General features: G+C 31.7%; 2 protein-coding genes and 1 long non-coding RNA gene across 3 annotated transcripts; 2 read left to right on the top strand and 1 right to left on the bottom strand.

Annotated features, from left to right (window-relative positions):
* Positions 1 to 18,122: 18,122 nt before the first annotated feature.
* Positions 18,123 to 19,467, top strand: LOC117688528 (fucolectin-like). Its single transcript, XM_034466629.2, has 3 exons — positions 18,123 to 18,180; positions 18,386 to 18,613; positions 19,253 to 19,467. The coding sequence occupies exons 1-3, from the start codon at positions 18,123 to 18,125 to the stop codon at positions 19,465 to 19,467; spliced, it is 501 nt and encodes a 166-aa protein (XP_034322520.2).
* A 5,467-nt stretch (positions 19,468 to 24,934) lies between these two features.
* LOC117686865 (uncharacterized) lies at positions 24,935 to 26,702 on the bottom strand. Its single transcript, XR_004599945.2, has 3 exons — positions 26,611 to 26,702; positions 25,264 to 25,330; positions 24,935 to 25,088 (listed from the first exon to the last, which is right to left on the bottom strand). It is a non-coding gene; the product is annotated as an uncharacterized lncRNA (long non-coding RNA).
* Positions 26,703 to 37,438: 10,736 nt separating this feature from the next.
* On the top strand, positions 37,439 to 42,722 carry LOC117686864 (fucolectin-like). Its single transcript, XM_066085965.1, has 4 exons — positions 37,439 to 37,649; positions 37,850 to 37,904; positions 41,632 to 41,859; positions 42,508 to 42,722. The coding sequence occupies exons 1-4, from the start codon at positions 37,512 to 37,514 to the stop codon at positions 42,720 to 42,722; spliced, it is 636 nt and encodes a 211-aa protein (XP_065942037.1). The 5' UTR covers positions 37,439 to 37,511.
* Positions 42,723 to 61,432: the final 18,710 nt, after the last annotated feature.

Below are 61,432 nucleotides of genomic sequence, written 5' to 3'. Positions count from 1 at the left end.
TGATAAATGTTTTTGATAAACCATTCTTTATTCAATGCGCCATTTAGAGTAATAAAATATAAAGTAAATAATTCTTAATAAATGTCAAAATCTGCAAGGGATTAGAATGAAACGATTTACTGACCTTTAAATTAAAAAGCAATGTTCTCTGTATATTTGAAGATTAAGACGTAGAATAAAACAATTTCAGTGCTTATGTTCTTTATTTTTTTCAGATTACGTGATTTTTAATATGAAAACAAGAGGTCTCTAGGCACTGACATTTGTACCATCACTTGATTTGTATTTTCCCTTTGTGTAATAGTTTGAACCTTTATCTGATGCTTTTTTTGACCGTTATCATCGTTGTTGTAATCTTGATGCATGCAAATCTCAATTAACAAAAAGTATGAAAAGAGCCGACAGATTATTAAGGTGTTTTTTTTTTTTATATCCTTGCCCCATGGGCCTTAAATGGCAGTTTTGAAGTGGGTAACATTAAAGATCGTTTCCGAGAGTGTTGGATGGTTTAATAACCTGAGTACACTTTTTTGATTGCAGTTTTTCATGTACCACGCGGCCATGATTTCATCAATCTAGGTAGAGGACTTCATGGACATCATAACCTGGTATTTACTTTATTCTTAAACTTATATGGGATTACACAAAAAAAACTTTTGATTTAATCAATCCCACCATATGGTCAAATTGTCCACCTCCTAGGAATGAACCATTGAGCGAGGGTCCATTAATTTTACAATGAATTTATAGAACACGATAGAAGCTATAACCTTGCTATTAATGTTCTCTATAATGTGTATATGGAAGTAAAAAAAAAGATGTTTAATGCACTAATTTACTGGGCATCACGACCCAATCCTAAGGCCGAAAATCATGAATCATGTACCATTGACCCTTCATGGACATCATACCCATGCTTTTAGTGTTTTTCGCTCAGGCGTGGAAATAAGATACATTTTTTTTAAAATTATTTCTGTTGTTTCATTTTAAAAGTATTCCTTACAAAAGAAGTTGTACTTTTCCGTTTGATAATTACAATAATTCTAAATGTTCCTTATATAGCTTAACAGTATCGTTAATAAATACATGTAAAATAGATACACATTCAAAGCTTAAAAATAACAACTAAGATCAAATTGTTTGAACTTAAGATATTTTTAAAAATGTTTGAACGTGCACATAGTTCACAATAAATATATATCTCATTTAATTATGAATTTGATATAAATACGAAAATTAAAAGCTTTTAAATAAAACAAAGTAATGTCTGCTCAACCTTATATTTTATTTTGTTTTATGACAAAGGTAACGATGAAAAAAAGTAACTGGACTTTAAAAGTTCCCCGCAAGTACGAATTATAAATCATTTCTAAAAAACAGAGAATCAAGCATCCTGTGATGATAAAACAGACAAAATAATAATAACAGATAGGCGTTTTTGTTTGATAATGTAGAATTTATCTCAAACCATGGGGAAAAAAACCTATCAAATAACAATGCTACTTATTTAAAACAATTCATTATTTACACTTAAACTCATTAGATTTTATTCATTCTATGTTTTATTTGCTCTAATTGCTTCCTTGTTCTAAGTGGGTTTTTTTTGGTCTTTCTTTTTTGAATATGGAATCGATATATATTACTACAGAAATAAAAGTAATTGTGCGATCAATTACTAATATAGATTTTGTTTGAGTATATCAATATATATAGGACAACTTGTTTTCTGATTGGTTGATCTAGGGATTAGTTGATCGTGAATCGAAATAGTGTATAAATTTATTCATTTAAGTCAAATATTGTTCGAATTGATATACAGTTAAATTAGCGGAAACTGCGGGAAGAAAATATATAATGAAGTTGTTAGCAGCAATCTTATATTTACATTGTTGTATATTGCTACATTCTTTCGGACACTTGTTTCCTTCTTCTTTGCGTTTCATCAAAGAAGGACATGTGTCGGAAACACCGGATGTGTGCGTTTTCGATATCCGACCCCTTCTCATCAAATCTCTTGGAGAATGCGCATTGTTTTGTGGATTGAATGCACTCTGTAATGCTTTCGATTATTGTTTTCTTAACGGTTTACACACTTGTCGATTCCGTTATGGACAAACAACACTGTCATCCACCACTACACAATGTGAAGTTTTCGAAATGACAGCTGTAAGTACCATTTCTACATTAAGGAAGGAGTCTTTTATGGTTTTCGAATTGTTAAACGTAAATTTGATTAATTGTTCATTAAATCAAGATAAAAGGAAATTAAAATAGTATATTTGTTCTGTCTTTCTTTACTTTCATACAACTTGGCATAGGAAAAGTAATCAATGTTTAAAATCTAACAAGGACTATATTTTTGGTGGAATATTGCCGTAGGAAAATGTCACATGTTTCCCAATTCAGAATTGCTGCAGATTAATGAGTCTGTTTAAGCATTTTTAAAACAATAACTTTAATGTTCGATTGTTTTTTTACAAATTGAACTAATGATATGATACTAAGGTTTCAGAATATGTTTTTGAAATATGATTTGCATATCAAATTACATTTTTATAAGTTTTATAAAGCGCCCATTCTATACGTTGATTTGTGTGAAAAAATCACTAAAATAAGTTTTTCTCTTTTATCAAACGGTCAATATATTAGCTTTTCTGTCAATTTATATCTTTGTAAAAAGTCTTCATAATACCTACAAATCAAAAATATTTTATTAATTGGAAGCATAAAAAAGAATCCTTTTTTCCCAAAATTTAAGAAAATTAGAGGAAATTCGGGCTAAGCAATATCAATTTTAGTATAAATATTTGTTCCAGTTTAGTAGTATAAGCTGAAAGACATTCTGATATTCTATCAATTCATTAAAGAATAGAATCTTCAAATCTTAAACAAATGTCTACATAACTGCAAAAAGCTACATGTAATTTTATCATCCTTTAAGTTGAGGAAAAAGGTAGTGACCTTGACCTGTCCTTTTTGCGAAATAAAAAGGTCAAATTTGATTAAACTGATATAATCATTTGCTAATATGATCCGTTTGACTGTGTCAGAATTTTATGAATTTCTTATTATAAGAATATGTTTGATAACGAGAAGACTCCTTCCTTAAAAACTTTTAAACCTTGAACAAAGGCATATGTTACTAAGAAGAAGTACAATTTATACATTTACTTTAACCTTTAGCTTATTCTGTATCTAAGTGTCAACATTTCAGCTTTATGTTGATATCCCAATTTGTACCATACATATATGATATAAAACGAATCCTACTGCAAATATTTGACCTAATTAGAATCAGGGTCTATTGTTATATCACTATAAACGTTTTATATGTCAGGTTTCCATTAAAAAAATTACATACTACTGGTCTTTTCCAGAATATATCTTGACAAAAGGCTTTAGGACAAAATCAAATAATACATGTAATAGAGTAATATTCACTGTTCATTTTGTTTCCGTAACTCAAGGTCAAATTAAGTACACATCAAACTTTCAAAAATCGTTTTAAAAAGATGGTAAACTATAAAAATGGACATATAATAATGATATTATAATTCTTTGATGATATGCACATCTAAACACAATAATTATACTTAATAAGCTTCATGAAAACTGTTTTAGTTTAAAATTTTATCTTTATTTGCTAAACCAAGTTCAAGGATCGGGGGTCCTAGTAAAAATATGGAATTTATTTTTCCTTTTATTGCAGATAGCCCATAAACATAAATCCGAGTAAAACTATGAAAATTCAGTTCCTTGTTAGTGTCTTTTATTTTCACGAGTCCTCATACATGTAAACATAAGTATTACCTATTTCAGAATCAACTTAGAAAAATAAGAAATATCGATCATTGAGACAAAATACTTTAACAATAGAATTTAAAACAAAATTCAATAACAATTTAGTTATATCCTTTGCTCGTATTTTTTTTTTAAAATCTATGCCCTTTTTGTTCTCAAGTCACTCTTTTATATTTACAGAACAAAGACTGTTTAGGTGGATTCTTTTCAAGATCCGAAGGAATATGTAAAAATAGTAAGTTATGCTTAAAAGTAATAACACCTAGTTTGAAAGATACATCAAATGTTACTTTGTACGGTAAATTTCTAATTAGATATCATTCTTCTTGGTATCGGAAGACAGGCTTAGAGTATAGCTTTCATATAGATTTACTTATAAAATTTTTCTATACTGCATTTTAAAAACATTCAGTAATTACTCCGGCAACGAATCGATCTAAAATATTTTTGCAGGGCAGTTAAGGTTAAATTTGGTTTCAAAGAGAAGAAATTTAAAAAAAAAAATTAAAAAAACAAAAATCTTAATAAATAAAAACATCTAAAGTTTTGATTTTTTTTGAATGGTGAATATTTTAATTTGTGTATCTTTTTAAAAAAATATGGTTAACTACGAACAACAATTTAAAAAAAAAAACATCACGTATATATATATCTTTAAGAACAGTAAATTACTTAGATAACTTGCACTCCATTATTCGCATGTCTGGGTATTGCGCCTTTGTCTTTTCCCAGTGAATACAGCGAGGGGCTGACGTAAACAAGACTGTTATTGTAATCAAAACAATGTACTTGGAAAATAGTTCGACATTTGCATACATGTATCCTTTTGACTCCTCATTTTAATGCAATTAATTTTGATCTAAGCTTCAAACGATACAATCAATTTTAATTATTTTCCCTCCAAATAACAACCATTTAGAGCATTTATTTGAAATGCATGTAATTATACTGCAGATATCTTAACGTAATAATATGGCTTCGTCATACAGAAGATTTAGAGATTTGATTCATATACATTCTGCTCTTTTTTTAAACAGACGTTTTATTTTACGATCAAGTTTTTTGTTTTTGTTTAATTTTTATGCATAGTGGAACAGCTAGACTCTAAATAGATGCGACCTTTATGTAAGCTAATATAAATAAATGTATACAAAATCTCAACTAGACAAATCGCTTATATATTAATAAAAACGGTTTTATTTTATGAAGTGACACTGTATTATATATTCTTTACAATACTTAAAATCTGTGTTTCGTTTTGGAAATAACAGTGACAGTTTTGTCGGATCTTGCGTTGCGTAAACCTGCCCACCAGTCTTCAAACTTTTACAACTTTACAGCTGATAATGCTGTAGATGGTAACCATGGTACAGACATTCAGAAAGATACGTGTACACACACGGAATCAAACGACCATAGTCCTTGGTGGATGGTAGATCTTCAAACTGTGTATTCCGTTACATCTGTCAGAATATTCAACAGAGGACTGGAGCAAGACGGAATCGGTAAGCGTACAAAGTAACGGCATTGCAGAATTAAAAAATAAAGTGCACTTTGTATATCCATAACTTAAGCTTATTGAATTTAAAACAAATAACCCAAAACATCTCGATCTGCTCCTGATTATTTTTGCAAGTAAAGAATGCATACCAAAGTATTTTTTAAGATTACTCGATTGATTCCATTGCGAAATGTGGAAGTCTTGTAGGATATGACGTAATAATTAGCTTGTCAAGATCTGCTTTCCTTTTGATAGTTCTCAGGAAATGTATTGTAACGTTTTAAGTAAATTTTTTTTTACATTAATAAACAGCTTGTTTCCTTTGCATAGACGCTGTTGTTAATACTAGTTATACTAAATTCAATATTATCAAAATTGTGTATCAAGTAATCAGCAGCTCTAAAGCTTCGTATTAGATAAACGACTACTCATAAACTAATGGTTTGGAAACTTTCCCTGCTACGTTGAAACTAATGAATGAAGATATTTTAATGCAAGTAAAAACACACCCCTGCGAATGTTATTGTCATTCAAATTTTAGACCACGTGGTTTAACTTGACCTTTTGAGTTTCGCAGGAAAAATCGTACCTCGTGTATAAAGTCTATTTCACAGTAAATCTAGGTTTTTGTAGTCAAATATAAAATCTAGTGGTTTATTGATTTTAAACTTTATTTTCATTAATTGGTAAATAAAATGTGTTCTAGAAATAAATGTGACTATACAAAAATTAACTACTAACATGCTTGAAAGAGATCCCTCCTGAGGATTGATTTTCGATCCGCGCCTGACCTAGTAATAACATCAATAGTGAAACAGACTATACCATTTAATGCAGAATTTTGCTTGAAAATGGCTCGATATACTAAGTTTTAATGCAAAACGAACATCCATTATTTTTTAAAACATGTTATTGCACACCACAAGCATCAAACATGGCTATGATTTTATTAAGCAACCCAATGTTTATTTTTTCCGCCACTCTACACGTGGTTGAACACGAAAGATAAATCTGTATTGAATATTTTCGTTTAATATAAATAACTGCTGGATGGTGAAATAAGATATACATCTTGAAAGCTTTTCCCGTTTTAACATAAATCAAAGTAGGATATGATATGAAAAACGACCAGTACTTACAATTTTGAGAATATTATCAGGAACTGAACAAATCTCGGTGAAGTCTCGTGAACTTTCATTTGAGGACCTCTGGATTTATTACGTACTTAGCGACGATAAAGAAAACATACCGAACACATTTGCAGGGATGAAACAGCTTGGCGCAAATGAAAGATCAATGCAATCAAAGTACATATCCGTGCAAAGTGGGAAAGAAAATAAGTATCAATGTGACTCATACCGGGGGGGGGGAACCTACAATCTGACCCAATTGTGTGAAAATTGAGCTTAACAAGAAAAAAAGTGCTTTATTTTCAAGATAGTGGGCAAAATATTTTGACAATTTTTTTAATTGACGGAATGTTTGCATGAACCTCTAGCAATTGCTGCAAACAAAATGACTTATCAAAGATCTTTTTATAAAATATAGTTGATATAATAGCATTATTTACTTGCGCCAATGCGATTTATGAAGATCATTTACAGTGTTAGGATACACACGTCATGTGATAAAGAAGTACATATGACGTCATAAAAATGCATATATTATAGTGTAAGATATCGCCGTTTATTTGTGTAAAAAAAGTTTCAAAGAAATTTCTCGATTAAAGTATTTTTTGTCAATAATTTAGACAGTGCCGTTTTCAGATATTATTTTAGCTTTGGACAGCCTTAACGTACCTGCAACGAAATGAATTAAATTCGAAAAATACGAGGGCTGTTCGATATGTAATGTGTATTGCAGCACAGCGCGATAACACTCTGCACAATTTTGTAAATATAGATACTTTTTAATAGCTTAACTCAATACCTTATACACGGTATAAACACCAGCCTTAAGCTTCTCATAGTTTAAAACTAAAATTCATTTCAGTAGACCCAGTCGTTGACACCTGCTGTAAAAATGGTTAAAAGAGGGTTGGGTATTGATATATAGAAAATATATATGAAATATTAAATTAATAAAATGAAAACTGGGTCATTCAGCAACGTATATTTTTTTTAGCTTTATGGGTCTGATAAGTATCTTATAAAACAGTTCGTAGGTGGAAAAAGAAATTTCTGACTGGCACACAAAATCAGGCTGACCTGTGACTTTAAATGGAAAGGCAAGTATTTTAAACGTCTTAGAAATAAATGAAAGTGATGACAGATACACGATTCGTGATATTGTCAGTTGTTTGCTTTTCATTTTGAAGCGTAATTTGAAAGTACGAAAGATTTCTGTCCCATAGATAACGCATGGATATTGACAAATGACCAAAAACAGATACAAGTACAAACCTCTCAGCAATTGCTAAAAAAAAAGTTTCCTCAGTTCATTCAAAGACAGTTTCCATATGGCAGCTGAAGGCGTGTGGTTGCCGATAGAACTACAAGAACAGATAAGGTTTATACTGTATACTCTTCTCATGTGATGGTATAGCGGTACAAATTCTGGCGCCAAAGGTCATCAGTGTTACGGGTCGGTATAACCAAGATTTTATACTAAAGAGCTTAAGAGCCATTTCCATAACGACGCCCTGTGTCAGGATTTAGACATGTTTTTCTACTTCATAATAATGCTCCATCACAAACATTTGAGCTTGGGAAGTGTTTTTTTACGTCAAAGAAGGTTACTTTCTTGCCACTTCCATCATATTATCCAGATCATGCACTTTTTCCATTTTCCAAAATTTAAAACCTTAACCAGTCATCTTTTTAAGTTCCGACAAACCTTGGCTCAGCCAACAGTCAGTGCCCCAGAGGGCTACCGAAATCAGCGTACTTTGACGCAATTCAAAATTGGTTTCAGACATTGAATTTATGTATTTCGATCCGCGTAGAATACTTGAAAGAGATGTTATGTTCATCTCACTATTCGAGTCGAATGCTGTTGAGGTACTGTGCAATGCATTTTTAAATTTGAGTTATTCGTCATTTACAGTTTATTTATTAACATTTGTTTTATTACTTTTTAGATGTGTCAGACCGCCTGCGGAATGTCTCTGTCACTGTAGGGCTGACAGATTCAACAGTTAACACTGTATGTGGTTGCTTTGCTGGTCCCGGTACTCTGTCACAGGTGGTCATCATCGACTGTCCGACATTACCACAGGGGAGATTTGTAAAGATCTCCAAAACAACCGAGTTTCTTACTCTTTGTGAAGTTGACGTGTTTGGAGTCGCCGTATAATCATCATCATTGCAAATGTCTTAGCTGGGGCGTTACGTAAATCTCTATAATTTCGATTATACTGTCTATTCATTTTAATGTGACTTTATTGGATTGCTTCTGGTTGTTCTTTTTTACAGCTTGACAAGTCTTACTTATACATGTACTTGGTCGTAATATATTACATGCATTTGATATATAAAACGTAAATTTTTGTAACTTCCAATTGAAATTAAATTTTGAGAATTTTGTTTAAAGCTATTTATTATTGCTTTATTTATATTGTACATGTGGGATGTTAACAATGCCAGTAGATAGTATACATAATACAAATGTTTTTGGGGTTTTTTTGTGATCGGCTTCGGCCGATCACAGTTCTGTCCATATGAGGCATCCGGCAAATTTAACTATTTGCGCACTCATTGCGCCTTGCACTATTTTATTTACTTTGCAATGACAACCTTATTCAAATCTATAAATAGACGTAGATTACTATAAACGTTACTCTTATCATTTTACTCTGAAAATAAAACATTTATAGGGTTACATACATAATGATTCAAATCACGTTTTTTTTCACATATGCGTAAGAATATTAGTCGGAAATATGTTTCGAATACTAAGTGTAACACATTCATGCCTTGCCATTTCGGGAACAATTAAAACGGTGTTACATATATATATATATATAAATATATATATATATATATATATATATATATATATATATATATATATATATATATATATATATATATATATATATATATTACTGCATTTAGCGTATATTATATTAACAGAGTTGACCAATGGTATTTCATGCCGATAATTCCTTTAAAAGGAATACTTGTCCGTTTTGAAATCATTTACCAAATGTTTTTGTTGTCAATTGACTTTATGTGCACATATGTCTATTAAAAACATTTATTTTAAAATTCACACTTATTATATATTCAAGGAACTGTATTCGCTTAAATTTTGAGTACAAAAATATTAACTTCATAACACATTAAATAAAATTATGATTGGTCTTATATAATATACAATGTATCACCGAAGACTTAAAATGAGACCAGACCATGTTTAGTCTTAACAATAAGTCTCACTATGCCACTATACTTTGTTTAGTGCCGAATTTAAACTCAGATGAGATTTCTCCATCGCAAATTTCTCACAACTCGCTTCAAAAGCCTAATAAATCAATTATTTTTATAACACTCGCAATATGCATGTATTTTTAAAAAAAGTAATGTCTGAGATACATTCATGCCAAAATCTCAAGTTGTTATGTCTTAAAATTACTGAGATATACGTCATTATTTTCTCGAAGTCGCTACTTTATTTTTACTCGGACATTTACCGGTCCAGGACTCACGATGGGATTTTTCCTATCACAGCAGCAGTATTGCAACATGTCGAGAAACATTCGCAATAATCTTTTAAAATCTTAATCAAACGCACGCTATTTACATCCTTTAACTCCGATAAAATTCAATAAATACTATTCAAACTGAAGTTTTATTCTGCAACCACATTGACTTCTGACAGGGCCAGCCATTTTGACGTCTTAGAGAAAGACTGATTCTGATTGGACCATCAGGAATATTTACCAATGAAATTGAGTTTAACATTAGCTATCACAAAAGCCGGTCTGGCATGAGTATATCTCAGACATTTCTTTTCTGAAAAATGCATGCATATTGCGAGTGTTATAAGAAGTAATTGATTTATTAGGCTTTTGAAGCGAGCTAGTAGTTTTTTTATCTTGGTCAGAGTTCGACCCCTTTCTTTATCTTTCTTTAATATGGTTACATTGAAATTAACGTTAAAACGGGCTTGGCCCCTGTGGACGAGAGGAAACCCTGTTTGACAACTTCGATATCTAGATACGGCCATGTAGTTAACTATCGAATCATCGCACTATCGATGTTTGCATGAATAGCGCGATGACGCCACAATGCGGTGGCCATGAAGCGATGATGATGGAGCAATGGTGCGATAGTGCAATGACGATGATGCGACAATGCGATGTCGATGGTACGATGAAACTAGTGCACAATGTAGCGATGGGACGATAGCGATAAAAAGTTGGCACAATAGCTATGACACAGTAACGCGAAAGAATGATTAGATGCTATATCACATCATCGTTGGTTCTTTATCACGCCATCGTCTTTGAATCATCGCATCATCGTTTGGCCTACTTTTTATTTTTAGATGACATACCCACCAGCCATTGGCTAAAAAGGCGTTTGATGACGAAAATATGAATACTTCTTTAAAAGATATAATAATGTTAACGATATCTTTTTTTTTGAATGAGTTATTTCAGAGTTGATTGCATGATGTTTAAAGATTCTTTGGTCCCAAAAAAGTCATCTTAGAATCCTGACATGTCTTAAACTTATTTGAACCCGACACTCTTAATAAAGCATTTAATCAGTTTGTTATATGCCATAGGTAGTTAGGAGTGTTTCAGCGGTTTAATTAGCACATGTCATTTCAACATTGTAATAAGGCCCGCCTCTTCAGGAGTTTATCTTATGCATAAATCATTTTTTCTCTAAACTCCATTTGGTTTAAATTTGGATCTAATGATAAGATCACCTATATTTTTTTATGTTTACTGTATGCAACCAAATGAGGTGTTGTGAATATTTTTGTGCATACTTCGTCATGTTGTATATTATGCCAGTAATTCATTAATCGTTTCCTTAACCCTTTCATACATGGGTTAAATTTGGTCACTAAAACCTTATAAAAAGGTACAGCTTTCTTTTGTATATTGAGAAGACCCATTTCATTTGCAGAAAGAGTTTCTTGCATAATATGTTCAATATCTGATTGTTTATAACCTCTTTTTTTTCGAGATGAGTTTTAAAATCTTTAAAAACATTTTGTAATTCATCTTGGTCACTAGTATTTCCCAGATTTTGGAAATATTCTCCTTTAATAAGGCCCTTGATTTAAGACACGTTCATAAATATATTTATTAATTATTTCAGGATAAAGTTTAAACAATGTCGTCAATTCACAAATCACACTTCTGTGCCCCACCCAAGCGCCCGAACGTCTGGCCCTGTAAAACGTAATTTAAAATTTCGGTGAAGGTAATTATAAACATCGTAACTACACACTCCATTTATATTCCACTACTGTGAAAGAAGAAAGCCATATTCAAAGATTTAATACATTTTCACTTTAAGACCATAAAATGCAACAATGGAGGAAAATGATTTTAAGGACATCATAACCAGATATTTAGTTTGTTCTCAATTCTGTATAGTACAAAAATGTACAAAAGAAAATTTATTAGATAAATCTATCATACCTTATGGCCAAGTTGGCCAGATCATAGAAATGAACCCGTGACTAAGGGGCCATTACATATAATTTCACAATAACTTAATCGAAATAATAACAATGCTAATATTGTTTTCTAAACTATACATTACAAAATAGTAAAAAAGAAAGTTTACTACATTAATTTATTGGCGATAGAGGGCCCATCCTTGTGCCTCAACCACTGACCCATGTACCATCTCTTTCACAATTTTCGTAAAGGGCTTTATTAATACATTTGTATCATAGCAATGTAAAGGTTTCCCACATTTGAAGAAAAAGAGATATTTTTTTTTTAATTTTTAAAGTAGTTATTACATATTAAATTTTCCTTTAATTACATTTAAATTTCAATTTCGGTACTGTTTATTGCAATAAAAAAATAAAAAGAAAATCAATCTCAATCTAAATAAAATTCACAATCATCCTGAGACTGTAAACAGAGAAATGTCTGATTTTTATTTATATTTGTTTGTTTTTGGCAGAAACTTTTAATTTTATAATGTGTCATTTTGAGTATATTAAAGAGATATACCAAAAGAAAGTCCTAGTAAATTCCAGATACTGCAGGGGAACGCAATAAAAAGATTGTTTGAATTTTCACTGATAAATGCTTTTGATAAACCTTTCATTTTCTGCTGCGCCATTTAGAGTATAAAAATATAAAGTAATTTTTTTTTTAATTAATGTCAAAATCTGCAAGGGATTACAATGACACGATTATGTGACTTTTTGAAACCAAAAAAAAAGCTATGTTCCCTGTATATTTGAAGATTAAGACGCAGAATAAAACAAATTTAGTGCTTATGTTCTTTATTTTTTTTTTCAGATAATATAATTTCTTACATAAAAACCATAGCCTCTAGGCGCTGACGGTCACATCAGTACCATCAATAGATGATTGACTTGTCAAATTGTCTCAGATTTATATTTTTAGGAGTATGAACCCTTATCTGATGCTATTATCGTTGTTATAATCTGATGTATGCAAACATCAATTAACAAAAAGGGCGATAATATCCGAAAGAATATCACGGTTTTTATATTCTTGCCCCCTGGGGCCTTGAATGGCAACTTTGGAGTGGGTAAAATAAAAGTTTGTACCCGAAAAAGTTGGGTGGTTTAATAACCTGAGCACTTTTTTGTGAGTGAAGTTGTATCCAGCGGCCATGAATTCATCAATCTAGATAATGGACTTATTGAACATCGCAGCCTGGCATTTAGCTTATTCTTAAACTTATATAGGATTAAAAATATATTTCCTTAGGTTCAATGAACCCCACCATAAGGCCAAAATTTCCACCTCTTAATAATGTACCAACGACCACGGAACCATTAGTTTTTCGATAAAGTTGCTATTACTCTACTCTTCTGTATATGGGAGTAATAAAAAGAAAAAGTAAAATGTATTAATTAAGTGACCATAATAGCCCAACCAAAGGGCCGAAATTCCTTACTTATTGACCGTTCAATAAACCATTTTCGCTTTATGAACACCGAATCCACGCAATTAGTGTTTTTAGTACATTCAAACAAGTACATATTCAATGCTTAAAATAACAATAAATTTCAGATATACTAAAAATGTTTGTACATGCACGTACTTCACAAAAAATATGTATCATTAAATCATGCAGTTGCATGAGAGGAAAATAAATGAATAATAATAGTAATGTCTGCAGAATCTTATATATCATCATACTTTTATTCTAAAAAGTGAAATCTGATTGGTTTACACGCAGTTGATATACTGTTCTACTATCATCAGCGTTAGCATCACACTTGGCAACGGGTGCACAACGAATTGTTACGTGCGCATTAATTGTGCGCGTACGGTTTGCCGTAGAGTTTACATTGTCGCCGTAGAGTTCACGTCACTTCTTTATAAAAACAGTAAAGTTTCTCTACAATTAAGACATTCAGTATAATAAAGTGCCTGTCTAGGAAGATATCAGTTGAAATTGACGCCCCTCGAAAACTCTTGTCAACCTTCGCGTCGCGTCGGTTGACAGTGGTTTTTTCGGGGTGTCAATTTCAACTGTTACCCTCCAAAACAGGCACTATTCAGATAGTATCTTATTTTTTTAAGCATTACCGTCAATTTGGGGTTCTTGTGATAACGAATGTTATACAACCTGAAACACAGGATAGGAGACAATGTAAAATTAAGATGTTTATTGGTTGATGTCCGGCGCAAACGTGATGTCCGGCGCAAAAGTGATGATCAAATATACGCATAACAAAAGATATAAAAACAATGGTAAACTGCAAAATAAAAATGAAAGTGCAAAATGATGCCACAGATTCATGTTCATGTGTTAATTAAACATCTCTATATTAACACACAATTCATTACACAGGTGCAATAACATGTCTCCTATACATCTTTATATATAATAATACATGATCAAATTCAAAGTGTGCAATTACATATTGTAATGGGGAAAATAAGCTAATAATATACTTGCTTGGCTAGAGAGGGACTTGAAAGAAACAGACCAAAAAAAAAATGCACGTGTGATTGTTTACAACTCAGAATGACAGTGACTTCCGGTTTCACACAAAAAGGAGGGTGGCTGGCTTACAGAGAGCAACAGTACGAACCCCTAACTTCCGGTTATATCCAAAAAGGGGGGTGGGCTAACAAAGATGACAAACATCATTGTAAAACCTAATCTACTATATACACACACTGACTATGTTCAAGCTTAACACATCTACATCTTAACTCGTATTTTCTCCACATTGAGCATGAGTGCACAAGTACTAAATTATACTTGAACTTACAATCAACATAAAACAAGTAAAGCCTGATCAGATGTTCAGTATCAGAGAACAAGTTCACTTACATTGATATTTTCTGCATATTCCTTTTTGTAACGAATAGATAAGGAAAACAGCCGGATGGACTGCGCGTTTGCACGAAGTGTAGTGTCTACACAGCTAAAAGTAAAACCTGTATCTGGCGGACATACAATATCCGAAAAGTGCTTAACCTTAAAAAAAATCAGTTTCTCTTCAAAAATATGTACAGTAAGCTAAATAGAAATAAAGTTGTTATTTGATTCTTACACATTACCTAAGTGAGATAAACATTACTAGTAATTTAAAAATAATACAGCTAAATGCAAAATTCTCAGGACACAATTTGATGATATTAGATCATTACTTGCAAGTTCAGCAGCATAACCAGTTTTCTATAAATGTGACAAACATTAAAAGTACAAAGAACAAATCAATTTACATACTTGAAACACAGGAAAAGATACAATGTAAAATTAAGATGTTTTTTGGTGTCCAGTGCAAAAGTGAACGGACAAAAACCCTATAGCGACCCCTGTCCGGGTGTTGAGTTTTTCTTGCCATTAATTGTTCCAAAAAGTCGTGAAAGAAAATTATTTCATTCTCGACATGAAAGAAACGGATTGACACGAGGACCTTGTATTACAATGACTATTACGTAACTAAGAAAACAGGATTTTTTCCGACAGATGAATCTAAATAACTTAGTTTTTATTACTTTAAATGGCACTAATTGATTTCACAACTTTTTACGAAAAATACTGTCAAATTGCCTAAGACTTTTTCTCTATGCTGACACGATTTGCAAATAATATATCTAATCTGGTCAATATAATTAAAAAAAATATTCAATATATTTGGAAACTAGCAAAAATAGAAAAATATATTTGAGGATTAAAATAAAACTATCAATGATACATGCATGGCATTTTGCGACGAAATCAACGTAATACGTTCAAATTTTAAATACAATAATAAACAAGCATTCTGAGAGTATTGCATAAGCAATATACGTCCCCTACCGGTTGGTGGTAATTGTGAAAACAATGCACTGTTATGCAGAAGATCGAACCCGAACATTTAACAATTTGAGATTAAAAAATTAATTTTCAAGAAAATATGTCAACCAGACGCTACAAAAGTGTAAACTTGATCTGTAGTTTGACATTTTGAAGCTGGTCTGCAAATTTCATATTATTCCTCAAACGCATAAAGAGAAAACTGAAGTGGGACAGACAGACGGACGGACAGACAGACAGACGGACGCAGAGGAAAGCTATAGTCCCCTCCGCTGAAAACCGGTAGGGGACTAATGAGTCACTGGACTTTAAATGGTCCCTTCAGGTCCGAGTTATAGATCATTACAACGAACAGAGATTTAAGCATCTTCCGAAGACAAAAACACATTAGGAATACTTATATAAGAGGTGTGATTTTGTTGAGTTATCTCGAATTTATGTCAAAGCAGGACAAACACCATATACATTACGTAAGTTTTTAATACATTCAAAACAGATACAAACACACATCTGTTTTAGCGTTTTAAAATTCAGGCACGTAGCATCGGGGGGGGGGGGGGGGGGGGGCTTTTTTGGGAGTATGTAAAAAAAATGATTTCAAAATAAGGAAATGACGAGTGAAATTGAAGCTTGAAGTTACATTGTATTTACTACGCCAGCCCCCCCCCCCCCCCTCCCCGGAATAGGATTTTGAAGATTTTGGGAAACTTAAAATTTTCCTTTTCTTTATATATTTTTTGCTTGTTAAGATTAACGATGCAACGTGCCTGAAATTTATCCATGAAAATATGATATTGTGGAAACAAAAAATAAAGAGCCTCTAGTGATTTAGTGTGAATATAATGCGCATGCGTAAGATTATAAAATCCGAAACATTCAGATGATTTCCGGAATGTTTTGAGGAATTTTCGTTGATTAATAATAAAGAAGCCTGATTGAGAAATAAATAAAAAGAAATTGGTAATGTTCAAGTACCAATGATTTTTAAAATATATAAAACAAAAGACAGTACTCTTCTGATTTATCGGTATTAAAGCTAAATAATCGAGTCTATTATTTTAATATAGTAGTATAGATTATTGTCCAGGATGAAATGTTTCTTATCTTTAATTTGATTTTGCTAGAACACGGCTTCAGTTATTTTCCACCAATAAAAAACAAAGCGAAATAATAAGTTATATTTTAAGGAAACGCAATAAAAAATCATTTGCGCGCTTACGGTTGCTCTTCACAATTGTTTAAGAATTTTGACTAGAATTAATAATTATATCAACGGGTATCTTATGTCTATAAAAACAGTTTGCAATCAGATAACTTGTACATCGACATTTGCTTCGGTAGGTGTTGGGACCAGCAGACGTAAAGAAGATTTTCATAAAAAAAACAACCAATGGCACGTCGAAACAAGCCATATTTAGGTAGAAAATGTATTATAACAAATAAACAAACACAAGTAGATTATTTATTATTTAATCAATTAAATAATTATAACTCAATGTTTATATTTATATTGAACCATCGTGAGATACATATACATATACCATAAGCAATTTTAAAGGTATTGATTTAAGAAAATATTTACTTATACCTAAAAAACAGATGGACCTTCAGAAGGGAGAACATTTTCACAAGGGAAATTGGCGAAGTAATCACTACCAAGTTCAAATATAAATTGATTGTTTTACATTGACTATATAAATGTAGGTTAGATTTCATTGGATTTTTATCCACCGGGATTATGTTTCAAAGACGTTCAATAATGAATACAAATTCAAGAATTTTTTCCCTGAATTTTTGGCGTTTGAGTTTAACCATATATTACATTTCAAACTTAAATAAGTATTTTTTGATGGATACTCCTTTATTTATGCATAATCAATCTTGTTTACTAGTCCGCACGACATGTGTGTGGATAACTGAACACAACTTATTGAGAAAGAAGTTCTGTGGTGAAAATAATCATTGTAACTGGGGGAGGCATCTGAAGCTAAGTTTTTTTATTTGATTTTTATGGAGATTTACTCCCCCAGTTAAAATAAATCCCTCACTACAGAATTTCTTTCTCAATATGTATTTCACATACACGCTCAAAATTTAAATTTTAAAGGGTGCTTGGGTAGTGGGTTGTTTAATGAAAGTTAAATTTAAGTTGTTATGCTATTAAATCATCAATAGCGAGACATAATGTTGAACCAGTGTAATGAGTTCTAGGTAACTCATTGTAGGTGTTCATTCAAAGCTTCATTTGCGTCTTTCTAATTGGTGGAGCTCCAACAATTTTGTCGTTTAACTGTATTCCACCTGTCTCTCAAGCGACCGTGTAGTGCGCGGCCAGCGCGCTAGGTTCCGTTCGTCATCGAAAGCAAGATTTTTGTCTTGCTTAGATGGCCAAGTGGGGAGCGCGATGGCCGCTCACTGCTAGGAGAATGGGTTCCAGAGGTCGTGAGTTCAAGCCTCGGTCGGGGCGGAAAGTGGAACTTCAACAAAAGGGAATTTCTCTGTGCTTCATATATATTTATATCATTTACTATGGGCAGGTATATATCAATTTGAGAGTTATTGTAATGTACACACAGCCACAGTATTGCATTTTTTAATATTATGATCACTATAAATCTGCATTTTGTTTTTGTATTACCAATGACAGTTCTGTCGGACCTTGCATTGCGTAAACCTACCAAACAGTCGTCAACCTTTGCAATTCATACAGCTGAGTATGCTGTGGATGGTAACTATGGCACAGACCTTATAAACAACGAGTGTACACACACAAATATGAACGACATTAACCCTTGGTGGATGGTAGATCTGCAAACTGTGTGTTTACTTACATCCATCAGAATTCTCAACAGAGGACAGGATAGCTCCGGAATAGGTAAAGCTGGAAAGAAAATTAAATATTAAAATAAAGTGCACTGTTACAGCCCCTAACTTTATCTTATTAGATTACCCCCTCCCCCCAAACAACAGAAAAAAGCAAACAAACACCCCCCCCCCCAAAAAAAAAAAAGAAAAAAAGAAGAAGACAAAAACAGAAACAAAAACAAAAATGACCCAAAAAAAAACAACTCTCGATCTGTTTTTAAATTTTCTTTGCAAATACTAGTAGATGATGCACAAACAAGTAGTATTTGATCAGATACATTTTTGCAAGTTCAAAAAAAGTTTAACTATTAAGATGAAAATTGATTTAAGAAAATTACGATGGTTGTTTCATATGTAATGTGGTTTGTAATACTGTGCAATTATATAACACTTTGCGCATTTTGTAAATAAAAACACTATTGAATACCTATATTTAATACCATTCTAAACGTGTAAACAAGAGACTTCAACACCTCATAGTTTGAAACTTATAGACATTTAAAAGGGTCAATAGAGCCTATCGTTGACCACTGTTGTAAAAATAGTAGAAAACGGGTTGAGAGTATTGGACTATCGTACAATACACATTACAATTTGAGGTATTTTTCACTTACATCTTTTAATACTTTTCCTTTGTTTTGATTGTTAGATTCATTAAACCAACTGCGGGATGTTACTGTCACTGTATGGCTGACCAAATCAACTGTCAACATTGTCTATGGTTTCTTTGCTGGCCCCGGTACTCTGTCACAGGTGGTCATCATCGACTGTCCGACAATACCAGAGGGGAGATTTGTAAAAATCTCCAAAACAACCGAGTATCTCACTCTTTGTGAAGTAGACGTCTTTGGACTCGCCGTATAATCATTGTCATAGCCAACGTCTTATACTTGAAACGTTACGTAAATCACTATAATTTCGCAGAACTGGATGCACGTATTGTCCACAGGGGTCAAGCCCGTTTTAACATTAATTTCAATGTAACCATAAATAAAGAAACGGGTCGAACTCTTACCCAGATAAAAACTACCAGCTCGCTTCAAAAGCGTAATTAATCATTTTTTTTTTCAACACTTGCAATATGCATGTATTTTTCAGAAAAGTAATGTCTAATTTACACTCATTGAATATCGCATTTATTATTCAAGGAACTTTATTTGCTTAAATATTCGGGATTTTCATAACCTGGAGTTATCGTTCGTAACACGAGTCATCTCTCCATTAGAGCAGGTATAGGTGGCAGGGAACAGTTTTTTTAAATATACAATTCATTGTATCCAAGGGATGCATGTCTTCGGAACTCTGTAACTAGAATTTCCTCTGTTCCCATTCAGCACAAATACCTTTAATTCACTCTTTATAAGGTCAATCACCAATTCTGAAGAAAATGACTAGTCAAAACCTGTAAAATTCTCTACATACTGGTTTTTATGAGATTTTGACCCTTTCATATTTTGCTAATTTTTCATGATTTTTCAGCTTTTTAGACCTCCCCCAGCTAATTCCCTGCAGAGGGTTGACCTTTTGTACCGCGTGCATGTTGCACTATCACATGTCAGAAACTTACCGGTGTATAGTTTACAATGTCCCATCCACCTACTTTTCGTGTTATTTTACCTCCCGTCTGTAGCTTGCAATTTCCATGTGTAAAGTCAGCACAACAGTCATAGCCGCACGTTTCGCATTTTACTTCTGATTTTCATGTACCTAACATAAGGGGCCTACATATTGCATATCAATTTTAACAAGAGACACCCCTCTAACTAATGATAATCATTAAAAATCATTTCATGAATTTTAGCAACACTCAAAAGCCTTCAAGTACAGCAACTCTCAATTTTACAAAAATATTGACGGGTACTTTATTCGAAACTGTCCCTTGCTACCATAGCGCTGTGTAAACAATATAAACAGTTGGTTGAAACAAACGTTTTTCGTCTTGTTTAATCGGTTATTAATGTAAATTGTCAATGTAGAAAGACGATTGTGCAACGAAAAGATGCTGTTATACTTAAATACTAAAATAAAAAATAAATAAAAAAACAAACAATAGGGAGATTTGACGAGCACGTTTAATTGTACCATATCCAGGCACATACCATAGTTTTTGAAAGTGGATTGGGAGGGGTGGGTGTGTGTGTGGGTGAGGGGGGGGGGTGTTGTAGTGTACTACTTTACTGTATGCATACTATAAATCATAACACCATTTCCTTCTTTTCACAGATTCACAATATATTTACGTGTATTTACTTTTATTGTAAAATATAAATAGTCACAATTGTCCAAAGCTAAAATCCCGGGATTATTCAGTTTATAATATCCGTGTAGTGACTGCACGATGTGTACATAAGAGCTTATTTTTTTTTTATTTACAACTAGCGTCTTTAGCGGTTAAGCTGACATGCTAACTACCATGATCAGCAGTGCTTGCAGTATTGATATGTCAGCATCTCCCTGCCCCTGACCTAGATAATGGAATTGGCCATTTGCTGTACGCAGAACTCAATCTCAATCCCTTGTATCAAAACTATCTTATGTTTTTAAATGTAATGTAAAAAAATATCCAATATTTCATTAAAAGAAATCAAAACATTGATATTGAAATTGAATAATACAACAATATAATAATTCAAATGATAATAGAATATTATAAAAATATATATGTATATATATAAACCTGATCTGTTTTTGTCTCAAACAAAAAGACAGAGCGCCTTTCGACATAATTTAACCAAACGTCAATTGAAAGAATGTGATATGACGCAATAGGATACTTTTCACACAATGTAAACACGGCGGATCTAAGCCACGCTAATGTTGTTATACAATATCAAGATGCGTAGTGAATGGATAGGTGTTACTTTACTGGTTGAAATGAAATCATTTTATTTAAGAAAAATTAGTGTTGCATAAAAACAATGTGGCCGGAAATCTTTGGCTAAGAAATAAACATGCCAGGTCAAATTCTTGTTGTGAGCTTCCAATTTAAGATGTTGGAAAGCCATGTTGGATTTACTAATGCACATTCCCATGCTGTTTTTAATTGCATGTGGTTAGACACAGATTTTACCGTGCATTTGTGGATTACAAGAACGGAAAGTCTGAAATGAATTCCGTTCAGTCATGAATTTCAACCAAATCGGCTTAGAAAAAAAACCGGGCTAAGAGAAAATGTAAACGAAATTCAAATAAAATCGGTGTCAAGGAAGGGAGAGTTATCCTTCGTAGAACTTCACTAAGTGTCGTCACAGGTTGCTGATAGAAATTCAAGTACATATATTTAGTGTAAGTTGAGCATGAATTCATTAGATGCAAAAATGTTGAATTTTCGTTTCTCCAATTGATGGTTTGATGCCGCCGAAGTTGATCCTTTTCTTCAATACCTACCATTTCGTTTCAAATTTGGCAGGCATTTAGATTAAGGTGTTTAAAGTACTATAGAATTTTACTGGAACTGGAATATTTATTCAGAGGCATGGTCTTAAACGTGGTCTGGATCGAATGAGCAGTCAGAGTGTCAGACTTTGTAATATTTTGACAAATGTTTGTAACACTTTGTTGGGTGTGATTCGATAAGAAATAATAAATTTCAAAGTCAATCATCACATGTCAAGGATATATAGGATTCAATCATTGTAGAAAATGGGCAAAAGGGGAGGGGGGGGGGGTAAAGTTCTCGTTATTATAAATATAAATGAAACTGATATACCAGTAATTTGCAGATTCTTATTACATCAAGGTCAAAGGTCAAAGTCGTTCAAGATAGCTCTTTACGAGGAATTTTATATTTCTAGCAACGAACAGTCATTTTTAGGCCCTTTAAACTAGCTAAAGGGCTGATTGAAATGTTGAGCACTGCAGAACCCTTATTTTTTTCGAACTGTATAACCAAAAACTTTTCCGATCTGTGCATTATGTATTATTATTCATATAAAATATTGTAGCCTTATCTTGAAAACTGTTTGAGAAAACGTGACACGCGTGATTTTAATTTAGCATAGAAACTCCCATAGTCGATTTTCATCGAGTCATAAAACAGAAAGTACTCAATAGATTTGATTCAAACTTGGAGTATATGTTTATTAGTTCCATCTAAACAATATCTAGGCGTCGTATAAAATTCGTTAGGTGTTCTTAGATATTATGTTTATCCCAGTTTTTAGTATTTTCTTGATCAAAACCGGAAGTACGTGAAAACCGTACATGCACGTGAGATAAGGATTTGCGTTAAGACTGTTACATAATTGTTTTAGTATGTCTATCCGTTTTCAAAAAATCGCTGCGAAAGTTTGTCGAGAATACGAAAAATAATAATAAAACAGAACAAAAACAATAGGTCTTTTCGAAAGAAAGCCCTAATTAACATAATTATTTGTAAAACACATTATTTGATACTTCCACAATTGACAAAATATAAGTAAAAGCTGAATTTGAAAAAAATAAAAATAAAAGGTAGTTTCAATTTGAAAAGCTGTTTTAGTTTCATTTATTAAAACGTTGTTTCAACGTAGAAAAGTGGTTGATGTCTTCAACGTTGAAAATAAGTTGGGTCTTCAACTTTTAATCAACGTAGAAATACGGTTTGGGTTTCAACGTTGAAACCTCAACATTGAATCAACGTTGCATAATGGTTTATCAACGTTGCAATTTGTTTTAACGATTCCTCAACGTTTAAACAACATTTCGTGCCCACTGGGTTTATTCTTTTGAACTAATCGTATAAAATTGTTTTAGATTTGCAGACCGCTCCTGAAGGTTATCTAGTCCAAAACCATGCAGAAATATACCATTTTACTGAGAGAATGCTGTTTTAGCCAACCTTGAAGATCAACAATAAAATTATTTAAGTAATATGAAAGGTTCAAAATGCAAATTCGATAAATTTAGAACTATGTAAGATTAAAAGAAACAATAACTACACACTTTGATTTTTAAAAGTATTTTTTTTTAACAATTCATCTCTCCATTTGGTAATTCTTGTGTTATTCGCAATAGATCCTTGAATTCATTATATAATATGTACAACCAACGTGGATGGGAATCGGTAAAAACAACAAACGAACAAGACAGGATTAATCTGTACTTTCAATAGATAATATAATTTAAAAATTGTTGGATGAAACAGAAACAAAGCAAAATTTTCCGACTGTGATTTTGTACTTCTTTATATTTATTTGTTTTCTGTAATATAACTTTTAAACGTCAGTTTGGTGACTTAATCAGGCAAAGTAAATGATCTGCAGTTTGGTAATTTCGACAAAATAGTATTTTGAGGCTCATTGCAAATTTTTCAATAACCACTATTATCGAAAAAAAAATAGCTCGCATTTACTCCGTTTTCAATCTGACAATATTAACACTGAAAGTTCCACACACTGTGCTAGTCCTACTAAGGACAATGATATCTATTAAACTTGATTTTGATATGGATACAAATTCATCATTTTCAGGTACGGGTATTGATCTTTTTATAAACTGCACTGATTGATGACATAAGAGAACATGAAGTGTGCAAGAGGAATGGTTAATTTCCATAAATTTTCTGGCTTTATTTAATAATTACAAAAATTATTAGTAACAATAAGAAAATCTGAGAATGTCTTTAAAATCTTTGTCGTTTATCTAGTAGGAAAGTAACATAAATCATTATGAGACAAAATTGCCGTAAATTTCTACCTTTAGATTAGACACCCCCTCCGCTTTACTAATTAGACGATAGTAATGGTTTTGAGTAAAAGATGGATTGATTTTCTTAATTAAAACAATCTGATAATGATAAATAATATAAACAGAAAAAAAACCGATGAAACATTATTTTAATGTAAAGAGACGATTTTAGTAACACGTTGCATGAAGAATTAAATTGTGCAAAATGTTTTCACAGAATGTGCGTATGAATTAGATTAATCATTCGTCAAAAACTAGCGCACGTTTTTGTGCGCAATAAATAAACTATTTTTTTGGTTCAATGAGTAGCACTGTATCTCTCAGGGCGTCGTTCCGATTTTATTTTCAAACCGAGAGCTACAAATCTGCAGCTAGATTTGAATATGTTAGAAACAAGTAAAATAACAGTTATTAAACAGTAATGTTTCACCTGAAAGCAAGCGGTAGAAAATGTATAAAAATTGTTGTTGTTTTTTAGCAGAAGGGAATAACTGTAGTAAAATGTCAAGTATATAGTATTTGATAGCTATTAAAAGTATTTTCAATAACTTAAAAAATCACTGGACTATGCATATGTTATTCTAAACCATCAATTTTTACACGACTGTCGATGCATTGAAGCTGAGTATCACCATTGCACAAAATCCTTCGAAAGACAGATCGAATCAATGAGTTTCTCGTTTTATTGGTATTATAAACAAACTAATAACAACAAGCCTAGACACAAATGCAGGTGTGAAGTATGCAGTCAATTCTAGTTGGTGGCCTACATCCGGTAGAACTGCAGTCGCTTGTAGTCAAGCAATTTTCTGCATACGCTTAAAAGAAATATATCCAAGATTATTAAAAGACGTAATCAAAATTTTAGTTACCTTTTTTTGGAAAAACGAACAACTTTGATATATTATGTCAGCGATTAAAGCTTTAAATTTGAATTGACTTCAGTTTTTAACACAACTGTTTTGATACATGTAACCAATAACTCACACTCACCTATGCTGATACATGCTGATACATATATAATGCAACTGACGATCAATGACCATGTATTCCTCATTTTCTAAAATATCACAAAGACATATTTCATTAAACAGAGTGTTCAAGAATATCTAGTATCATTAAATTTTTTGTGTTTTTTTTTTAAATTAAGAAATATTTGGCCAACACTTTTAAATTGTACCTACCATAGAAAAGTTAGATCGTTTAATTTAAAAAAAAAGTTAGAAAAAAGATTTTCTTTTTCAAAGAGTCACAAAATTTAATCATATTTGTTGGTTTAAGTCGATTTTAGTCAAGAGAAATAGGAAATGACAGCATGTATCTTTCATTTTAAAACTATATTGTCAAAAACACAGAATCCAGAAATATTTGTAAGAATAGCCTGAGGATAGTAATGTTTTTTTAAATGGTGAGAAAACTTGTGAAAATTCGATCCGAACAGTGGTTGTAATGAGTAATTGTGGTCATTGACGTAATCTGTTTAAATTTGTTGTGTTTTCTAGACAGTGCTTAATCTGTCAAGAACTTTCCAATGTTTGTAAATTCTGTACAGTGAATTAATATCATATTCATTCAAATGCACTTCTTTTATGTTAAATTAATTTGATAAAGAAAATATTTAAAAAGTAGATTGTATTTGATATTCTGGGACACCCAATAATATCTCATATAGCATTTTCTATCTCAGCTCCAATCTAACAAGAACTATAGAGCATATCGGTTTCATTATCTTTTGAATAGCACGCAATAATAAATGCCACCTGAACACTACCGCTTTAGGCAATTCAATACAATTCAAACACATATATACAAAGTAAAGAAGAGACCCAAATTATTTTAATCGTGACCTTTCATTTACTAAAAGAATAACTCTGATAAGTTATATCAACGGTTGAGGCTACACATATAATAAATCTTAAACTTGAAAACATTGAAAAGAGTACCAATTTTAGGCTATTTTAAATTGGTTTCAAAGGTTATCAATATATTGTTCTTTTACTATAACTTTCTTTTTTTTCGAAATATTTTTTCTCATTTTTACCTCAAGTAAAAATCAATAGGCTTTAAAGAATATGTCTCGTTTAGTCAGCTTGCTATACTTTAACATAGACAATATCTATATTTCATCATATATTAATTATTCAATTACGCGCGCTTATTTTTCTTATAGCTCGGTTTGATTGTCAGCGCAGCTATTTGTATAAGCATCAGCTTTGCAGAACGTTTAAAAGGTTAAAAACCAAAATCAACCAATATTTATGAACCAAAGTGGATTCATAAAAATAAAGTGCGCACTTACTGCAATTATCCAGACTTTTATAAACATATTTCATTACTTACTTGAGTTGAAAAGCCAGTCGTGGTGTTAAACTCTTTTTGACAGTACTTGTGGCGTTTCATATACTACAATTTCGCCTACGCACCTACATAATTCAAATGCATCCTGTTCTATTTCCCCCTTTTAAGCTGTTATTGTGTCGCTATTGTGTTGTTCTTTTTTGAGATTTGATCTATAGTGTATGTAACATGTTATATTTTGTTTCCTTCAAAGGCACACAACATCTGTTTTCACCTGACAACATATTGTAACATTTAGTGAAGCTAGTTCCGTAAGCTCTTGTTACCATAGTATCCGTGTGCCTTAAAGGATAACCTTATAATATGATCATAATTGTCATTTAAGGAAGTACACCAAAGTAATAAAAAAAATTTAAAACTTGGTTCAACAAATAGCACTGTATTTTTTCTAACAGAATATAACAAATATTTTATTAATATGTTTGTTTCCATGGTAACGATATCCAAACATACCATTGTTAGAAATACTTCCGTTCATCAAAATACACCACTTGCAACAGGAATGAAACAATGCTACATAGTTTGTAATTTGTAATTTGTAATCATTTGATTTCATTTTTCTTACATGCTGTTAATGCTACATTTGATGCAGGCAGAGGGTGGCACATGTGCATGATGAAAAAGATAATTGATTATTCTTATATAATGTATGTTCACAGACTTTAAGCTTTGAACATGCCATTTTTTTTTCATTGTTCATTGTCGCTATGGTAACCAACTGGATATCATTCTTGCATGAAAGAACAAAGAAATATGCAGGAAAATTACAAATTTACTTATTTTATTCAACACAAAATCCACCAAACACTACAAACTTCATAAAGAATATTTTGTTAATTTCAAAAACTATAATAAAACATGTATTTATTTCAACAATTCAAGTTTTGATTTTTTTTAATGTTTCTAAATAATACTGATTCTTGAAATCTATAAATAGCCCAGTTGAGCAATTCTCAAAAATGCCTATATTTTAATTACTTTAAAGTGAAAATTTATGAGCAAGCAATCAATGTGTAATACATGTAATAAGAACCGTACAAAACAATAAGTCTCCAAATTTCATTCGGGAGACTTAATAATAAAGCTTTAATTAGAGATCATCAAACATCAATAATTTAAAGATAATTGACAACTTCTGATTCTAAGGCGGCCAGGATGACCCCTTAGGGTCATGACTTACATGCCATAATGATCTGATGCGCCATGACCTAAGGAGGGATAATATCTTTGGATTAAGGTGGGAGTCACAATGGTTTTTATGATATTTGATAATTTCAGGAAGAGCACTTGGGATCATGACCTATACATACCATCTGAAATGCCTTGAACAAAGAAACAATAATATGTGTACATGATATATGATTCAATTTAAGAACCATGATATTAGATCAATCATCTATGTTTTGTAATACTTTCTATGTATATATATATATATATATATACATATATATACATGTATTAGTTTGTGTTTTGTTCTATACTATTCATGTTCATGACTGTAGTATGGCTTAGTCTTATTTTAAATTACACTACAAAATTGTCAAATATATATCACTTGGAACCCCACCCCCAAACAAACTCAAATATAAACTGTAACCCAACCTCCAACCCCCCTTAATTGTCGAATGGTCTATAAAATTAAAATATAATTTGGGGTCTAAACAGTTTTATAAACTGGTAAAAAATGTTATTCTTTAAAAAAAATTACATTACACCTTGCATAATTGACAAATGATCTATTAAGATATGATCAGAAGTCATTTTTTGACCTTGGGACCAATAAATAATATTCAGACAAGTTAAAATTATTAACAATAAATGATTCAAACTAGAAATGTTTACACTTGACATCCAACCCCCCCCCCCCTCCAATCAAACCTGGTTCTAAAGATTCAGTCTTCTTACATTCTTACATGTGCACAGTAGCAAATCTTAAATCATGTCTTGATTTTTTTATCTCTCCTAATGCACATTAACATTTTGGAAATTGCTTAATTCAATTTTTAAGATTTATAAACAAAATGTTATATGCATGTGTATTAGCCTATTTGGGGCAATTGTAAAGTCTCCTAAATAAAGCAGTGTCATCATTAGGCTAGGAATTACCCACATGGATCTAACACTACATATGAATAAGATGAAATACTTTATTATTTCTAGTTCTAGAATGTCAGGGTGTCTCCAAAGGGGAATAACCTATATACAATTCGATGCCCAATGACACAGAGCAAGAATGAATTATATGGTTTAGGGATGAGGATCTCAGAAGTTAACAAAATACACAGTGTACATGTATTATCATTTCCTATTTTATAAAAAAAAGGGGGGGGGGGGTTAAAGACAACACCTGGGGGTCATGTACTTTACACCATCTGATGCATCATAATGACATTAGAAGATATTTTGTATTTTCCTGTTTCATGGGGTCAGAACAGTCCCATAAGGTCATGACTTACATTGTATTTGATGCAATTATAATACATTAAGAAAGAAATATTCCTTCCTTTCTTCCTATAATAACTCATATAAAAATGATAAGTCCCTACACTTACTTACATGTTATACACAAATTTAATACGAAATTGTTTATACAGGGTCAAAATGGGGTCAACTCAATAGTGTAAGTCTGAACAATGAAAAAATAACTTTTGCAATTAAAATAACAGAAACCTTAAAATGCGAAAGGATAGGTAACGATGGTCAGCTTATTTAAAGATACAGTATTCTGTCAAAGGGAGATCACTTATTTAGAAAGTGAAAGTAATACTAATGTATGTTGGCGTCTCATTGTGTGCTACCACATGTAGTATGCTTACCTATATTGGTCAACACCATAATGATAATCCAATTAAAGCACAATAATGAATTCCTTTAGCTGAACATCACAAAAGAAATGTTTATGCATGTTAACTAATCCTTTTCTGCATATGAAAAACATACATGTAAATCAAAGAGCTGGGTAAAACTAATACCTGCTAATGAGACCTGCAGACCTGTATTGTGTACGTAACTTCAGACAAAGATCAGTTATTTGTAACATACATGTATTTTCATGACCTATTCTTCAAAATCCCTTGCACTATTTTATTAGGTAAATAACAGCTTTATGGTGGTAAGAGACACTTGCATATAGTAATGTATACTTCCTATTGAAATAAACAATAAAGAATAAATATAATATTTACCCCCAAAATAATGTTACCTAACATTGTAGAGCAATGGGTTAAAGTGTTTACATGTACATGTCTGTAAGAGCATTGGGGTCCAAGGTGTATTTTTGGGAATTTTACTATTGATATAGATAAATTGTCATGGAGGGGGTGTCTGGACCCCTCACTCCCACCCCTTCTCTAAATCTGTGCACACGATGATGTACATGTAGGCACACAGAAGCAAATCTAAAGCCGGCAAGCGACACGGAGAGGGGGCATACTTTAATTTTTAATTGTGTTTGTTTTATAATATAGACCATTACAGTATATTTTCTATGACATGAAATGTTCATATTACTGATTAACTGAAAATTCAATGCAACCAGTTCAACCCAAAGTTGCACATAAACTGCTGCTCATGTGTATTACTATATGGGAAGGGATCTCATCCTTCATTTATGAAAATTTTAGTTTTTAAATGTATTACCAGAACTTGCATGTGGCCTTCATTTTAATTAAACTGGTACAAAACAGTCTTATTTAGGGGCACACATTTGGTGCTGGTATTAATGTTTAATGACAGCATCTAGTTTTTAAATGTTATTTGAGACTTGATTGCATGATGTTAAATGATTGTTGGTCCCCAAAAAGTCATCTTAGAATCCACACATGTCTTAAACTTATTTGAACCCTACACTCTTAATGAAGCATTGAATCAGGTACTTATATGCCATATCTAATTAGGAGTGTTTCGGCGGTTTAAGTAGCACGTCATTTCAAAATTGTAATAAGGCCCGCCTCTTCAGGAGTTCACCTTATGCATAAATCACTTAATCCCTGTGGTGTTGTGAATATTTTTTTGCATACTTCGTCATGTTGTATATTATCCCAGTTTCCTTAACCCTTTTATACATAGGTTACATTTGGTCACCAAGTCCTTACAAAAAAGTACAGCTTTTTTTCTTCTTCTTTTATTTATTGAAAAGATCCATTCTATTTGCAGAAAGAGTTTCTTGCATAAAAGGTTCAATTTCTGATTGTTTCTAACCTCGTTTTTGGAGATGAGTTCTTAAATTTTTAAAAACATTTTGAAATTCAGCTTGATTATTCTATGATATCGGGTACATTCTCCTTTATTAAGGCCCTTAAATTAAGGAATGTTCATTAACATAATTATTACTTATTTCGGGATTAAGTTAAATGTAAACATCCCCACCTTATGACCAAATTGGCCACATCTTAGAAATGAACCCTTGACCAGGGGGCCAATAATTTCACCATAACTTAATCGGAATAATAACCATGCTTATATTGTTTTCTAAACTATACACGTATAAATTTTGAATAGTAAAAAAGAAAGTTTTCTACATTAATTTAGTGGCGATAATGGCCAAAATATAGTGCCTCAACCACTGACCAATGTACCATATCTTCGCAATTTTCGTAAAGAGCTTCATTAATATCATAGCAATGTAAAGGTTTACCACATGTGTAGATATAGAGACAGCTTTTCATTATTTTTTTAAAGTAGTAATTACATATTAAAAAGTACTATAATTACATTTAAATTATAAAATATCAATCAAATTTGGTAGAGTGAATTGCAATGAAAACAAATGAAAACGAATTTTTATGTATAAAAAATCATTTAAGAATATGTCATTCTCAGTTGGTTGGTAGGTTGATAGAGTGAATTGCAATGAAAACAAATGAAAACGATTTTTTATGTATAAAAAATCATTTAAGAATATGTCATTCTCAGTTTAAAAAAGATATCAAAGATCAAATTTTAATAAATTTCAAAGACTTCAGGAGATTGTTACTGCAATGAAATGGTTGTTTGGATTTCAACTTGTTGTTTTGTATAAATAGTGGGTTTAACTTTAGGGTGTATTATTCTTAATGTGATATAGATTAAAAGGAAATCAATTTCAATAAAAATCAAAACCTTCTTGAGACTGTAAACATAGAAATGACTGATTTTTTTTTTTAATTTTATAATGCGTCATTTCGAGTATATTAAAGAGATATATTTAAAGGAAATCAATCTTAGAAAACTCGAGATAGTGCAGGGGAACTTAATGAAAGGATTGTTAGAATTTTCATTTGATAAATCCTTTTGATAAACCATTCAATATTCAATGCGCTATTTTGAGTATAAAATATAAAGCCCATCATTCTTTATTAATGTCAAAGTCTACCAGTGATTGCAATGGAACGATTATCTGAGCTTTAAATTAAAAAGCAATGTTCCAAGTATGTTTGAAGATTAAGACGTAGCATAAAACATTTTCAAGTGCTTATGTTATTTTTTTTCAAGATTAGGTGATTTTTAATATAAAAACAAGAGGCTTCTAGGCGCTGACGGTCACATCAGCACCATCACAAGATGATGGACTTGTCAGATAGTTTAAAAGGATTTGTATTTTTTTTATTTTATTTTTTTTATAATCGTTATTATCATTCTTATAATCTGATGTATGCAAACATCAATTAACAAAAAGGGCGACAATATCCGAAAAAATATCAGGGTTTTTTAAATTTTTGCCCCTGGGACCTTTAATTGCAATTTTGGAGTGGGTAAAATAACAGTTTGTACCCTAAAGAGTTGGATGGTTTAATAACCTGAGCACACTTTTGAAAGTGAAGTTGTATCCAGCGGCCATGAATTCATCAATCTAGATAATGGTTGTATATTATCCCAATTTCCCTTACTCTTTTATACATAGGTTAACTTTGGTCACCAAATTCCTACAAAAAAGTATTGCATTTTTATTGTTTTTCTTCTTTTGTTTATTGGTGAGATCCATTCTATTTGCAGAAAGAGTTTCTTGCATAAAAGGTCCACTTTCTGATTATTTGTAACCTCGTTTTTCTAGATGAGTTTTGAAATCTTCAAAAACATTTTGTAATTCAGCTTGAGTACTAGTATTTCACAGATGTCAGGTACATTCTCCTTTAAAGGACATATCGCATGTTTCTCAAGTATGGGACATTTTACATTTTTTGGCTTCCTTGTGTATCTAATAATTACTCCTAACAGTTTGTTAACGGTATAAAAGCGGTAATTAGCCATAATATCAATTAAAATTATAGCCCCGATCGTTTAAAAACTCGTTAATTAGATAGCGTGTCACGTGGTACAGTGACGTCACATGCGACCTTCTTCGAACAGCTGATTGTAAACAAATATGTAGGATTAGCATTATCTTCTTTAAATTTTGACATTTATTCACCATTTACGTTGGGTTTTTTTTACATGCTGACTAAATTAAAAGAATCTTATTATACAGTCGTACATGTTTAAGCCACCAGTACGGATAAAAACGATGATATTGCCGAAGAAGAGACGATGAAGTCGGCAATGGCGATCAGATTGATCGACGTGAAAACATTGTAAACACAACTTAGTAATGATTGTAGCTGAAATAAATCGGTTAAAGGTGTTTATTTATTAAAATCTACAACAGTTTTGTTTTTTGGCGTTCCTAACGACTCAAAATGTTCATTATTGTAAAACTGTGGTGCACAAGAAGTTTGTTTCTTCGGCAGTAACTGGTCACAACTTTCTATAAGGTTGTTTACTCTATATTACACTGGATTGTAAAAGCAGGCAAGAACGTTTTCCTTAATTATTCTTTATTTCTGTAAGATCCCATCTCCGTATGTTTTTATCCCTTTAATTATAAATGTATATCAACAAACTTTGTCTATTTCTCGCATAAACATTCAATATCGACAACTCGATCCTTGACTTCTCCCACAAAAAATAAAACTCACAGAAATCTCACCTTCCGATGATATGATTTCTGCAGAGGTGAGCTACATGTATGAATGAAGAAATCATTTTTACAAAACCGACGCATACATGAACGTATAGTTTAACAATAACGATGAGAAAACAGCTAATGAAGCGAGGCGGTATCCAAAATGGCGTCCCCTCTCGTTATTTTTCTCCGATGAACTTGATGAACTTGCGTTTTGTACACAGGCCCCTGTTCATAAACTTCAATTTTTTCTTTTTGAAAAATGAATACGATTTATTTATGAAACTATGATTACAAAAATATACCATATAATTAATGATATATATGTATTGAATGTTTATTTATAAATCCTTTCGTCGACAGATAGACCACTATTTGTCGCAAGATTTCCGCATACTTTCGTAAGGGAAACTTAAAAAAACAACAGTCCAAATCCCAATTTCCGACGGCTAGAACACCCACAGGAGGCACAAAACACCATCATGTCCCGTTATCGGCAATTAAATAGGTGATAATTAGTTTAATTGTCGTTTAAATCTAATCGAATTACAAAGATGGCTGACAGCACCTTCTCGCTCGAGGTCGCATATGACGTCACACATCATGGCGGGTAGATCGAGAGAGAAAATATGCATATCGCGGCATTTGAATTTCATCGCTCGCAAACTCACGAATTAGGCAGAATATTTTATGAAAACGTTTATAAACTTCATTTTTAATGAGTATAGAATGATTTTATTTAAAAAATTTCGAAAATTGAAAATCATGCGATATGTCCTTTAATAAGGTCCTTAATATGAGGAATGTTCATTAACATAAGTATTACCTATTTCCGGATAAAGTTATTTGTCGTCAATTTACAAATTCTTCTCCTAGGGCCCACCCAAACGCCCGAACGTTTGGTCTTGTAGCATGTAATTTTACAATTTCGGTGAAGGGATTTTTAACATCGTAACTGCACATTTTGTTTATATCCAACACCTGTGGAAGAAGAAATCCATATTAAAAGATTTAATACATTTCCGTTGTAAGACTGTAAAACAATGGAGGAAAATGATTTTAAGGACATCATAAGCAGATATTTAGTTTGTTCTCAAATCTGTATAGTACAAGAAAGGTACAAAGGAAGATTAACTTAGATAAAACAATCCCACCTTATGACCAAATTGGCCACATCTTAGAAATGAAACCCTGGCAAGGGGGCCAATAATTTCACCATAACTTAATCGGAATAATAACCATGCTAGTATTGTTTTCTAAACTATACATGTTTAAATGTTATATAGTAAAAATGAAAGTTTTTTACATTAAGTTAGTGGCAATAATGGCCCAATTATAGTGCTTCAACCACTAACACATGTACCATATCTTCACAATTTTCGTAAAGGGCTTCATTAATATCATGGCAATGTAAAGGTTTACCACATGTGTAGAAATAGAGACAGCTTTTCATTATTTGTTTTTTAAATTAATTATTAATTATTAAAAAAGTACTATAATTCCATTGAAATTATAAAATATCACTCAAAATTGGTAGAGTGAAATGCAATTAAAAAAATGAATTTTTATGTATAAAACATTTAACAATATGTCATTTTCAGTTTAAAAAAAGATATCAAAGATCAAATTTTAATAAATTTCAAATAGTTCAGGGAATTTTTATTGCAAGAAAATGGTTGTTTGGATTTCAAGTTGTTGTTTGTATAAATAGTGGGTTTTACTTTACGATGTATTATTCTATGTATGATATAGATTTAAAGGAAATCAATCTCAACAAAAATCAAAATCAACTTGAGACTGTAAACAGAGAAATGACAGAATTTTTTTATAAACAGCGTTTTTGTTTGTTTGTTGTTCTTTTGTTTTTTATTTGTAATTTTTAGTTTTTTTTTTGTTTTTGGTTTTTGCAGAAACTTTTAATTTTATAATGTGTCATTTCGTGTATATTAAAGATATATTAAAAGGAAGTCAATCTTAGAAAACTCAAGATATTGCAGAGGAACGCAATGAAAGGATTGTTAGAATTTTCATTTGATAAATGCTTTTGATAAACAATTTAATATTGAATGCCCTATTTAGAGTATAAAAATATAAAGTAAATCATTCTTAATCAGTGTCAAAATCTACCAATGATTGCAACGAAACGATTATCTGAGCTTTAAATTAAAAAGCAATGTTCCCTTTATGTTTGAAGATGAGGACGTATACAAACATTTTCAGTGCTTATGTTCTTAATTCTTTCTCTCTCAAGATTATGTGATTTCTAATATAAAAACAAGAGGCCTCTAGGCGCTTACGGTCACATCAGTACTATCACAAGATGATGGACTTGTCAGATGGTCTAAACGGATTTGTGGGTTTTTTTTTAGCTTTTTTATATTCGTTATTATCATTATTATAATCTGATGTATGCAAACATCAATTATACAAAAGGGCGACAAGATCCGAAAGAATATCAGGGTTTTTATATTCTTGCCCCTGGGGCCTTGAATGGAGTGGGTAAAATAAAAGTTTGTACCCGAAAGAGTTGGATGGTTTAATAACCTGAGCACACTTTTGAGAGTGAAGTTGTATCCAGCGGCCATGAATTCATCAATCTAGATAATGGACTTATTGGGCATCGTAGCCTGACAATTAGCATATTTTCAAACTTATTTAGAATTACAAAAATTAAATGAACCCAAGCCAAAATATCAACCTCTTGGGAATGCACCATTGACCAATGAACCAAGGATTACTCAGTAAATTTGCTATTACTGTTGTCACGAATGTGTATATAGGATTAGAAAAAAAGAAAAAAGATTGATGTGTTAATAAAGTGGTCATAATAGCCCAACCAAATGACCAATAATTACTTAGTTACTAATGGAACCTTCAATAAACCAGTTTCGTTTCATGAACATCAAACCCGCATATTTAGTGCTTTAATACATTCAACATAGATACGTATTCAAAGTTCCGCGGCGCGTCGGTTGACAATGGTTTTATCGGGGTGTCAATTGCAACTGTTACCTTACCAAAACAGGCACAATTCATATATCATATTTTGTTTTACATACATAGCGTTATGCGAGGAAATCAACTCAAAACGTTAAATTGAAAATATAACAATAAGTTAAATACTGGGCTTCAAAAGTTCCCTGCAGGTACGAATTTTAAATCATTACTACATACAGGGATTTTAGCATCTTCTGAAGACAAAATTACCAGATATGAATCTAGAATTTATGTCAAAGCAGATAAAACTATCAAATAACAGTAACGGCAGTTTAAATATCGTAAGTTTAACAAGCTAAGTTAATTTTGAAACAACAAAATGAATATACATGTAGTAGGGGATCTGAATAGAGAAGATAAAAATATGACCATTGTATTGACGTCAATAAATTGCACTTAGAATGTTTTTGCAGTACAATTTCAATTTGTTCATGAAAGTCAAGTTGTATTTCGACAAAAGTGAAGAATATTTTGGAAAACAATTCACTAGTAACTGAAACATTATTCTTCTTTTTTTCATGTATTTAATGGTCTCAGCTGTAAGAACTAATTTTGTTCTTCCTTTCATTTTTGAAGTAAAGAAACAAAAGTGTATGTGCTATTGATTACAAATATTGAAGTTGTTTGAATATATTAAAATAAATAGGACAACTTGTTTTTGGATTGGTTGCTGTACGGATTGGTTGATCTTGAAAATTTGTTAATCGAAATATTGTATTTTATATGTTTATGCCAAATATTTTGTTTTATTTATGGTTCAATATTGGGAAACTGCAGAGAAAAAAAAACAATGATTAATTTTATAGAAGCAGTTTTATATCTGCATTTGATCATATTGATAAATTCTAACCGACCTGTGTTTTCATCTACTTGGCATTTTACCAAAATAGGACATGTTTCTGAGACGCAGGATGCAGACGTTTTAGATATCCAACCCCTTCACGTCAATTCTCTTGGAGAGTGTGCGATGCATTGTGGAATCAATGCACTTTGTATTGCGTTTGATTTTTGTTTTCTTAATGGTTCCCACACTTGTCGGTTGCGCTCTGGACACACAGTACCTTCAAACACCGCTACACAATGTGGACTTTACGAAATGACAGCTGTAAGTACATTTTTACATTAAGACTTTTACACCTTAATCAATGACATGATACTTAGAAGGGGTGCAGAGAAGAGAGAGAGAGAGAGAGAGAGAGAGAGAGAGAGAGAGAGAGAGAGAAAGAGAGAGATTTTGTAAAATTGAGTAATATTCTCTGTTCGTTTTTTTATAATATACATAATAATACACATATACATTTACAGAAGAAAGATTGTTCGGGTGGAATCTTCATAACATCTCAAAGAATATGCAAGAAAAGTAAGTTAATGCTTTAAAAGGGCGATAATTGCAAACCTGTGAAAATTCTTTTCAAAAACCACTGCACTAGGCATGCCAATATTTACACCAAAGCTTGTATACATCGTGAATATTCGGAATTGTTAAAATTGAAATTGCTAGACCTTTACTGGGGCCCAAAGAGGGATTTAAAGTTTATTAACTGAAAAATAAAATTAACAAAGAAATGTATAGGAAAAAATGTCAATTCTCAAGGACTTCAATGCTGTAATAATGGAAATAATATACAAGTACCCCAAGATAGTGGAGATTCTAAATTGTGAAAACAGTGACCGCCGGACAATTACTAGAGCCCCAACAGATGACCAAAGTTTAAAATATACATGTACATTTATAATGGGAAACTGTTCAGGAATCTTCTTCTCAATAATTAGAATGCTGCAATTTGTTCATATTCACATATCGCGCGGTATTCAATTTGTCTGTACATGTACCTGTTGGTTTGTCATAGAACTGACAACTTCCGAAGATAAGCATTCAATCCCTAAATGAATATTTTTTATATTTACAGTGAAATAGAAAAAAAAACATATTTGACTGCAAAAGGGTATTTTAGACCTGAAATTTTAGTCCGATTTGATGTATAATATTATTATGAATACAACCATGTCAAAGATGTTTTGTTAAACTCTTCAATCTTTCATGTAAAAATAAAATGTTTCTGATAATTTATATTTTTATTTTTTATATTATTTAATCAATGGATCAAATCTAAAGATTAATTGTCACATAAAGCACTAATCAACGATTTTATTATATTTTAAGAAAAGTTTCAAATAAACTAAAATGCAAAACAATAATTTTACAAAAATTGCAGTTTATCAAATTTGAACCGATCTTGATTGAAAAAAAATGTGATCCTAATCAGAATATTTTGAATTGAAATTTTACAAGAAATGCTTAAATTTTAAAGAAAGATTTAGGAAAAATGTTTTAAATGTGGTTTTCAAGATATACAATGCAATCATTGGTTATTTTTGTTTTGTAAGCATCCTCATATATTCCTATTTAAGGGTAACAGGGTCCTTCGTTCACTTTTCAATTTAGAATTTGGTTATCTTTATAATAATTTGCTGCTGTTATTTAGATTAGTCAGTTGAAGCATCTTAGATCTTATAATATGATTTCTTATCTTCTTTTATGTATCGTCCAATGTATGGAAAAATGTTGAAATATATGAGAGTTTTACAATATATTTTCACTTCATAATTAACATTTTCGAAAAAAGAATGATACGAGAACTACTCTTTAGGTGAGTGATATGTGGCCTACGTGCCTCTTGTTAAAAAGATATGTTTGAAGACGACTTTGCCATTCCTTATAATGAATGACAGGTGATGTTTCGCTAATTTTGTTAGCACTGATCTCAGACAAAAATGGACAAGCTAAACGAAGTTTAGAGTAACTAATATGTCTAATTATTAGTGATCTCTTATACATTACACAATACAGTGTAAAGTCAGGTGTCACGTCCGTTTATTAAGTGTATGTGTATCTTAACTTACAGGTAAAAGGAAGCGCATTTTTTTATTTTGATTAAAATAACAAACCAAGTTGTCATTCCATATATGATTAATAAATTTTCTTTGACAATAACTTTACAAATACACAAACATATCTTTTGTGTGTGTGTGTTCATTTAAGGACGAGATCAAGTAAATGATTCCATAGTACGTTATAACATCATAATTGATCTGTGAAACCTTTTAACAGTATGTCATAGATTTGAATCGGTTGTGCAAAAAACGAAGCAATTTCTTGAAATTCTATATTAAAACGTGAACAATTAATCCCGACAATTGTATGGATTTTGACATCATTTTAAAGGGAAGGTCAAAATCTTGTTTAATGCCGTTTTTTGGAGAGACTGTAGGTATTAGAGATATACATTTCATTAGTCAAATAATGAACGAAACCTTGAGATTTATTACCTTTTTCTTTCTTAATTTATATACATTGACAAATGAGAACCTGATTCTTTATTGTGTTTACTAAAAAATTAAGCCCCGCTACACCATATCAAACAAACCTGTAGTTATGAAGTATCATTGAACATATCAATATCGTACACTTCAAAAACTATTTTTCATTTACTAGATCTTGACCATAGAGAATATATGTTTATAATGATTTCAAAGTGGTTATTGATTTCCCTCTAGTTATCTCCAATTTTTCTTTAAACATAGTCTTTCTTATTTTAAAGTGTTCTTGTCCAGGGTGAAATATTCATCATCTTTAATTTGATTTTCTTCAAATACGGCATGGGCTATTTTCTACCAATAAAAAAAAACCCATCAGTAATTTGAATGTTCTTCCCAAAACAAAGCAAAATAATAAGTTATATTTTAAGGAAACGCATTAAAAATCAGTCGAACACTTACGGTTGCTCTTCTTCTAGAATGAACAATTATATCAACGCATATCTTATTTCTTTCAAAACAGTTTATAATCAGATAACATGCACATCGCCATTTGCCTTGGTGGGTGTTGCGACCGGCTGACGTAAACCAGACTGTCATAGAAGAAAACAATCGATGACACGTCGAAACAAGCCATATTTAGGCAGAAACAAACACAAGTAGTGTATTTATTATTTGATCGATTTAATAATTATAACTCCATGTTTATGTCTGTATTGACGCACCGTGAGATTATGTGCATGTACCATTAGCATTTCTAAATGTATTGATTTAAGATAACAGCTACGTATACCTTAAAAAAAGATGGACGTTCAGAAGGAAGAATATTTTCACAAGAAAATTTGACGAAGCAATCACTAACAAGTTCAAATATTAATTTATTATTTAAGATTGACTATATTAATGCTTGTTAGATTTCATTGGATTTTCATCCATCGTGTGAATGTTTCGAAGACGTCCAATAATGATTGAAAGTTTAAGGATTTTTTCCCCTGAATCTCTGGCGATCTAATTTAACTATATAATACATATCCATAAAAATGTAAACATTTTTATACTGATTCTCCTTTATTTATGAAGAATCGATTTTGTTTACAAATCCTTTGACAGGTGTGTGGATAACTGAACACTACGTATTGAGAAAGAAATTCTGTGGTGAAAACAATCACTGTAACTGAGGGAGGCAACTGTAGCTAAGTTTATTTGATTTGATTATCATAGAGATTTACTCCCCCAATTGAAAAAAAAAATCCTTCACGACAGGATGTCTTTCTCACTATGAATTTAAACATACACGCTAAAAATTTTAAAGGGTGCTTGTACGGTAGATTATTAAAGGAAGGTTGGTTTTAAGTTATTATGCTATTTAATCATCAATAGCGAGACATAATGTTGAACCAGTGTAATGATTTTAAGGTAACTCATTGTTGGTGTTCATTCAAAGCTTGATTTACGTCTTTCTATGGTTGAGTCGTGCTGAATTGAAAGTTACGTTTTAGTTTTGTCAAATCACTCAGTATGATACTTTACTGACCTAATCTTAAACAATATATTTATTATCATATATAACTCAATCGCGACAATTCCATCAAGACCTTTAGCAAAGCAATGTTCAACTTTTTATGCTATATATATATATATATATATATATATATATATATATATATATATATATATATATATATATATATATAGGCACATTATTGCATTTTTTTTTATTATGGTGATCACTTTAAATCTGCATTTTGTTTTTGTATTACCAATGGAAGTTTTGTCGGACCTTGCATTGCGTAAACCTACCAAACAGTCGTCAACCTTTGCAATTCATACAGCTGAGTATGCTGTGGATGGTAACTATGGCACAGACCTTATGATCGACCAATGTACATCCACAGATACAAACGACATAAACCCCTGGTGGATGGTAGATCTGCAAACTGTGTGTTACATTACATCTGTCAGAATAGTCAACAGAGGACCGGATAGCACCGGAATAGGTAAAGCTACAAAGTAAATTAGATATTAAAATAAAGTGCACTGTTATAGTCCCTAACTTTATCTTATTAGATTACATGTACCCCACTCCCCCCTCCAAAATAAAAACAGAAAAAAGCAAACATCCCCCTCCCCTCGAAAAAAAAACAAAACAAAAACCAAAAAAAAAAAAAAATACAAAAAGAAAAAAACAAAAAACCCGAAGAAGCTCTCAATCTGTTTTCAAATTTTCTTTGCAAAAAGAGGATGCACAAACAAGTTTTATCTGATCGGATACATTTTTGCAAGTTCAATAAAAGTTTAACTATCTAGATATGAATTGATTTAAGAAAATTATGATGGTTGTTCCATATGTAATGTAGTTTGTAATTCTGTGCCATTATATAACACTTTGCACATTTTGTAAATAAAAAACCCATTGAATACCTATATAAAATACCTTTCAAAAGGTTAAACAAGAGACTTCAGCACCTCATAGTTTGAAACTTATAGACATTTAAAAGAGCCAATAGAGCCTATCGTTGACTACTGTTGTAAAAATAGTAAAAAACGGGATGAGAGTATTGGTCTATCGTACAATAAACATTACGATTTCAGGGTTTTTTTTTCACTTACATCTTTTAATACCATTCGTTTGTTTCAATTATTAGATTCATCACACCGACTGCGGGATGTTACTGTCACTGTAGGGCTGACAGAATCAACTGTCAACATTGTCTGTGGTTTCTTTGCTGGCCCCGGTACTCTGTCACAGGTGGTCATCATCGACTGTCCGACAATACCAGAGGGGAGATTCGTAAAGATCTCCAAAACAACCGAGTATCTCACTCTTTGTGAAGTTGACGTCTTTGGAGTCGCTGTATAATCATTGCCATAACCAACGTCTTATAGTTGAAACGTTACGTGAATCGTTTTAATTTCGCAGAACTGGATGAACGTATTGTCTATTCATTTTAAGTTGACTTTGTCGATGGCTTAAAAGTTTGGTTTTTATTTTTTCTTTTACAGTGGTGACAACTCTTAATTATACATATACGTGTTCGTTCGTAATATAATGCATGCATTTGATATTAAAAATGTAAATGCATGTAACTTTATATACCAGTGTGAAATTTTAAGAAAAGGTTTTCAAAGTTTTTTTTTTTTTTTTTTTTTATTATCGATTTATTTACATCATACCTGTAAGATGACAACAATTACAGTAGATAGTGAACATGGTACTTGAAATTGTTTGTTTGATTTCAAATCATTTATTTTTTGTTTTGTTTATTGACTTTATACATGTATGCACATATGTCTATTAAAATACATATAATTTGAATGTCGCATTTATTATTCAAGGAACTGTATTTGCTTAGATATTCGGGATTTTCATAACCTGGATTTATCGTTCGTAACACGAGTTATCTCTCCATTAGAGCAGGTATAGCGCTATGTAACCAGTATAAACAATTGGTTGAAACAAACGTTTTTTGTCTTGTTTAATCGGTTATTGATGTAAATTGTCGATGTAGAAAAACGATTGTGCAATTAAAGGATGTTGTTATACTAAAATACTAAAGAAGAACCCCCCCCCCCCCAAAAAAAAAATACAAAAACAAAAACAAAAAAAACAAAGAAGCAAACAAACAAAAACAAACAGTAGGTAGATTTAACGAGCGCGTTTAATTGTACCATATCCAGGCACATACTATAGTTTTTTAAAAGTGGATTGGGAGTGTGGGACTCATAAAAAAAACATCGACAAACCAAAAAATTAAAAAAAGGAAAGGAAAAAAAAGAAAAAGAAAATTACAACTTCTCAAATCGTGAAAATCCTAATCCGTGTGTGTATGGGTGGAGAGGGGGGGGGGGGGTGGGGGTTGTAGTGTACTACTTTACTGTATGTATACCACAAATCATAACACCATTTCCTTCTTTTCACAGATTCACAATTTATTTACTTGCCCCGCAAAAAGGTGGGTGGGGGACTTCATGTTATTAACATTTTTATATATGTAAATTTATGAACATATCTGCTGCAAGTAGTTGGGAGGGTAGTCCCCCATACCCTACCCCTCATTGATGCCAGGCTCCTGCCATCTACCAATATATAATGCAGTTGCTGGCGATGAGGTGCGTGGTTTCAGGGGAGCACTGCTGATACATGTACACTGTATTATACAGAGAAGTGGACATGCAAACCAATCCTAAAGACATGTATAATTTTGTCTGTCTACCTCTCAAAACAGAATATTTCAATCTATCAGTATGTCGAGGTACAAAGATTGGCATTATACCTACGTACGTACGTATCTGCATTGGTTATTGGCAGGCCTTACAATACTTCCTTTTGATGGATTTTATTTAGAATAATGAATGAATAATTTCAATTTCATCATTATGGGAATTTAAGCGATAATGGGTAAAAACATCTACAACCTAGCTTTTGCGCAACTTTTCGCATACATCGCTGGAAATCATGTTTTCATATAAAGTTGCGTTCCGATTTTGATCGACAACATTCGCGTTAATATATATATATATATATATATATATATATATATATATATATATATATATATATATATATATATATATATATATATATATATATATAGTTCATTGCATTCTTAATTTTTCATGAAAAGTTTATTCCCTTAAATGTTGTTTCCTATGTTTGGTACGTGAATAAAGTAAAATACAATTATATTAAGGGCACTGAGATAAATGATAAAAGTAATAAAGGTACTAAAAGTTTAACAAAATACAAAAAATGTGTTTAAGCTGTTCCCTTAAAAACTTAAAAGAAAAAAGATCTCTTATTTTAAACCAAAGACATTCTAATTTCGATGAAATCTATATTTCAAAGCACTGAGCTCTATTATTACGCTGTCATTCTTCTTAACCTTATAATACCGGTCAAAGACTCTGTTTTGTTGAGAAATTCAAATCATTTTCATTAGTTAAACATCCTGCATTACAGCTGCCTGAATTGATGACTGTCGGTGCCCACTGCGTGTATACTTATTTTTTGTATCAAAACATGGCATTTCGAACGAATACATCTCCACAGGCTAGTGCGAACATCATATTTTGAAAGAGTGTTTGGGGCAAAGAGGGGGGTTGGGGTTGGAAAAGCAGACCGACCGAAAATCAAGACAAAAACAAATAATATGGGGACTGTTCGTTAATAATCTATATTTCTATATTTGATTTCTTTAGAAACAAAAGTCGATTTTTAACTCCAGTCCTCTCTAATATTCATAACATCTTTCATTTCTGCGGAACAGGTGGGTTCATTTTTATCAAGGAAACCACTATACCACCATCAATCCGTTAGCTAACAAAAGGAGTTATTATCCCGAAAATAAGACTCCAAAAGTTTTCTTTCGCATTGTTTGCCGATTAAGCAAAACTTTGTACATCACGTTATACATTGGAACAAAATGATTTCTTTCCGTTCATTTTAGTTTTTATTTTAACTTTTGATGTTTTCTGTTTGGTAATTAAAATATTATCAAATGTTTTTGCTGTAAGAAAAGTCAATTTTAAGTAAACGTCAGTCGTTGTATATGTAAACTCCCGCACTGCTTACTCATCTTCTAATAAACAGAATTACTGCATACCTGCTATGAGGAGAAAAAAACTATTTCAGTAACGGTAACTCTACTTTATAGGACCCCCGAATATGAGGACAGAAAAAAGTGAAGCAACAGATAACTTGATATTAGAACTATGTATAGTTTGCTGGTCAAAATTTCAAATTTTAATCGTTTTCAAAGATTTCTAGAGATTTTATTTCTCAGAACTTATGCTACAGCTACTATTAGACAACACCGATTTCTATCTGAGACATGCCATTCCTAATTTTAATGATTCAGAAGTTACTTCCCCGTTATATATGCACTGAATCAAACAATAATGTACAGTGTTTCGATATTCTATTGAATATATGATCGATAAACTATTCATAAATAGATTAATTACATTATCTTTGTTGGCATAACAAGAGTGTAATTATTTCCCTTTTAAAACTATTTATGTTCGAATAAGCTTAGAAAATTGTATTTTTTATTACCCAATCTGTAAGCCCATTTGAGTAAAAAATATCACCAAAATCTGCGATATTTTTCTATTTATCCAAAATAAATATACACGTTTTCCTCTCAATTTATTTGAATAATAAAATGTTGTTTTCTTCTGTGATTCATTTGGGATATGAGGTTACGTATCGATATTACAGGAAAAAAAAACCTCATTAACCTTTTACTTTCTCTTCCTTAATAGGCTGTAAAGTAAGTCTTAAAGTGATAACTAACTTTTTGCCATTGAAACTAATTATGTACTTCAGACTTGTCAAGAGATTCAAGGGGTGGGGTTGGTGTCATAAAAAAAACCAGTCAGTACATGTACGGGACTTTTCACTCATTTAGTCGAAACTTTCATATAGCAGCCGGCGCATTTATTTCAGTTTATAGCCGGTGCTAACAATCCAATATTTCAATAAACAACCGTAACTTTCAAAATCCTTGTGTATTCAATATAGTTCGTTTAAAATATACTTATATGTTTATTTTGTCTTCCTTCATGAGTCAGAATAGATTTACATATATTTTGTTGTGTCAGAACCAGTGCAATATATTTTCTAAATGAAAATACTAGTAAAATACCTTGTTAGATATGGCTTTTGATTCGTACCCAGGTAAGAACTTATTCTGTATTTGGATACGTATTATGCTATTAAGCAAATTACATTAATAATAAATTACAATAATTCCTAACATGTTCCGTGAACATCGATTGTTTTTTTTTAAATTTCCTTGATTTTGGGACACTTTTTTTTTGTGGCGTGACCCATAGAATATCTATAGACTAGCAGCAGTACAATTTTCCACTAGAAACATCGAACGCCGATTTTTACGGATAGCAGCAGTTTAGGTACTACATCGTGAAAATGTGTTTGGTGTGCATTTACATATAACTCTTGTTCAACAAACCATTTACGTATTTAACAATGCATGTAAACACATATTGAGGTTAATTATAAAAGCAAATCTTTCATCACTTCTTTAAAGTTTGTTGTTACCTATTCAGTAATAGAATATCGTCTTATTGTACTTCAAAAGCAAACATTTTCAAAGAAATACAACAATTTAAGATCATATTCTTTTTTAATTAAAATTCACTTAAGTTAGAAAATTAGTTTTCAAATAGGCTAGGAAGAGTTTTTCTTAGAAAGAGAGGTATTTAATGCCATAAGACATATGAAGAACAACAAATCTCCCTGAGGTAATGGGTACACTTCTGGTTATTTCAATTTTTTTTTAAAGATATTAAAGATTGTTGCACGAGCCATTGAATGTATATTTTTGAAGAAGGAATTCACCGTTTCACAGAGACTTGGAATTATCTTATGTCTACCTCAAGGTGATCAGCCTAGACAGTTTAATAAAAAATCTGGCGACCAATTACTCTTTTAAATGTTTAAATTATTTAAGGGTGAGATCAGATCAAATAAAACCTCTATATTGCCAGTAACAGTCAATATGTGATTATGAAAACCCAATATTATTATCTTTGTCCGTTTTCAAGTAACCAATTACAATAGAGTCTACAATTCTTCATACAATGTTCAATGTTAGACCCCACACCCTTTTGACCCCCCCCCCCCCCGAACAGTGGTTGTCTAACCCAAAATGAGTAAAATCAAACCAGGGTGCACAACCAGATATGCAGGCCTATCGTATTCTAGAATTTTGTACAATTCTGTTCAGCCATCTCTGAGAAACAAGTTCAGAGCGGGAAAGAAGATGGAGAAAAAGACAAAGAATAATAATACATGTAATAATAACCGTACAGAAACAATAACTCTCCAAATTTCATTCGGGGGACTTAATAATAAAGATTAAATAGAGATAGGATCATCAAACATCCAAAATTTAAAGATAATTGACAATTTCTGATTCTAAGGGGGTCAGGATGACCCCTTAGGGTCATGACTTACATGCCATAATGATCTGATGCGCCATGACCTAAGGAGGAATGATATCTTTGGATTAAGGTGGGGGGGGGGCACAATGGGTTTTATGATATTTGATAATTTCAGGAAGAGCACTTGGGATCATGACCTATACATACCATCTGAAATGCCTTGAACAAAGTAGCAATAATATATGTACATAATATATGATTAAATTTAAGAACCAAGATATAGATCAATCATCTATGTTTTGTAATACTTCCTATGTATATATACATGTATTAGTTTGTGTTTTGTTCTATACTATTCATGTTCATGGCTGTAGTATGGCTTAGTCTTATTTAAATTACATTAAAAAAGTGTCAAATATATCACGTGGAACCCCCACCCCCAAACAAACTCAAATATAAACTGTAACCCACTCCCTCCTTAATTGTCAAATGATCTATAAAATCAAAATATAATTTGGGGTCTAAACGGTTTTATAAAATGTTAAAAATGTTATTCTAAAAAAAATTGCATTACATCTTGCATAATTGACAAATGATCTATTAAGATATGATCAGAAGTCATTTTCTACCTTGGGATCAATAACTAATATTCAGAAAAGTTAATAACAATAAATGATTCAAATTATAAATGTTTATACATGTACTTTACATCAAACCCCCACCCCCACCCCCTCCAATCAAACCTGGTTCTAAAGATTCAGTCTTCTTACATTCTTACATGTGTACAGTAGTCAATTTTAAATCATTTCTTAATTGCTTTTTCTCTCCTACTGCACATTAACATTTTGGAAATTGCTTAATTCAATTTTTAAGATTGATAAACAAAATGTTATATCCATATGTGTATTCGCCTGTTTGGGGCAATTGTAAAGTCTCCTAAACCAAGCGGTGCCATCACATGCGCGGATCTAGAGGGGGGTCGGGGGGGGGGGGGTCCTGACCCCCCCCTGGAAAATGAAAATTTATTAAATTAACATAGTAAATTTATCGCGAAAATATGCCTCGGACCCCCCCTGGCAAACACAATTATCCTTCGGACCCCCCCCCCCCCTGGAAAAATTTTCTGGATCCGCGCATGCATCATTAAGCTATGTATTAACCACATGGATCGAACACTACATATGAATAAAGATAAAAATAAAATACTTTATTATTTCTTGTTCTAGAACGTCAGGATGTCCTTTAAGGGGGCATAACCTATACACAATCTGATGTGCAATGACACAATGAGCAAAATCAAATTTTATGGTTAAGGGATGAGGATCTCAGAAGTTAACAAAATATACAGTGTATCATCATTTTCTATTTCATAAAGGGGGGGGGATAAAGACAACACTGGGGGTCATGTACTTTACACCAATTGATGCATCATAAAGACATTAGAAGATTTTTGGTATTTTCCCGTTTCATGGGGTCAGAACAGTCCCATTAGGTTATGGCCTACATAATGCATTTAATGCATTAGCATTATAATACATTAAGAAAGAAATATTCCTTCCTTTCTTCCTATTGTAACTCGTATAAAAATAATAAGTCTCTACACTTACTTACATGTAATACACAGATTAATACGAAATTGTTTATACAGGGTCAATATGGGGTAAACTCAATAGTGTAAGTCTGACAAATGAAAAAAAAATAACTTTTGCAATTAAAATGACAGAAAAATTAGGTAACGATGATAAGCTTATTTAAAGATACAGTATCCTGTCAAAGGAGATAACTTATTTAGAAAGTGAAAGTAATACTTATGTTTGCTGGTGTCTCAATATATTGTGCTATACATGTATTATGCTTACCTATATTGGTCAACATCATGATGATAATCCAATTAAAGCACAATAATGAATTCATTTAGCTGATCATCACAACGAAATGTTTATGCATGTTAACTTAAATTTTCCTGCATATGAAAAACACATACATGTAAATCGAAGAGCTGAAATTATTTTTTTAATGCGGCTGACTTCAGTCTGAAAAGATCTATTTTATATATGACTTCCGTTAGATAATATGATTTTTTAATTCAGGTTGAACAAACTAACCGTACATAAATCAAAACCAGATAAAACACATCAGCATGTTTTCCAGTCGTCTTTTTCAGCAGCCATGACAGTTCTCGCGTGATTTAATGGAATTTACGCTTGGAGTTTTGATGGGTTTGATAACGTGAATGTCAGTGTAAATAATCGATCTTATCTCTTTCTATCATTAAAGCTTCATTTTTGGAAATAATGTACAATGGAAAATTTATATTTACCGCGTTAATTATGTTTAAAATATGGGAGTTTTTATAGTCAGTTGAAGATCCGCTCCTGAATTCTCAATGGCTGTCCGGTCAAGGTCAGTAAACATGGCGGGAAAAAACGATATATGAACTATACTATACTTTTAGATTAAGTTATGCCATAGACATTTACAATGTTTGAGTTCAGATAAGAAATGCAAATGCTATTGTTATTCATATACAATCGTTGCGGGAGTGAATCACTTGCACCATTACGTAGATCCTATGAAGTTGTAGCCCCCCCCCCAAAAAAAAAAAAATAATAATAAAAATCCGGAGAGGGCTACATTATCGCAACTTGATTTCAAGTTGTTATTTGCATAAATAGTGGGTTTTACTTTAGGATGTATTATTCTTAGTATGATATAGATTTAAAGGAAATCAATCTCTATAAAAATCAAAATCTTCCTGAGACTGTAAACATAGAAATGACTGATTTTTTTTTAAATTAACAACGTTATTGTTTGTTTGTTGTTTTTTCGTTTCTGTTTTTTTTTCAGGAACTTTTAATTTAATAATATGTCATTTCGAGTACATTAAAGAGATATATTTAAAGGAAGTCAATCTTAGAAAACTCCAGATAGTGCAAGGGAACTCAATGAAAGGATTGATAGAATTTTCATTTGATAAATTCTTTTGATAAATTATTCAATATTCAAAGCGCTTTTTAGAGTATGAAAATATAAAATCCATCATTCTTTATCAATGTCAAAATCTACCACTGATTGCAATGAAACGATTATCTGAGATTTGAATTAAAAAGCAATGTTCCCTGTATGTTTGAAGATTAAGAGGTAGAATAAAACATTTTTAGTGCTAATGTTCGTTATTGTCTTTTCAAAATTATTTGATTTCTAAGATAAAAACAAGAGTCCTCTAGGCGCTGACGGTCACAGCAGTATCATCACTAGATGATAGACTTGTCATAGATCTAATTTGTTTAGCGTTTTTATAGGAGATTGAACCCTTATCTAAAGCTCCTTTGGTCGTTAGTATCGTTTTTATAATCTGATGTATGCAAACATCAATTAACAAAAAAGTACGACAAGAGCCGAAAGAATATCAGGGTTTTTATATTCTTGCCCCTGGGACCTTGAATACCAATTTTGAAGTGGGTAAAATAAAAGTTTGTACCCAAAAGAGTTGGATGTTTAATAACATGAGCACACTTTTGTGAGTGAAGTTGTATCCAGCGGCCATGAATTCATCAATCTAGATAATGGACTTAATGGACATCGCAGCCTGGCATTTAGCTTATTCTTAAACTTATATAGAATTACAAAATTTTTTTTTAGGTTCAATGAACCCTACCCAAAATGTCCACCTCTTGGGAATGTACCATTGACTATATAATGAAACAGGGATTACTCAAAAAAGTTGCTATTACTGTAAACTGTTAAAAAGTTTAATGTATTATAAAGTGGCCATGATAGCACAACCAAAGAGCCGAAAATTACTAAATTACTATTGGAACGTTCAATAAATCCAATTTTGCTTCATGAACATTAAATCCATGCATTTAGTGTTTTTAATACATTCAAAACAGATACATATTCAAAGCTCCGCGTCGCGTCGGTTGAAAATGATTTTCAAGGGGTGTCAATTTCAACTGTTAACTTCCTACAAAAGGTACTATTCATAAAATAACATGTTTTGTTCTACATACAAAGAATTTTTGAGGAAATCAACGCAAAAGGTTATAAGGAAAATGAAATTATAAATAAATCACTGAACTTTAAAAGTTCCCTGAAGGTACGAATTATAGATCATTAGATCAAACAGGGTTTAGTTCAATTTAAATTCGTAAATGAAATTCGAGTTGTATTTTCACAATAGTGTAGACCATGTATTTAATGGTCTAAGCTGTAAGAGCTAATTTTGTTCTTCCTTTTATATTTAAAATATAAAATCGATATAAATAAAGAAACAAAAGTGTAGCTATTGATTATAAATATTGAAGTTGTTTGAATATATTAAAATGAATAGTACAACTTGTTTTTGGATTGGTTGATCTACGGATGGGCTGATCTTGAAAAATGGTGAACCGAAATATTGTTTCTTATATATGTTTATGCCAAGCATTGTTTTGTTTTATTTATGGTTCAATATTTGGAAATTGCAGAGAAAAAAAAAGTACTATGATTTTCTTAGCAGCAATTTTATATCTGCATTTGATTAAATTGATAAATTCTTCCGGACCTTTGTCTTCATCTTCTTGGCATTTTACCAAAGAAGGACATGTTTCTGAGACGCAGGATGCAGACGTTTTAGATATCCAACCCCTTCTCGTCAATTCTTTGGGAGAATGTGCGATGCATTGTGGAATAAATGCACTTTGTATTGCTTTTGACTTTTGTTTTCTTAACGGTTCCCACACTTGTCGGTTGCGCGCTGGACACACAGTACCTTCAAACACCGCAACACAATGTGGACTTTACGAAATGACAGCTGTAAGTACATTTTTACATTAAGACTTTTAAAGAAATCTCATATATATATATATATATATATATATATATATATATATATATATATATATATATATATATATATATATATATATATATATATTAAATTCAATAATAATTGAGTAATATTTTTTTTCTTTTTTTTAAAATCTAGGTCTTTTATTTCTTTTCTGAAGGTAATATTTTAATAAATATATATATTTACAGAAGAAAGATTGTTCGGGTGGATTATTCATAACATCTCAAAGAATATGCAAAAAAAGTAAGTTATTGCTTTAAAAGGGAGATGATTGCAAACCTTTGAAAATTCTTCTCAAGAGCAACTGCACTAGAAACGCCAATATTTACACCAAGGTTGTATACATCGTGAATATTCTAACCTGTTAAAATTGTGATCGCCAAACCAATACTGGGGCTCAAAGAGAAGTTTAAAGTTTATAAAAAAATAAAATTAACGTAGAAATAAACTTACTTTGACCTGTGCGTGCACGGGTTGACAATGCATATGATGTCGGACATTTACAAAATAGATACATCGAAGCACCGTGTATTATTGACATTTACATTACCAAACTCCAAGCCTATAATAATGCTATTAATTTAACAACACTTTCTTGAGTTTGAATAATCTAAATGTGTTTCGGGAAAGGCCTTCACCACAGTTAAAATGCTTCCCATAAACCCGTTATGTAGCAGAAAATTGCAGTTTGTAAAGATAAAGAAAATGTTTAAAAAATATATTCTTAAGGACTTCAATGCTGTAATAACGAAAATTATTTACAAGTACCATAAGATAGTGAAGATTCTAAATTGTGAAAACAGTGACCGCTGGACAATTCTAGAACCTGATTTTTTATTGTGTTTACCCTATCAAACAAACCCGTAGTTATGAACAGTCATTGAACAAATTAATATTGTGAGTTTTATAAACCTCTACGCAGTTTTCATTTACTAGATATTGACCTTAGAGAATATATGATAATAAGAATTTCAAAGTGGTTATTAATTTCCCTCTAGTTATCTCCAATTTTTCTTTAAACATAGTCTTCCTTATTTTAAAGTACTAGACTTTTACCCGTGCGTGCACGGGTTGACATTGCATATGATATCGGGCATTTACAAAATAGATACATCGAAACACCGTTTATTGTTGACATTTGCATAACGAAACTTCAAGCCTACAATAATGCTATTATTTCACTACACTCTGCTGAGGTGGAATAATCTAATTGTGTCTCGGGAAATGCCTTCATCACAGTCAAAATGCCTTCATCGTGGGAACCTACGGGTTTCCTATCCGTTACACTGCAGTGTAAGGGATATAATACCCGTGGGTTCCTACGATGAAATGCCTCCCATATACCCGAAATGTAGCACAAAATTGCTGAATCGATCCAAAACGAATTTGAAGAAAATTAAGTTGCATTGAATATAACAGTCAAATTGTTCACAAAAATCATTTTGAAGCTGTAAATACCTTTCCTCGAAAAGTTTAATTCTGTAATCGCAGAATCAAACATATTTCAACAACGTTTTTTACACATCTTATTGACATTCAAAACTCTCAGGATTTTTTATAAACTATGTCCCGAGTTTTTGCTTTCACCACTTTTTGCTTGATATTTCAATGATAGTATATACCTATGTGCTCAAACTACGTTCATCCACTAATATGAAAAATGTCTCTTTTGAAACGCCCCCTCTACCGCTTCCAAGTTTCAATACACATCCCAAAATTGAATGTCTACGGAGATTTTGCATTGCATCAGCCATTAATTAGCCCGGATGATAACGTTAAAATATTGCGCGATGTATTCCGAGTGTATTCCGAATGAAGAAAAGATGTAAACATTTCCCATTACAAATCTCCGTAAGAAAATTGTTTTCGTTCCTGTGAAATTCTATGAGTGGAAAGGGATAATTGTTCAATGGAGATATCTTGGATATATTCCTCTTTGTCGTTTTTAATTATATTTCTTTCACAGTTATGTGTATTTTTATTAAAAATCATCAAAAATTGATGGAAGCAATACAGTGGTAACAACGTTACTGTTGACAAGCCAATCGTGTTAAAAAGTTCGTGTAACGTGGGTGATCGTTCGTGTAATGTGCGAGATCGTGCGTATATCAGGAAAATTGGTTTGCGTTATTTACCGTGCGTGTTCGTGCATGATCGTGCGTTTTTTTCGTTTTGTTACTTTTTTTTAAGGAATGCCATGGGTTAATTTTAAAAACAACAAGTAGTTTTTCTAAAACAATGTGAATATTAAACTTTTTTTTTTATAGAAGAACATTGATAGTTGTTAACAGTCATTCTCTCTTTCGTTGTTATATACATTTCGTAAGTATTTCCATAGCTCATGCTATCCTTTGTTCGGTCGAGTTAGTTTTGCATAATTTTATAATCAGCCTATATCAAGCATCTATGTATCTTTACACATAATTTTAATCATATTAGCAAGAGCGACTCGTTGAATGAAAGCGGTCAAGCTTACACACGTTTTAAACTAAACAAATAGTTCAACGTTGTTCTTTTAAATGAGAATACGATACGCATTGCCATCTGATACATTGTATAAACATTTGTTTGAAATAAGATTTATTTAGATGCTTTAAAATCTAGAATATATAGAAATAAATCAATTATATACTGTAAATTATGAAAATATTTTTTTGGAGTATGTAAAAAAAAAGATTTAAAAATAAAGAAATGAAGAGTGAAATTGAAGTTTTAAGTTACATTGTATATACTACGCCCCCCCCCCCCCCCCGGACTAGGATTTTGAAGATCTTGGGAAACTTAAAATTTTCCTTTTCTTTATATATTTTTTGCTTGTCGAGATTTTGTGGATGCAAAAACGATGCTACGTGCCTGAAGTTTATCCATGAAAATATGACATTTTGAAACAAAAAATAAAGAGCCTCTAGTGATTTAGCGTGAATATAATGCGCATGCGCAAGATTATAAAATCCAAAAAATTCAGATGATTTCCGGAATTTTTTGAGGAATTTTCGTTGATTAATAATAAAGAAGCCTGGTTGAGAAAAAAATTAAAAGAAATTGGTAATCTTCAAGTAACAATAATGTTTAAAATATATAAATCAAAAGACAGTACTCCTCCGATTTATCGGTATTGAAGCTAAATAATCGAGTCTATTATTTTAATATAGTAATATAGATTATTGTCCAGGATGAAATGTTCCTTATCTTTAATTGATTTTGCTAAAACACGGCTTCAGTTTTTTTTTTCCACCAATAAAAAACAAAGCGAAATAATAAGTTATGTTTTAAGGAAACGCAATAAAAAATCAATCGCGCGCTTACGGTTGCTCTTCACAATTGTTTAAGAATTTTGACTAGAATTAATAATTATACCAACGGGTATCTTATTTCTATAAAAACAGTTTGCAATCAGATAATTTGCACATCGACATTTTCTTCGGTATGTGTTGCGACCGGCTGACGTAAAGAAAACTGTCAAAAAAACAACCTATGGCACGTCGAAACGAGCCATATTTAGGTAGAAAATGCATTATAACAAATTAACAAACACAAGTAGATTATTTATTATTTAATCAATAAAATAGTTATAACTTAATGTTTATATTTATATTGACGCATCGTGAGAAACATATACATCTACCATAAGCAATTTTAAAGGTATTGATTTAATAAAATATGTACTTATGCCTAAAAAAACAGATGTACCTTGAAAAGGGAGAAAATTTTCACTTGTAAAATTGACGAAGCAATCACTACCAAGTTCAAATATAAACTTATTGTTTTAATTGACTATATAAATATTTGTTAGATTTCATTGGATTTTTATCCACCGTGTTTAGGTTTCGAAGACGTTCAATGATGAATACAAATTTAGGAATAATTTTTTTCCTGAATTTCTGGCGTTTGAGTTTAACCATATGTTACATATATATATATATATATATATATATATATATATATATATATATACAGACACACATACAGCCACAGTATTGCATTTTTTAAATATTATGATCACTTAAAATCTGTATTATTTTGTTTTTGTATTACCAATGACAGTTTTGTCGGACCTTGCGTTGCGTAAACCTACCAAACAGTCGTCAACCTACTATACTTTTACAGCTGAGTATGCTGTAGATGGTAACTATGGCACAGACCTTATGAACAACAAGTGTCAATGCACAGATACGAACGACATAAACCCCTGGTGGATGGTAGATCTGCAAACTGTGTGTTTCATTACATCTGTCAGAATAGTCAACAGAGGACCAGATAGCTCCGGAATAGGTAAAGCTACAAAGTAAATTAAATATTAAAATACAGTGCACTGTTAGAGTCCCTAACTTTATCTTATTAGATTCCATGTACACACCCCCCCCCCCCCCCACACACACACAAAACACACAGAAAAAAGCAAATACCCCCCCCCCCTTTCGAAAAAACAAACAAACAAACAAAAACCAAACAAACAAACAAACAAAACCACAAAGAAATTTTTAATCTGTTTTTAATTTTTTTTGCAAATAGAGGATGTACAAACAAGTAATATTTGATCGGATACATCTTTGCAAGTTCAATAGAAGTTTTGCTATCTAGATATGAATTAATTTAAGAAAATTATGATGGTTGTTCCATATAGAATGTGGTTTGTAGTTTTGTGCTATTATATAACACTTTGCTCATTTTGTAAATAAAATATCATTGAATACCCATATTAAATATCATTTAAACGTTAAACAAGAGACTTCAGCACCTCATAGTTTGAAACTTATAGACATTTAAAAGAGCCAATAGAGCCTATCGTTGACCACTGCTGTAAAAATAGTAGAAAACGGGATGAGAGTATTGGACTATCGTACAGTACACATTACAATTTCATTTTTTTTCTCACTTACATATTTTAATGCCATTCGTTTGTTTCAATTATTAGATTCATCACACCGACTGCGGGATGTTACTGTCACTGTAGGGCTGACAGAATCAACTGTCAACATTGTCTGTGGTTTCGTTGCTGGCCCCGGTACTCTGTCACAGGTGGTCATCATCGACTGTCCGACAATACCAGAGGGGAGATTTGTAAAGATCTCCAAAACAACCGAGTATCTCACTCTTTGTGAAGTTGACGTCTTTGGAGTCGCTGTATAATCATTGTCATAACTAACGTCTTATAGTTGAAACGTTACGTAAATCGTTTTAATTTCGCAGAACTTGATGAAAGTATTGTCTATTCATTTTAATCTGACTTTGGCGAAAGGCTTAAGGGTTTTTTTTTCTTTTACAGCGGTGACAACTCTTAATTATACATATACGTGTTCGTTCGTAATATAATGCATGCATTTGATATTAAAAATGTAAATGCATGTAACTTTATACCAGTGTGAAATTTTAAGAAAAGGTTTTCAAAGTTTTTGGTTTTTTTTTTTTATTATCGATGTATTTACATCATACCTGTAAGATGACAACAATTACAGTAGATAGTGAACATGGTACTTGAAATTGTTTGCTTGATTTCAAATCATTTATCTTGTATTGTGTGCATTGACTTTATACATGTATGGACACATGTCTATTAGAATGCATTTAATTTGAATATCGCATTTATTATTCAAGGAACTGTGTTTGACTACATATTCGGGGTTTTCATAACCTGGAGTTATCGTTCGTAACACGAGTTACATTGTATCTCTCCATTAGAGCAGGAATAGCGCTATGTAACCAGTATAAAAAATTGGTTGAAACAAACGTTTTTTGTCTTGTTTAATCGGTTATTGATGTAAATTGTCGATGTAGAAAAACGATTGTGCAATTAAAGGATGTTGTTATACTAAAATACTAAAGAAGAACCCCCCCCCCCCCAAAAAAAAATACAAAAACAAAAACAAAAAAAAACAAAGAAGCAAACAAACAAAAACAAACAGTAGGTAGATTTAACTAGCGCGTTTAATTGTACCATATCCAGGCACATACCATAGTTTTTTTTAAAAGTGGATTGGGAGTGTGGGACTCATAAAAAAAACATCGACAAACCAAAAAATTAAAAAAAGGAAAGGAAAAAAAAGAAAAAGAAAATTACAACTTCTAAAATCGTGAAAATCCTAATCCGTGTGTGTATGGATGGAGGGGGGGGGGGGGGGGTTGTAGTGTACTACTTTACTGTATGTATACCACAAATCATAACACCATTTCCTTCTTTTCACAGATTCACAATTTATTTACTTGCCCCGCAAAAAGGTGGGTGGGGGACTTCATGTTATTAACATTTTTATATATGTAAATTTATGCACATATCTGCTGCAAGTAGTTGGGAGGGTAGTCCCCCACCCCACCCCTACCCCTCATTGATGCCAGGCGCCTGCCAACTACCAATAAATAATGCAGTTGCTTGCGATAGGCAGCGTTGTTTCAGTGGAGCGCTGCTGATACATGTACACTGTATTATACAGAGAAGTGGACATGCAGACCATTCCTAAAGACATGTATAATTGTGTCTGTCTACCTCTCAAAACAGAATATTTCAATCTATCAGAATGTCGAAGTACAAAGATTGGCATTATACCTACGTACGTACGTATCTGCATTGGTTATTGGCGGACCTAACTATACTTCCTCCTGATGGATTTTATTTAGATTAATGAATGACTAATTTCAATTTCATCACTATGGGAATGTAAGCGATAATGGGTAAAAACATCTACAACCTAGCTTTTGCGCAACTTTTCGCATACATCGCTGGCAATCATGTTTTCATATAAAGTTGCGTTCCGATTTTGATCGACAACATTCGCGTTAATATATATATATATATATATATATATATATATATATATATATATATATATATATATATATATATATATATATATATATATATATATATATATATATAGTTCATTACATTCTTAATTTTTCATGAAAAGTTGTTTCCCTAAAATGTTGTTTGCTATGTATGGTACGTGAATAAAGTACAATACAATTATATAAAGGGCACTGAGATAAATGATAAAAGTAATAAAGGTACTAAAAGTTCAACAATCTACAAAAAATGTGTATAAGCTGTCCCCTCAAAAACTTAAAAGAAAAAGGATATCTTATTTTGAACCAAAGACATTCTAATTTCGATGAAATCTATATTTCAAATCACTGAGCTCTATTTCAACGCTGTCATTCTTCTTAACCTTATAAAACCGGTCAAAGACTCTTTTTTGTTGAGAAATTGAAATGATTTTCATTAGTTAAACATCCTGCATGACACCTGCCAGAATTGATGACTGTCGGTGCCCACCAGCGTGTATACATATTTGATGGCATTTCGAACGAATACATCTCCACAGGCTAGTGCGAACATCATATTTTGAAAGAGTGTTCGAAGCAAGGGGAGGGAGAGGGGGGCGGGGAGCAGACCGACCGAAAATCAAGACGAAAAACAAATAATATAGGGAATGTTCATTAATAATTTATATTTCTATATTTGATTTCTTTAGAAAAAAAGTCGATTTTCAACTCCAGTCCTCTCTTATATTTTAAACATCATTTTGCGGAACAGGTAGGTTCATTTTATCAGAGAAACCACTATACCACTATCAATCCGGAGTTATTTTCCCGAAAATAAGAATCCAAATGTGTTCTCTCGCATTGTTTGCCGATTAAGCAAAACTGTGTACATCACGGTACACATTGGAACCAAACGATTTCTTTCCGTTCATTTTATTTTTTTTTATAACTTTTGATGTTTTCTGTTTTCTGTTTGGTAATTAAAATATTATCAAATGTTTTTGCTGTAAGAAAAGTCAATTTTCAGTAAACGTCCGTCGTCGTATATGTAAACTCCCGCACTGCTTACTCATCTTTTACTAAACGGAAGTACTGCATACCTGCTATGAGGGGAAAATAACTCTTTTAGTAACGATAACTCTACTTTATGGGAAGACCGAATATGACGACAGAAAAAAGTGAAGCAACAGATAACGTATTTAACATTGCATGTAAACACATATTGAGGTTAATTATAAAAGCAAATATTTCATCACTTTTTTAAAGTTTGATGTTACCTATTCAATAATAGAATATCGTCTTATTGTACTTCAAAAGCAAACATTTTCAAAGAAATACAACAATTTTAGATAATATTCTTTTATAATTACAATTCACCTAAGTTAAAAAATTAGTTGTCAAATAGGCTAGAAAGAGTTTTTCTTAGAAAGAGAGGTATTTAATGTTATAAGACGTATGAAGAACAACACATCTCCTGGATGTAATGGGTACACTGCTGATTATTACAATTTTTTAAAAAAAGATGTTAAAGATTGTTGCACGAGCCATTGAATGTATATTTTTGAAGAAGGAACTCACCTAAAGGTTATAAGCCTAGACAGTTTAATAAAAAATCTGGCGACCAATTACTTTTTAATGTTAAGATTATTTGAGGGTGAGATCAGATCTAATAAAACCTCTATATTGCCAGTAACAGTCAATATGTGCTTATGAAAACCCAATATTATTATCTTTGTCCGTTTTCAAGTAACCATTTACAATAAAGTCAATAAAGACCCCACACCCTTTTGACCCCCCCCCCCCTCCCCCGAAAAGTGGTTGTCTAACCCAAAATGAGTAAAATCAAACCAGGGTGCACAACTAAATATGCAGGCCTATCGCATTCTAGAGTTTTGTACAATTCTGTTCAGTCATCTCTCTGAGAAACAAATTTAGAGCGGGAAAGAAGAAGGAGAAAAAGACGAAGAATAATGATACATGTAATCAGAACCGTGCAAAAACATTAAGTCTCCAACTTTCATTCGGGAGACTTAATAATAAAGATTAAATAGAGATAGGATCATCAAACATCA

The sequence above is a fragment of the Magallana gigas genome, chromosome 1, assembly GCF_963853765.1.
Source record: "Magallana gigas chromosome 1, xbMagGiga1.1, whole genome shotgun sequence".
Classification (NCBI taxonomy): Eukaryota; Metazoa; Mollusca; class Bivalvia; order Ostreida; family Ostreidae; genus Magallana; species Magallana gigas.
Note: the sequence above shows the minus strand (reverse complement) of the source record. Positions and strands in the feature narration are given on the sequence as shown.

Excerpts from the sequence above, each read along its gene's own strand:
- LOC117686864 (XM_066085965.1), top strand. The coding sequence starts at position 37,512 with ATGCATTGTGGAATCAATGCACTTTGTATTGCGTTTGATTTTTGTTTT. Across the intron at positions 37,650-37,849 it reads GACTTTACGAAATGACAGCT|AAGAAAGATTGTTCGGGTGG; the intron begins GTAAGTACATTT and ends ATACATTTACAG. Across the intron at positions 37,905-41,631 it reads TCAAAGAATATGCAAGAAAA|TTTTGTCGGACCTTGCATTG; the intron begins GTAAGTTAATGC and ends TACCAATGGAAG.
- LOC117688528 (XM_034466629.2), top strand. The coding sequence starts at position 18,123 with ATGGCCAAGTGGGGAGCGCGATGGCCGCTCACTGCTAGGAGAATGGGT. Across the intron at positions 18,181-18,385 it reads GAGAATGGGTTCCAGAGGTC|TTCTGTCGGACCTTGCATTG; the intron begins GTGAGTTCAAGC and ends TACCAATGACAG. Across the intron at positions 18,614-19,252 it reads ACAGGATAGCTCCGGAATAG|ATTCATTAAACCAACTGCGG; the intron begins GTAAAGCTGGAA and ends TTTGATTGTTAG.